This window comes from Carcharodon carcharias, chromosome 2, assembly GCF_017639515.1.
Source record: "Carcharodon carcharias isolate sCarCar2 chromosome 2, sCarCar2.pri, whole genome shotgun sequence".
Classification (NCBI taxonomy): domain Eukaryota; kingdom Metazoa; phylum Chordata; class Chondrichthyes; order Lamniformes; family Lamnidae; genus Carcharodon; species Carcharodon carcharias.
In genome coordinates this window covers 182957191-183018138 of record NC_054468.1, presented here as the reverse complement: position 1 = coordinate 183018138, position 60948 = coordinate 182957191, and the positions used below count along the sequence as shown (strand labels likewise).

The 60948-nt window shown below is 44.4% G+C and overlaps 1 protein-coding gene across 2 annotated transcripts; it reads left to right on the top strand.

Moving 5' to 3' along the window:
- The first annotated feature begins 8400 nt into the window (after positions 1-8400).
- Positions 8401-48097, top strand: marc1 (mitochondrial amidoxime reducing component 1). 2 transcript variants are annotated; one of them, XM_041178572.1, is made up of 7 exons: positions 8767-9486; positions 16644-16817; positions 17663-17828; positions 24350-24490; positions 30119-30180; positions 30499-30570; positions 46226-48097. In XM_041178572.1, the coding sequence occupies exons 1-7, from the start codon at positions 9209-9211 to the stop codon at positions 46353-46355; spliced, it is 1023 nt and encodes a 340-aa protein (XP_041034506.1). In that variant the 5' UTR covers positions 8767-9208; the 3' UTR covers positions 46356-48097. The 2 variants fall into 2 exon arrangements, with proteins under 2 accessions (XP_041034516.1, XP_041034506.1); XM_041178582.1 differs by lacking the exon at positions 24350-24490 and having other exon boundaries at positions 8401-9486.
- The last annotated feature ends 12851 nt before the right edge of the window (positions 48098-60948 follow it).

Below are 60948 nucleotides of genomic sequence, written 5' to 3'. Positions count from 1 at the left end.
ACTTTATTAAAATGCTTCAATTGCTTATCTGGAATGCCCTTGAGACAGTACAATGCGCTGGACATTTTGAACTTGTACTGGATGTGTTCCTTTACCACAACCTTATGTGCTTTTGCCCCAACAAAAGCTTTGCAAAGAATGTAATTGATTGGTACACATGCCCATTATGGTCAGCATGCTGGATTTTACTGCGTGCCACTGGTACCCATTATCATTGCATTATTTTTCAAGAAAAAACCAGCCTTTGGCACTTGAGAGAAATCTATCCCTGGTAGCAGCTCCCAAACCTTTAGTCCCCCATTCCCAATGAGGAAGAACCTTTGCAAATCCCGGAAGAGGAGGCCACAGTAATTTGGGCAGGCCATCAGAGATGGTGAACTGGGTGTATGCCAGATCTGGATTTGGGATGAGCTTCTCCTTCTTTTCCTTCTCATCCTATTGCATGGAACATTAATGTCAGAAAACCTTGTCATAAAACCCTGATGTCATTCTTCTACTTATTTACTAGTGAACACTGCTCATCAGGATACAGGAACAACAATTGTATTTATATAGCACCTTTAAAGCAGTAAAATCTCCCAAGGCACTTCACAATTGACACTGAATCAAATGAGATGCTATTAGGGCAGATGACCAAAAGCTTGATCAAAGAGTTGGGCCTTAAGAAGCGTGTTAAAGACAGAAAAAGAGGTGGAAAGGTTGAGGAAGGAAATTCCAGAGCTCTTGGCAGCTAAATGCACGGCCGCCAGTGGTGAAACAATTAAAATCGGGGATGCTTAAGAGGCCAGAATTAGATGAGCACAGATATCTCATGTAGACATAGGATTGGAAAAAATTACATTATTGGAGAGGCGAGGCCATAGAAGGATTGGGGACAAGGATGAGAATTTAACCAGAGCCAATGCAGGTCAGTGAGTAGAGGGGTGATGGATGAACAGGACTTGGTGTCAAGATTTCTCTCGTGTGCTAAAGGCTGTCTTTTTCTTTAAAAATATTGTAATGATAACGGGTACCATGGCATGCAGTAAAATCCAGGTGTTAACATGCTGACCATATTGGGCATATATACTAATCAATGACATTCTTTGCAAAGCTTTTGGTGGAGCAAATGCACGTAAGGTTGTGGTGAAAGAACACGTCCAGTACATGCTCAGGATGTCAAGGTAACTGTACTGTCACATGGGCATTCCAGATAAGCAACTGAAGCATTTAATAAAGTGTGAGTGAGAGCTCGAGATTATGGAGGCTAGAATATGGGAGACCGGTTGGAAATACATTGAAATGATCAGGTTGAGGGGTAACATGGCATAAACGAGGGTTTCAGCAGCAGATGAACTGAGGCAGAGGCAGAGTTGAACAATGTTAACAGAGGTGCTAATAGCTAGCCTTTGTGATGATGTGGCAAAATAATTGAAAGTTCATCTTGAGATCAGTTGTAGCAATAAAGTTGCGAATAGTCAGATTCAGCCTTGGACAGCTGCCAGGGCAGTAGCCCCCAGCCCAGTTCATGTGACTGTGCTAGCACTTCACATGCCTTTACTCACTATATTGCTGCCAAGCACTGGCTGGAGATGTCCAACCATGAAAGTTAGAGAATGAGAAAGAGGGGATATCAAATAGGCTTTAAGTGAATGACACATTAGGAGGAAGATGTCATCTCAAGCTCAAGCTGTATAGTCGTGGCTGAGTAACCTGATGATCTGGATCTCATTGATCTTCTTTAAAAAGAACAATATTTGTAGAACATCAAGGATTAGTGCAGGCAAAGAAGATCTTAAAAGGGTGTTGCAGACTGTAGTTTAGATGAAGGAATATTCTAGCAGAAGCCAGGAGATTGGAGTACAATCTCTTAGAATGTAGCACATGATGGCAAAACAACTCCTCCCTGTAGCCTGCATATGTGGCAAAGTTACAGAGTCAGCTGCCCAAGGAACAGCACAAGAGGCTCAGCATGTAGCAGGAACGATTGAATCTTCCTGTCCTGCCAACAGCAGGAATCGTGGTGGGCGGGGGCACTTAATTTGGCGGGAGGCAAAAAGTCTGTTTCCTGACAGTTGGATAAACTGTTTGGATTTTGTTCTCCCAAATTTCACGGTGGGTTAAAGGCGGGTCGAGCGAACAATGTCAGAAACCTAATTTGCATTCATTAGCATCTCGTATGCTAATTAAAAGGCCACCCTGCTGGAATTAAGTTTGTCCCCTAAATTAAGTTCCCTGCCAGCAGGAGTTTTGAAAGTTCAGTTTTCTGACTACATATAAATAGCGTGTACCTGGTGAGGTTCAACTCTTCCATGACTTTCAGGTCAGTAGATGTTGCTTTCACCTTCCTGAAGACCTCGCATAACTTCACATGAGTGCCATTAGCAAAAGCTGCACCAAGGTGGGACATGGGAGGCAGGTGAAGGCTGGAAGGAGGGGGAGGGTGGAAGGGTGGAAGGGTGGAGCGAAGGCTGGAAAGGGGAGGCAGGCTTACTGGGGAAGGTGGGGGTAGAGGGTCCAGAGAAGGGGGAATGGAGTGTCTTTCAGAGCAGGGTTGATGGTGTCAACGATGTGGTCCTGGGCAGTGAACTCAGAGTACTGGTGATAAGAGGAAACAGTTGCAGTCAGAGGGGGAATGGAGTGTGGTAGGGTGGCAGGTCCAGGGCGAGGGTTTGTCGGTAAAGGTCTCATGGGGGTGGTCGTGGAGGGGGACAAGACAGGTGGTTCAGCTAACAGGAGGGGGCAGGGGCAGCGTGGGCATGGAGATGGTAACAGGTGTTGGCTCTGAGGGGAGGGAAGGCATGTGGAGGTGGATTGTGATAGGGTTCAGGAGGGAGGTTTAAGGGTGACAGAGGAATGCTGATATTGGGTTGGTCTTTGGTGATGGGGGGGAAGCTGGTGGGTGACAGGGGGAGGATAGAAGGTGGTGGAGCAAGTTTGTAAGGTGATGTGCACCATTTTTCCAAACAGACCTTGACCACGCAGTTAGTCAGTCAGTGAAATCCCTCAAAGTAGGTGGAGGGTTTTTCGGTTGGGTGGAGTTCAACGTCAGCACAAGTAGCTGACTAAAGGGTCACCTTAATAATTATGAGGCAACTGGATGACAATTGTGTTCTCTCTATGGTCAAGCCAGCATGGCAACAGGTTTGTTGCTGACTCATTGGTCTCATAACATCAAGATCCCAGCAATGTGTGGAGCTGCTGTTCATTCTGTGCCATTAGCCATCGGCTGCAGTCAGAGGCAGGGGTGAATAGAGGGAGGTACATGATGACAGCCAACTCACGACTCCAAACTGCCACCTCCCAGGTGAATGGTCATGGCTGACAAGGGCTCATGTGGTTAGTCTTTCTATGCTGCCAAGGCAATGGTCTCTCTACAGAGTCTCAAGGGTAATGGAGGCAAGGAGACTTCTTGTGCATGGCTCTCATCACCCTGGTTAAAGAGCAATGTCTCCATACTCATTATTGTATGAACAGGAGGAACACCCATCTCTGTTCCTTCAGGATGTCCTTCACCTGGAAGGGGTGATATGGGGATGCCATGTCTAGTTGGAGGCCAGCCGAAGGGCTTAGCACTGGCCTTCTGGCTTTGAGATGGGGGGAAGCCTGTAAAGGACATGCTCACTTCATGGATCACTTCAGTTTGTTCACACATCCATTGAGGCGTCATGATGCAGGTTGCAGGCTTCCCTGCTTTGGTAATGGCTCTCATCCAGATGAGAAGGAGGGCCTGTCTCTGGTTGACACAGGGCTAGGAGGAGCAAGGGCCTAAGCAGCAAGAGGCAATGTGGCCTCTAGAAGGCCAAGGTGCTGCTGATCAGGGTCCGCTGCAACGATGAGCTTTGGCCCAACTTTGGGTATATTGCTGGCAGTGCTCTTATCTAGAGGTGAGCAAATGGCAATGCTGGAGGTGCCTTCATGTGTTCTAGGATGTGGTTGCTCACAACTGCCAACTTCTCCAATATGTGCTGAGGCTGCAAGGACTCTGGAAGTGTCTTAACCTGCATTGAATGAATGGCTGTCTGGGTGCCCTTTAAATATTGTGCCTGGACCTTGGACCCCATGAGGTAATGGCAGGGCTGGCGACTTCCTGCCCACCCTGCCATGGGATTTGCCGAGCTCCTTGCAGGTGCATAATTAATGAGCTGAACAGTAGAAAATTGCTTGTGTTCTGCAATCCTGCCGCCCAGTGGGAATCAAGCCGATTTTCCCACCCACCACCGGACTTAGACTCCAGTATGCAATATTCCATCCAAAGACTTAGCTCATGAGATGGAGTTCATCTCATTAATAGGATGTTCTGATTGGACCACAGTAGCCAGCTGCTTCATACACTCCTGCCACTGAGTTATCTAAAAGGAACATAAGGTAGAACAGTCAAAGCTCCTATTTTACACCTAGCTTTCAACGGAAAGCTGCACTTTTAGGAACCTTGTTTCTCTGGGGGTTCCATGGTCAGGTTTTTTCTCATAAGGCAAAGTTCCTTAGCTTGCAGCACATAAAACTGATTCTAGAGAGCTTAGTTGGGCAAGAAGTAGATTTAGGCACGCTGAAGCATGCCTTCAACATGCCAATGGCATGATTGGTTATTTCTATGGTGGATGAATGCACCTCATTATGCCAATGCTTAGCTCATGTTCTGGGAAGCTACATAGATGTCATCAGCAATGATTGCAGAGGATCAAAGAATGTTGGTATCAGGGAAAGTCTTTAAACCATTGAAGCAGCTCCAGGGAAATGTGCATTCACGTCTATAAAATGGTGAAGAGTACAAAAACCTTGCATTTATATAGTGCCTTTCATGACCACAGGTTATCCCAAAGGAGCTTTACAGCCAATGAAGAACTTTTTTGATATGTAGTCACTGTTGTAATGTAGAAAACACAGCCAGTAACAGCCTATCTGCATTCAGTGAGCTCCCACAAACAATAATGTGATAATGAGCAGTTAATCTGTCTTTTGATATTGATATATGTTGGCCAGATCACCAAAGTTAATTCCCAGCTCTTCTTCAAAATAGTGCCTTTGGATCTTTTACATCTACCTGAAAGAGCAAATGGGGCCTCAATTTAATTTCTCATCCAAAAGGTGGCACCTCCAACAATGCAGCATTGGAGTGTCAGCCATGATTTTTGTCCTCAAGTTCTGGAGCGCAACTTGCAACTTGCACTATTAAATTGCAATGTACTATGATGTTGCCTTCAATTGTCCATTACTTGTTTAATGCATCTGTGCCTAGTTGATTGTCTAATCTTAACCGTGTCCCTGGCCTGGAATAGCTTAGAAGAACGTCTATGACCTTATCAGCTGCTGACAGTGCAGTGCCTGTGGTCTAAGCAGTGGTAGGACCATGTGCAACATGAGATAAATAAGCAAATGAAAGATTCTTTGTAAATTGAAGCCTCTTCAGGCACATCTCTTCTAACAAATGCAAGCACAAGGTAACTCTGCCAGTCGATTTTGGTATGTGCGTACTGCCTTGTGAATGCTGAGTTTCTGCTCAGGCACTCCTTCTTCTAACAAATAAACAAATTCTCAATGGATAACTCATTTTGCCTTCTCTGAAATGGTATGGGGAAAATGGCACAATGTCCTGTGGCACAAAGCCAGTTACTCAGTTAGTGACAGCATAAAACCTTGAAAAATTAGTCCAAAATAAACTTTAAACTGATGCTATAAATGCTGATACTAGGCTCTTTAAATTCTCTTGTTTTTACTTCAGACACCTAACAACACTGGATATTTTATACTAGCAAGGAGAAGAAGTCCTACAATTTATGAAAATGGAGTGTATGACACTGTGGTGCAATTTTTGCAGGCAACAGTTCAAAAATGACCGCTTCCTTTAGCCAAAAAATGTCTGTTTCCTTTAGCTAAAAGAGATGGGCACAAAAGTTGTGATCCTGTGTGACTAATATTTACTCAAGTTTTAGATTTGTATTTTCTGAAATCAAGCAAACCTGATTAGGAAACCCAAGCTGCAAAGTCTCTAGTTTGGAACAATTTGTGCTCTAAAAAATCTTCTGTTCCCTTTTCTGTTGAGGACTATGTTAGTCTTAATGTTAGTCTGCTGGTCTGCCAATTATTAAATAACTTCTAACTGTGTAATACTCAATAGGAAGGCTTGGCCTAAATAGCCAAGTGGTTATGGTACTGGGCTTGTAACCCCAAGATCAAGAGTTCAAATCTCACAATGGCAAACTATGAAACAATGTAATTTCATCTGAATAGGAACAGATGGAAATGTGTTCGTACTTGAAAGAGTTACTCAACAGGAAGTCTGTGTCAACTAAGCGCCACTTTAGAGATTTGGGTTAGTGCCCAACATTGCAAAAGCCAAAGCAGACATTTTAGTCTTCAAAACAATTATATTTTTGAACTATTACACAAATAAACATCCAGATTCCTACTTTGAAAACATTCTCAACATCCCACAGAAGATAATGGAAATTCTGAAGACCACAACATTTAAGTGACTCCTAAAAACTGACCCCAGTAAAGAAGTTGGAACTCTAAACTTATAAATCAGAATTCTTCACGTCTATTCTCCATTTTTAAGGTTATCTGCATTAAAGTTAATGAACAGAGATCATAGTGTTGTTAAAACTAATTAAACTTCAGCTATTTTTATACACCAACAATGTGAATAATGCTATATTATTTAAAATTAACTTAGGAAGAATGTAAACAGATTTTGAGTTAATTTGTCATATTTTAATAATCCATTTGTTTTGTCAATGGATGCTGCAATAAGGGTCCATACTTACTGGGACACATATCCTGTCTTTTTAATTGCATGGCTGGAATTTTATGCTGCACATTGAGAGATATGCTCAGTTAAAGTTGGTGGCCTGCCTGCGGGCTTGGAGCAGGGGGACTCTCCTGTTTGGGCAAAACGTGGCCCACAGTGGCCCTTCCCAGTAGCAGGGGCCGTACCCCCAACCCGATCCCCCTCACTGGAAAGACACCCCTGCCCTGCTAGGCACATTGCCATCGGTTGCGAAGTTTTCTGCAACCCGACAATATTGCTCATTTTCTGCTTGACTTCCAATCCTAGCTGCAGCTGAAATGGACCAGTGCAGCTCTCCAGGGTAAGCATAAGAGAAGATGGAGGGAGAGAGGACATGCCCCTACCTTTTAAGAAACTAGTTGCTGTATTCAGGTAAGTTTTTAAAGGTCTCAAGTGTTTCAATCAGTTAGTGAATGAGTGAGTGGGTGAGTGGATGAGTGGGTGGGTGAGTGGGCAGGTGAGTGAGTGGGTAAGTGAGTGGGTAGTGGGTCAGTTTGGGGCGGTAGTCAGGTCAGTTGTGGTGCTCAGTTCAGTTACACTGGCTAGTCACTGAGTTATACCAGATCTTAACTAGCCTAACATTTTCAGGGTAAGTATTCAGGTAAGTCCCGTGTACATGGCCCAAGTCATTGACACTGAAATCAGTGTCAGAAACTTTTACATAACGTTCAGGGCAGTGCAAATCAGCCCATCGGGAGTTTATACTTCCCAGGCAATTGCAGCATAAGTGCGTGTGCCAGGACTTCCTAAGGGTCTTGATGCACAACGGCAATTTAAGTCCCCATTTCGCTATTCTGAACAAAGGAAGATTTGGGCCGATGTCAATGAGTGGCAGCATGCAGATAAGAAATAGGAGGGGGCACCAGAGGTAACTGTACAGGAGCAAGAACAGAATCCATTGCAGATGATTTTCTGGCCACGATTACATATATAAGAATGGAATAGGTGAATGCAGTTCCACCCAAATGATTGATGGTGGAAAGGCATTGGAGGAAGATGGTGTGATCAATAATGTCAAAGGCTGCAGATAGGTCGAGAAGAATGAGGAGAGATAGTTTACCTTTGTCAGTCAAATAGGAAGTCACTTGTGACTTTCGGTGACAGGGTTGGAAACCTGATTGGAGGAATTTAAATATGGAGTTCCAGGAAAGCTGGATATGAATTTGGGAGGCGACAGTACGTTTACGGACGTTGGGTAGAGAGGTTGGAGATCGAGCGGGAGTTTGCCAGAATGGAGGGTCAAGGTTTTTTTTTCTAACTTAGTTCCAATTTAACAATATGAATGAAGATAATACAAAATTGTATGTACTTTTTCCCGTTGATAACTTTTCCTGAAGATTGACCTGGTTGCAAATAAAAATTTTACTTTGTTGTCACACTGACCTTTTAGCTAAAATTATCAACAGGAAGATTTTGTAGAGTGGATGGGGGTGCAGGGGAGGTGAAGTGGGATAAATCGAGGTAAAGTGGAGGTTGAGGGGAGACAAGGTGGAGTGTGAGGTTGGGGATAAATGGCGGGGGGGGGGGGGGTGGTTGGTGGTTGAGGCAGTGAGGTAAGGTGTGGGTGAAGCGGAGGTGATGTTAAGGGGTGAGTTAACTTTCAGGCATGGACAAAGGATTGGGCTCTTCTCTGCACTATCACTGCTTAGATTCGTGGGCGGCCAGGCAATTTTCATGGTTCTTTGCCCTTAAATACGGCATTGCTTCTTCTCACATTTACCAGGAAAGATAGCTTGGTTCTTTTCATTAGAACCAAAGGAAATCTGTGACTTGGAGCAGCAAACGGGTTAAAGCATGGTGAGGCTACGTCCTGCAACTCGTATAACAGCTGTAATGTGTTCCTTCTTGGCTGAGATTTCCGGCCTTCCCGTTATGTTGATGGAAAATCTCTAGATTTTCCCGATGTTGATACAATAACAAATTTTGCATCAAGAACATTGGCCAGACCAATGACATGATTACGTCAAATGTCGAGAAACACTTTTCAAGTATATTTACTGAAACTTCATTGCTAAAAGTGTTCCCGATAACTTCGGCGTAGTTTGAAATTTGGACCTTATTCCAGAAGGACATTGGATTTGGAACCCATTAAGAGGATTTACTGAAAACAAAACCCGCAATCGCTCAATGTTTCATCTAAGTTGGGCAATGCTAACAGAATTCGAGCAATATACACATTGAGTCAATTTAATGCAGACAGCAGAGAAGCGCAAAACAAACGGACCGTGGCTGCCTGAAAACACACCCCTTTTTCTGACATAAAACTAGTAGCCGGGTTTAAGCGTCGAGTTTGCCAGGGCTGTCTGGAAGTTCAGCGCCAACTTCAGCCTGACGACGGATCAGTGAAGGTGGGAGAAGAGCTGCCCGCAGAGTTCGCCCCCGCTGCCTTGACCTGTTGCTCTGGTGGCCGCGGCCCGGTGTTGTGTGTATTAGCCTTCGATGGCTCACTTTGCGGAGGCGCGGGAACTGATGACCCCAAAGCGCACGGCGGTGGCGGTGGCCGCGGGGCTCGGAGTGGCGGCTGCAGTGGGGCTGGCAACGTTCGGGGTCAGACGTCTCCTGGACGCCTACCGACAAGGCCCCCCCAACACTAAACTAGTCAAAGTGGCCGAAGTCTCCAGACTCTTCATTTACCCCGTCAAATCATGCAAAGGAATCCCCTTGACCGAGGTGGAGATTACTGATTTGGGACTGAAGAAGGGCCCGCTGAAGGACAGGTATTCAAACACTTCATTCCGTACTCTTAAACAAATAGAAGTTCTTGATTTTCCATTCTCTGCCTTGAAATGTTCTGTTAAGAATCGTATTTTGATATTTCAAGTGTCTGCCTTGCTAAGTTTGGCCTTATATTTATTTTCACAAGGCGCGGTTTGTTTGTTTTCAATAAACGTGGCATAATGTTCCTTTATGGTGATAACGGCGGCATTTTAACACCGTCACGAACAGAGCAAGTCACAGTTTTTTGTTAAGTAAATACTATCGTTAGGTATTTCATAAAGGCTTATCCATCTGCTAGCGTATTAGTCACAACACGTTTAAACACATGCCGGGGAAAGATTTGAACACAAATATCAGTTTTAGTTAAGATAATTTGGAAAGCTTTTGATTTGGAACAAAAGTCTTGTTTTGGTTTTTAGAACTTGACTAAAAATGGATCCTTTGCGCCGTGGTTCACTCATTTGATCATCTCAGCGATTCTGCTACCCTTGTTCCTAAATACTTAGTGTGAGGTTTCAGTGAAGGTGCCTGCCAATGTGGCCTATTCACCATCACTATTGTGCTGAATAATATTCTTCACACCAGTGACTAACTCTAGACTGAAAATACCCCATGTTAAATATGCCAAGTCCAAAGAGGCTTTTGAATGAAGTGAGAGTGGTAGCAACTTTTTGAAAGGAGCAGGGTAGTAGTGACAGAAAAAAAGCCCAGAAAGACTTGCACCTATATTGCACTTTTCTTGACCACTGGACATCTCAAAGCATTTTCCAGCCAATTAAGTACTTTATGACATGTGACTACTGTTGTAAAGGTGGAAATTTGGCAGCGAATATGTGCACAGCAAGCTTCTGGAAAATGTGATAATGGCCAGGTAATGTGTTTTTGTGATTTTGCATAAGGAATAAATATTCTCCAGTGCACCAGGGATCACTCCTTGCTATTTTTTGAAATAGTGCCATGGGATCTTTTACATCCACCCAATTAGGGTTAACATATCAGCCAGAAGTTGGCACCTCTAACAGTGCAGCACTCTCAGTACTGCATTGGAGGATCATTCTATGTTGTGGGCTTGAGCAGTAGAATAGCAATAATCAAGGGTCAGAAGTGTAGAGGATGTGGCCTCAGACATACAGTGAGAGAATATTGCCCAGATAAGGTGAAGGGCAGAGATTGGAAAGTGACGACAGGTATTTTGAATATAATGGTTGCGCAAGAATAAGAGTGATGGGTGTGCAAACGTGATGTTAAAGACTTGTGTTATTGAATTCAAGATTAATTAGTTTGTGAAGGATGGTGGAGAGCTCCAAGTAAAGGGAACATTTTGAGATCAATGCTTGAGGCAATGAATGCATGAATTTGGGTTTTGGGTTGGGGTGCAGGGTAGCAGCAAGAAATGGGGGCACATGCAGGCAATATTCTAGAGGTGGAAAGATTGACTAGATGCCAAGGAAGTAGTACCACATTAGACAGGAGTAGACTAAGAAGGAGTATGAGGAATGCATAGACAGGTTTAGAATACATGCATGTCAATGCCCAAAGTGTGGTGATTAAACTTGATGAGTTTCAAGCACAAATATCCATTGAAAATTTGATGGAGGGAAATATTAGAAACTTAAAATGGTGAGGATTGGACACCTCATATTTAAAGATACACAATGTTCAGAAAAGATAGGGTAGGAAGAAAGGGCATTGGGTAGCTGGGGAATGCATTGTATTGTTGGAAAGGGAGGATGTCCTTTAAGGGGCAAGAACAGATATACTGTTCTATATGGTTATGGTTCAGAATCAATAAAGGTAGTGTCATGCTACTGGGGGTATTCTATATGCCTCCAGATAGTGATTGTGAGAGAGAGAGGAGCAAATGTGAAGCGAAATCATAGAGATGTGCAAGAATGATAGAATGGTGATACCGGGGATTTTAATTACTCAAATATAAATTGGGATAATGCTGGACTGTAGGGAAAGAAGGGGGAGGAATTTTTGAATTGTGTTCAGGAAAACTTTGTTGACTAGTCAGTTTTCAGTCCAACAAGGAAGGAGGCATTACTAGATCTGGTGCTGGGAATGAAGTGGGCCACGTGGGCCAAGTGTCTGTGGGGGAACACTGAGTAAGGGTGAATTTGTAATGTAAAGTTTAGCTTAGTAATGGAGAGAGCAAGGGACAACTAAAGTAGACCTTCTAAATTGGAAGAGGGGTAATTTTAATCAGATCGGCAGGGATCTAGCCAGGCTAAAATGGAACCAAAGACTGGCAGGAAAATCTGTGATGGAACAATGGGTGATCTTTAGGGAGGAGATGTTTCAAGTAAAGGCTAGGCACTGTTCAAAAAGGGTGAACGATAGGGAAATTGTTCCAGGGCCTCTTGGTTGGCAAGGAAGACAGAGAATACAATGAAACAAGAAAGAGGGGTGTATAATGCATGTTGGGTGAATTCTTTAAGCAAGAATCAGGCCAAATACAATGAATTGAAAGGGGAAGTGAAGAGGAAAATAAGATTGGTAAGGAGAAAATGTAAGAATAGAATGACAGTTAAGAACCCAAAAGTCTGCTATTGACATGTAAATAGTAAGCAGGTAGTAGGAGGCAGTGTAGGTTCTATTAGGGACAAAGATGGTGATATACACTTAGAGGCGCAGGGCAAGGCTGGAATACTTAATGAGTACTTTGTATCAGTGTTTATGAAGGGAGAGGATGCTGACAAAATATCAGTATGAGCAAAGACTGATTGTGGTAATGGGCAGGTTGAAAATTGTTACGCAGGATGTACTGGAAAGGCTGGCTTTGCTTAGAGTGGAAAATCACCTGGTCCAGATGCCTTGCCTCCTGGGTTGCTAAAGGAAATGGGGTTGGAGGTAGTAGAAGAGCTTCCCATAATATTCCAATCTTCCCTCGATATGGGGGAGTTGCCAGAGGAATGGAGAGTGGCAAACAAGATAGCCTTGTTCAAAAATGGGTTTAAGGACATTACTAATGACTATAAGCTGGTCTGTTTAACATGAATGGTGGGTAAAGTCTTAGGAATAATAATCAGAGAAAAAAATCAATAGGCACTTGGAGAGGTTTTAGTTAATTAAGGAGAGCAAGCATGGATTTGTAAAAGGCAGATTATGCTTGACGAATCTAATTGAATTTTTTGGTGAAGTAACAGAAAGGATGATGAAGGGAATGCGATGGATGTTGTCTATAAAGATCTTAAGAAAGCATTTGACAAAGTACTACATAAAAGTTTGGTTAGTGAAATTGAGATTCATGGAGCAGGAGGTTTAGCGTTACCTTGGATAAAACATCGGCTTTAAAAAACTGAACAATGAGGTTTTTGGCTTTCCAATTGACATGGAAGGCAGTACGTCACAAGGATGGATCTGTTGGCTGACTAATGGCTGGAGCATGGGGGTTCATGTGATGAAATCTCCAGGAATATATTTGATCATCGTTGACAACCTTCTGAAGCACAAGGATGTCCACCGGAAATACGCTGGGCATCGTAGTCCAAGTAGTGTTGGATGATGCTCCAGTAAGCAAGGCGTAATGAACCAAATTTTGCAGGGAATTTAGGGAGTAGTGTGCTATTTAGATGGCATGTTTATTTCAGTTCCAAACATTCAGATCCATGATGACAGGCTGCAAAACGTGCTCCAATGCTTGGAAAAGCATGGAGTTTGGACAAAGGTATATAAGTGCGAAATGTATCAAAACTCTGTAGAGTATTTGGGTCACAGGTTAGATAAAGATGGGTTACATGCTGCCAAGAGCAAGGTTCAAGCAATAAGAAAGGTGTCACGTACTCAGAATACCTCTCAGCCCAGATCTTTTTGGGCTAAGCAAATTATTGTGGTAAATTCATACCAAATTTGGTAACCTTTTGCATCCATTGATTGAACTCTTGGGGAAGAGTATTCTGTGGAATTGGACACATTAGTGTGACAAAGCATTCCAGTTGTCTAAAGTTAATTGGTGGATGGTACAATGCTTGTACCTTACAGTGTATCCAAAAAGATTAAGCTAGCACATGATGCCTCTCCATGTGGAATAGGTGTTGTGATCTCTCAAGTGTTGGATAATGGTGAGGAGAGACAGATTGCATTGTCCACACGCACTATCGGTGCCAGTGAGTAAAATTATGCTCAAATAGAACAGGAAGTATTGTCTTTGATTTTTGGAGTAAGAAGCTTTCATAAAACCTGCATGGTCACAGTTTCACGATCAAAACTGATCATAAGCTTCTGATCATTATTTTGAATCCAAAGTCTCCAGTACCATTTTAGCTGCAGCTTGAATGCAGAGATGGGCTTTGATTTTGTCTGCTTATCAGTACGACATTAAGTACAGATGATCAGAAAATTATTGTAATGCTGGTGTGATGTTTAGATTACCATCCCCTCAGAGGTAAAGCCCAATAGGGAAGATTTATTTTTCTTTTCACACACAGATGAGTTGTGAGTCACAGCAAATGACATTGGTCGAACCATTCATAACGATCCTATATTGGTAAGGCTGTACAACTATATAGCTAATGGTTGGCCAACACAGATGCTGGGTTTAGAAATCAGGCCATTTTTTATGTGTAAGAATGAGTTGTCTGTTAATAAAGGTTGTGTTATATGGGGAGCCAGAGTTGCAATTCCTGAAGGGACCAGATTGCAGTTGCTATGTGATCTTCATGATCAACACTTAGGGATGAACTTGACAAAGAATCTAGTGAGAAGCTATCTTTGGTGGCCAGGGTTAGATGAGGACATAGAGAACACAGTGGAGCAGCGCAGAGCATGTCAAGTTGTAGAAAAGAAGCTGCCATCGGTACCTTACCATGGAACTGACCAGCTAGATTTTGCAGTATTTGGAGGGCAATGCCTAGTCATTGTGATAGATAGCACCATCAGTGGAGGAGAAGCAATGCTGACAGAACGAGAGTCACTAGGAGGGCATTAGGACTATGGACTGTCATTGGATTGGTCCATGATTATGGCAAAGTACTGCAGTGGTTTGCCGTTGCCTTCTGCAGTATGGCTGATCAAGAAACTCTCCTGCTCTTGCCACCTGCAATTATGCATATTGGAAGGATTTACAGGCTGATAATCAACCTGATTGGCCACATTATGAATGCACCTTCCATGACCTTCAAGTCCTGAAGTGTGACTGGGACCCAGAGCTTCTGGCCCAGAGGCAGGGAAGCTACCACTCCACCACAAGTCTCATATAACAATATCGTTGACTTACCTGTTGCATTGCCCATTGGTTTAAGAAGTTTCTTGTTACAGTTTAACCAGATTCTTAGTGCTAAATATTCTAATATGGTTTGCATAACATTCCATTCGATGATTCCAAGAGAGGAATGGGACTAACTGAGTTGCTATTGTGATCCAGCAGGGACACGACTGGCCAAATGGCTTCTTTTTGTGCTATAATCATTCTATAATTCTTTGAATATAACTTTCCCTATATTACAACAGTGACTACACTTGAAAACGTATTTTCATGTCTGTAAAGTATTTTGGGGTGTTTTGAGGTAATGAAATGAGCTATATAAATGGAAGTCTTTTCACTTTGCTTTATAAATGGCTGAGGTTCACATGATACCTGCTTTTTTATCTCACTTCAGTGGAAAATAGAATAAACAATATAAGTGGAATATCAAAACTACTTTTGCTGAATCTCTGATAGTTTAAAAGTAAACATTAATAAGAACTGCCTCAAGGTAACCATCCTGAAGCACTGTGCATCATTGAACAATTCAAAAAAAAATCACAAAGTGACAATCACTTAAAAATCCTCAGTACTAATGTCTTTTTTGATGGTCTGCAACTATTTAACTTTCCATAACAGTGTGGATGCTCTAGAGAAATGGGCATGTCCTAAAAATTATAACATTAATGGAATGGTTTCACTGCCTTGTCTACAGACTACATCACAAAAATTAACAGGAAAATAGTGGATTTTTTTCTGGTAGGATCAACAGGGTGTGAGACCATAAGTGAAGTTATTTGAAAATAAGATAGAAGGTAACCTAAAGAAAAAGGATCGAGAGCTTCCAGTGAGCACATAGTGCCTTGTTATTCAATTAAGGGACTATTGGAGTAGCTTAGGGAAGAATTGCAAGTAGCACCTTGGGAAGTAATGGAAGATGAGTAAGCTTAACCTTTTGAAATAGGAACCTCTGAATTCTGAAAGATAGACCAGTATTAGCGATCCAGTGTATCTGGAGTGATCAAGTGTAAGCTTAAAAATGTCTGGATTTGCTCCATTATGAAGTAATAAGGAGTTCTTGGTATATTGTGCGCACAATATAATTCTGTGTGGATAGAAAGGGTGTCTACCATGTCAGAGATCTGTGCTTATGAACCTATTTTTTAATCTGAGTAATGGGCTGTGAATCAAATTATTGTAAAAACTCGTTTTAAAATGGGGGTGGTGAATAGGCAACGAGTGAATATTTATTTGCATGAATAGTGGATTTGACAATTTAGGACCCAAAACCCATCTCGCCGATTTGTACTAATTTCTTTTAGCATGATTGAGAAACATGGGAAAAGGACCCATAGATGAGTTAAGTTAAAGAGAGTGGAAATTATGTTTGTTTAGAAATGTTATTATATGCTTGTGAGAGGCTACATTTAAAACTGGTAAAAATACTTTACAATATGCACTTCATTTACACTTCATGCCTGAGGGACTGTGTGTGATTTCTGCTATGGAGATACTAATTATGTCAGAGAATATACACCTTTTCAGCAATGTAATATGATAAATAGCTTCAAACCTGAGTTGGTTGAATACCCCATGAGTGACAAAACATAAAACTACCACACAAATTGTTTAATCATTTATGGACCCAGTGATTTGATACAGTCAGATCCACTAAAGCAGCATTTTCTCTGGCTAATGATTTCTTAAGCAAAAATTGCAGTAGGGCAAAAGAATGTGCTAGATCTAGAAATTTGCACAATGTGGCATCATACCAAATTGCTTGCTTTAATCATAGCCTATTTAAACTGCATTTACATTTTCTCCCAAGGCAAGCAGGAGGTGGGTTTAAACAGGCTGTGCTGTAAAGAAAACTGACATGCTGTTTTGTGGCCTTTCAAGCTCAGAATCTGTGCTATAGTACTTCTTTTAGATGAACCCAAGAACTCCTTGAAAGTTTTTTTTATCTTCTAGACAGTGGCTTATAGTCGATGAGAAATGGAACATGATTACTGGCAGGGTGGAACCTTCTTTGGTGCTCGTCACTGTATCCGATAAGAATGGCTTTCTGTGTCTTAATGCACCAGAAATGGAAGAGCTGAGGGTCCCTTTGAAACCATCAAAGTCAAATCCTGTGAAGATGTGCAGGTAACCTGTTCCGAGTTTACCATATTCCTGCAAATGTTTGTTGCTGCCCATTGCTACTGGTGGCCAACTCAGACTAAATGGTGTGCAATTTGAGTGCTTTGCTTCGAAGGAATCATTAAGCAGGCTTATCGGTTGTGAACTTTTAAAGGAGGAGAAAAGACACGATATGGAGGTGGACTTTGTAAGGCAGTGAATTAGATCATTTTGCTGAAAGCAATTTTTGTTCTTCACCTCTGCCACCTGAGCTTAAAACTAACCAAGGCAAAGGTTTGCATAGGCTGGTGCATGGTATTCTTTCTAAGATTTTCTAATTGTGATTAATTATGCTTGACTTTATGGCTCAATGGGACAAGATTCAATTCTGGATTTTTATTCTATATTCTAAAACCATAAAATATTAAGACCTAAGATGACTGAAATGGCACCTGTTAAAAGGAAGAGCCTCATAGCAATAAAAATTGTTTTATGATAAGTTAAAGGGGTGGATTGTAACCTGATTGTGCAACAGAAAATAAAATTCCGGTTCATGATCACAGTTGCCAGCAGCCTCCCCCAATGGGAGTACCTGCGATCTTAGAACAGTGTAGAAAGCTTTTGCTGGTTTACACTTTCAATTGGTTTTGATGGAAAAACACAAATAGATGAGCTGTGAAACAGAATTTGATTACATCTATTTTTGAAGTAACTAGGGTGAGAATTCCTCTGGTCAGTTTTACAGTATTGAATTCCAAATAGAGGAAATATTCACAATCAGGCTTACACATATGGACCAAAGGAATTCTTAACCCAAGATGGCATCAGATAAAATGTATTTGTATTACTTTTAAAACTTTTTTTTTGTAAAGAGTATGGGGATGCAATATAGAAGGTAGAGATTGCGGCGACGAAGCTGCCCATTGGATCAGTATCTACTTAAGAAATAGCAGGGCTTTCCGATTGGTGTGCTATGAGCCTTCAATGAAACCAAGATATCTAAAAGAAAAGGATCCACCTTTCCTGGACAGTGATAAGGTAATTTGTGACAGTATATGGCACAGATTTGAAATGTATGATGAAATTGCAACACTCTTAAGCTTTGAACTCATCTTATAAGAAACAATTTTGAATTCGGCCTGGTCTTTGTGGACAGATAGGGGACTTGTACCTAGGCTTTTGCCTATGCTGATCTGTGACCAGCTGCTAAAATGTGCATGAGAATAAACTTTCCTCTGAACTTTCTGCTTGCTTTGGTCTTGAGCTTTCTCGCCACCCAGTTTCAGTGCTAGAGCCGAGGGTGGTAGTTCACCTTGTGGGGAATTGCCAGTGTTACCTGACACTGCTATGTCTGCTCATTTTTGATTGTATAGTACTCAAAAATGTCTTCATTGTTGTGAAGGATATATTGCTTTTTTGAAATGTCAGACCACACCATTTTAATTTATATTCTTGTATAACATTTGGAGGGTAAATGTTTAATTGTATGTTAGGTTTCATTGCTTCACTACCTATGTGAAAATGGTACTTCAATAATTCTGTACATGTACATTTTGTATATGGCCCTTTCAGAACTTCTGTCATTATCCCTCCACAAAAGAAACTCTGGACCTATCTGTCCCCTGCAACTATCGGTGCATGTCTAATTCCTCCTCCCTGTCTATGCCCTTATAAGCGGCATTGTCTGCCATCTCTATGCTCACATCATACACAAGTTATGCTTCAATCTCCTCACTCTTATTTCTACCTTGCTTGGAGCATTGAGAGCACAATAGTTAAAGACAGCTGCAGAGTATTATCTTTCCTTTAACTTGGCACAAGACAGTGAATATAAGAAAGCAACATAAATAAGTGATTAATATAATTAAGTAATCATTTAAAGCACGTCAAGGATGGCAGGATAGATGATGTGTCAAGGCTGCAGCATGTGGGAGCTCCTGGGTAATATTGTGATCCAGGGCAAACATGCCTGCAGTAAATCTTTGTGGTTTGAGGAACTTTGTGGTCAGAGTCATTGAGCAAGAGGCTGAGCTGCAGACTCTGTGACACATCAGGGAGGGGCGAAGTTAACTGGATGCTTTATACCACATCTTGTAACACAACAAGAACATTTGCAGCTAAAGCATCTCCTCTATTCCTGACACACTAACCTCTGAAGTTTCAATGGACCCTTTCCCCAGCTAAATGCTGTTGCAGGCATGGGGAGAGCTTCCATATTTATGCTAATGACACCTTGTACTACATCTCTGCTATTTTCCTTCATGAAAATCTCTTGTCAAACGGCCTTTCTGACATTAAGCCATAGATAAGCCAGAATTTCTTCCAGCTAAGCTCGAGGAAAACCAAAACCATCAGTTTAGATCACCCAAAATCTTCAGTCATTTGTCATCAATCCTACCTACCTCCCTGGTTTCTTCCTCAGGCTAAACCAGGCAGTATGCAAAAACCTTGGTGTTCTGTTTACCCCAACTGAATTTCAAGGCTTGTTCCCCTACTTTACATCCACTGCCACCACAGTACTTAATTTATTCTTTTTCTATTTCTAGAATTAACTTTGGCAAAACCTGTTTTGCAGCCAAACTGACCTGTATGTAACATAAAATCCAAATCCAAAGCTCTACCACCCACATGTTGTGTTGTATTAAGCCCTGCCACTAATTCACCTTCATCTTGACTGTCCTACACTTCCTCCCCTCCCCACCGCACACTGCCCCCCCAGGTTTACTTTAATATTCTCATTTATGCATGGTACCTCAGCTTGTCTCACATTAACTCTTCCTCCATGCCTTCTGGTCCTTCAAGGTTAACTTTCTATGAATTCCTTCCCCTCCTGCTCCAGCTTTGGTGATAGAACCTTCAGCTATTTCTTCTCCACTCTGAAACAATTAGCCTAAACTGCTGCATCTCTCTACTGTCATTTGTTCTTAGGTTCTGTACACACCATTAACACTGGCAGCTACCTTTTAAGCAATGTTCCATGTAAGCTGCGCAGGTATGTGTTGGTTGTAAAGAGACTGCGCAGTTTTGAAAAATTCGAGGGAATATTGCTTCTAAGAGCATGACAAATAGGAACAGGAGTAGGATATATGACCCTTCGAGCCTGCACCATTATTCAATAAGATCATAGTGGACCTTTTATATCAATGCCATGTCAACTCCCATATCCCTCAATTTCCTTAGGCCCAGATCTTTACATAGTTGGAATAACTCCAGAGCCATTAAAAGTGGTAGGTGGGACTCAATTCTGGGATTGCAACCCCCCCCCCCCCCCCCAGGCATTCCCAGCACCCCTGATTTTCACTGGCATTGGATAAGCTTGTGAGTAGTGACCCCACATGCTCCTGTCCTGACCTGACTGGCTCTGTTGCAATGATAAGCATCTCCTAGCTCCCCTTGCAATTCCGTGGATCAGGCCAGCTTCTCGGAAGACTTCTGTCAGAGGAGTCATAAACCATAGTCTGGATTTGGGAACATTTTAAACGTAAGTTCAAAAGATCTTACCCATGCTCATTCCCTGTCAATTCAATGCCAATTCTTGCCCCAGCCACTCTCCATGGCCCCTCATACTGCCCATGCCAACCTAATGCCAACTCCTGCCCCCCAGCCATCCCCATGGCCTCTCATACTGTCCATTCCAGCTCAGTGCCAATTTATGCCCCCCCAGCCACTACCTTATTGCCTATCATATTGTCCATGCCAACTCAATGCCAACACATGACCCCCCAACCAACCCACATGGTCCCTCATTCTGCCCCTGCTAATGCATGCTGCCCAAACATCCCCATGACCTTTCTTATTGTCCGTGCCAAGTCAATACTAACACCTGTCTATTCATCCATTGTTTGTTGCTATGTACATAACCAATGAGCCATATGATAACAATAGCAAGTGTGGAACTGCTGAGAGAAAGAAAAACACCCATTCATAAATCTTGTTTTGAAAAATAAAATGCTGTTCCTACAACCCGATAAAAGTGTCAATCAGACAGACCATTAAATTATCAGTAACAGAGGCTTTAAATGCTTCACACCTCTTAATGTTGTCCAAATAAATATTGAGCAGAATTTTACGGCCCCGTTGTGGAGGGGGCAGGGCCAGAAATTGCGGCAAAGTATTCAAAAGTTCATTGACTTCGTTGGGATTGGAAAATCCCGCTGGTGGGAGGGGCTGTACAATTCCGCCCACTAAGCATTAACAAAAGAGATCACAGAAAGAACAACTTATGTGCTTGAAGATGTCAAGCAAGCGAAGTCAACAATTCACTTCACTTCACTTGTGAAAACAGAACCCCCTGCTGAACTAATGCTTTTATTGGTGTGGGCTCATGCTTGGCTGTGTTCTGTCAAATGCCTTTTGAAAGTTCATATGTACAACAGCTACTGCACTACCTTCATTATCCTTCCCTGTTACTTCATCAAAGAACTCTCAAGGTTATTTGGAGATGTTTTGCCTTTAACAGCTTGTGTTGGCTATCCCTTTTTGACCGATGCTTCCCCAAGAGAAAATTATTTTTTTCCTTGGTAATGTTCACTAGTAGCTTTCCCACCACTTACAGTGCACTGAACTGCAGTTACTTGGATTGTCCTCCTTTTTTTGTATAGGGGTGTAAAATTTGAAATCATCTAATCTGCAGGCGCCATTCCCATACCCCAGAAGGATCAAAAGACTGTGGTTTACGACATAATAAAGGCATAAGACATAAGAGAGTACGAGAAATTATTAAGCGAACCTATCCATTAACATTTTATGTTTTAATGACTTTAACAATGTTTTCTATATGTCTCCCTGAAAAGCCATGGACTTGAGATACCAGAGATAACCTCTCACCCTCAGCTGGAGAAATTTAATAAGTTAGTAGATTACAGCGGACATCTATGCCTCTAACTCTCAAATATTTTTCATTGAATGCAAGATTGTCCATTCTGAAGAATTTGTGATTTGCTATTTGCAAGTTCTATCCCTATTCTCCCATGCTGTCATGTGGTGTAGAAGGATCCAAGGTAAATTGTCTCATGAAAGCCATTATTATTGCTGAAAAGAGAGACATGTTGCCAAAGCTTTGTCTTGCACTCATCAGGGACAAGTGCAAGAATGACAAATTTCAAACAACCACAACAATATATATACTATAGGAGAAAAGGGTGTTGGTTAGCTGGCAAGCCAACTCTGATTGACCAAGGTGGGGAAAGCAATGGGGAACCATAGGCTCCCTAGTAATTCAAAAAGGCGCAAGGCTTGAACATATTCATTTTGTTAGTAGGGAACAGGTCCCTGCATATGGATGCATGTCACTTCTAAGGAGCATAAACAAGCCGCTTTGATTTCAACTGGATATCTTAAATTGGGTGTTAGTGTAGCCATTAGCATACTCAGGATTGTTTAGTAAGTGCTAAATAGTGGAACCATATCTAACGGTAGATATTTTGGTTTGGGTTTTGCAAGTGCAGGCTGGTCAAGCACAGTCTGTACTCTGCCTATTGGGAACAACCAAGGAGCATGCTGTTTGATTTACTCAGCCAATCGCTGAGGCCTACAGCCTATATACCTGGCATTGCACCAACTGTGAAATTCATTGCTGAACTGTGTGGTAGGCAGAATGTTCTTTTGGTCTGATGGCAGCATCCTGTTAGAGGACAATACTACCCACGTAGCCACTGCATAGTAGCAGCATGAAATGGCTTGCTTAACCTGTTGTTCAAAGCCATTGTTGGAAGCAATTACAATAATCTGAATTTTTTTTGTATGAAGACATCAAAACTATATAAAGCAAATTTACGGAATAGAAAATTCTCACAAGACGGAATAACTTTTCATGTTTGGAGGAAAGTTCTAAATTCAAGTTCTAAGCCGAAAGTTACTTGAGCAGTAAATTTCAACAATAAAGTACTTAACCGGAAATATTTGGTAAAGAATGACGGAGCTGAAAATCCTTGACCCTTTCAGCACAACCATGCTGCAATTCCATTGCGAATGCTTTGGTGGGGCGATCATAAAACAAGGGAAAAGACGGCTTGGCTGGGAGTCAGCCATTCACAGAGGCTTCCGCAGGGCCTTGTAAGGGGTTGAGCCTCAGCCCGCCCCTATTGATGCAGTGCCAGGGCACAGGACACCCAATATCAGAAGTTCTTGTATTTTTCAGCAACTGGGGGGTGGTGGTGGTGGTGGTGGTGGTGGTGGTGGTGGTTTGTCTCAGTGCCCTTGTTCCCCTAGAAGCGACAAGCTATGCTAGATTTACAGATCTGCGTGAGAGGCAGACCCCAGTATTGCTCCCCTGTGGTGTTGGTGCATGTTGAAACTTAAACTCCAGCTGTGGCAGTGTTAGAGGCCACCAGCGGACACAATTCTGCAGCAATTGCTAGGATTGTTGTTGCATGTATTCTGGAATTAAATCTTGAAGTTTAAACTTTTTGTCACTTATAAAAGCCATACTTATAAAAGCAGATGGGACAGAATGCAGATTTGATATCCTAGGTATGGTGTTGCTAACCATGCCCATAAGATATACAGAGACAATTATTTATGCAACTTTTTTGTTTGAATTATGTGAAAGGAATACATTTATTTATCTCCCTGCATACAATGGGAAAGGAAAATGCTATTTTGCAAAAAGCAGTCAAAAACACATTTTTTCAAACAGATATCTTACAGGCTTCTTCCCAAATCTTTTAAGTGAAGATGTGCATTTCTTCCCCTTCCATGTCCAAACACCCCTTTGCAACAGTCTAATCCCTGACTCGCCATGAGTAATGCCATGAGATACCTGCTAGGATATATGAAACTCTTGCATCCAGTATATGCCCAGTATATTTAAATTGAATAACCTTCTAAAAATTAAAAAAAATCTGGAAAACTAGTCACTTCCTACAGTTTTTTTCTTTCTGTCTTTAATAGCATGGCCTCTTCCAAAGGGATGGAGAGTTCCCTTAATGCTGCCCACCTACAAACATATAATCTGCAGTCAACCTTTAGTTCACTGCAGAACATGCCTATTATATTGTATTTCCTTAATCATCGCTGGATTAAAGTTCTGGAACTCACTCCATAACAACACAGGGGTCCACCTACATCACGTGGACTCCAGCGGTTCAAGAAGGCGACTCACCACCACTTTCACAAGGGCAATTAGGCATTGGCAATGAGTGCTGGCTTTGCCGGAGAGACGCATGTCCCATAAACAAACATATTTTTTAAAAAATTGCTCAAGAAGCTCCTAACCAATGGACTTAAAGGGACAGGCCAGATTAAACGCAGCTAAATGTGATTGTGCTCTTAATTCCAAACTATAAGAAACTCTAAGGGAGGTTAGGTAGTTTGAAATGCAAATTAATATCTTATTAGATATTAAGATTTAATAAATGTATTCTCTTAAGAGGCTGTAGAAGTCTCTCATTCCCCATGCAAGTTTTCACTGTTCATTCAAGGGTATTAATAATGCATTACCAACTTGAGTGAAAGGTTAAAATAATATCCTGCTCCTGTAAATCCCTTATTTCCCCAATTTATCTCCTGTAGAAATCATTCACTGAAATGAGGTCTATCTTTTCTACTCCCTGTTGTAGACTGTCTACAATGATACCAGTTCCTGCATGATGATGTCGGAGGCGACTGTGGAAGATTTAAATACCAGGTTGGAGAAAAAGGTTAAAATGGAGAATTTCAGGCCTGTGGTAGTAGTGAAGGATTGCAAACCATATGCAGAGGTGAAGAGTTTACTTCCATTTGCATGGAAATGAACAGAAATTAATGTGTACTCTGTACTTCATGTTTTAAAATCAATCAATGGTGACCAGAGAATATTGCAGAGAATATAGTGTTGTGCAAAAGTGTTTTATTTCGAGGTTGCACCCAAAGCAGCATCAGCTTTTCTGCACTCTTAACTCGGAATCTGAAGGTGGTGGGTTCATATCCTACTTTGGAAACTTGGGGCAGAATTTTCTGGCTGACATGCAGGTGGCGGAGCCCGTACATCAGCGCTTAAAATGTCGTGCGAGCGTCCCGGCGTCAGCGCGCAGCATCGCGATATTTCGGTCGGCGGGCGTGCACAGCAGCGGGACACGTGCCCACCATTAATTAAAGGCCTCGTTAAGGCCCTTAACTTGCCAATTGTCGATGATTTTGAGGGGCCTGTGCGAACTTCGGCTTGGCAAACGGGCCCAATGGGCAGGTGGGTAGGAGAATTTTTGTTAAAACTCATTCACTGATGGGATATGTGGACTCAGAGGGGTTGTTCATGTTTTTCATGAAGTATTTAATGCAGAAAGTGTTTTAAACTTGTCTGTGTGATTGTTAGCAGTTCACATCGATTTCCAAGGCTTTCTGTGTACTTTGAAACCAGTCTGCAGACAGTTATCTTTCTCGGGCCTGCAGCTTTCCGGTGGCCTCCGTTTAGCCTGGGTTTGGATTCTGACATCTCCACTGGAGGCAGCTCCTCTGAGGAGGAAGGGAGGGATAGAATAAGGAGGAGGTCAGGAATGGACAGTCAGCCTCCTGGGGAGCCACCTTTCGGAGGCCAGGTGCAGGCACAAGGGGCGCAGGGCTAAGAGGTTGTCCAAGGTGGAAGGGGTCACAGAAGACTCCACTATCCTGCTGCCAGGGTTTACAGGCGGTGAAGCAGCTACCTCAATATGACCGAGATGCAGGAGGCCCAGTCTCTCAAGGGAGACAGTCAACTATATTTGTCAGATGATTGGCCCTGAGATCTCTCCTAACTGTGTGGGTGGACACCCCATGCCAGTGGCTCTGAAGTTCACAGTTGCCCTCAACTTCTATGCCTCTGGCTCCTTCCAGGGCTCGGTGGGTGATCTTTGTGGTGTCTCCCAATCAGCTGTCCACACTTGTGTTAAGCAGGTTACAGATGCTCTGTTCAGATGGGCATTGACCTTCATCCACTTCCGCTGTGACCAGGCAAGTCAGGCAGAGCGAACCAGAGGCTTCGCAGCCCTGGATGGCTTCCCCCGTGTCCAGGGTGCTATAGACTGTACACATGTGACCATCAAGGCACCAGCAGGTGAGCCCGGTGCCTTCGTCAACAGGAAGGGCTTCCACTCCATGAACGTGATAGTTGTAATTACAGGATGCAGATTCTGCAAGTTTGTGCAAGGTATCCAGGCAGCTCCCACGACGCCTACATCCTCAGACACTCCCAGGTGCCGGTGCTCTTCAGTGGTCCGACTCGGCTGGATGGATGGCTTATGGGTGACAAGGGCTATCCCCTCAGAAGGCGGCTCATGATGCCTCTCCGCCACCCAAGAACAGTAGCTGAGCAGCGGTACAATAGGAGCCAGGGCACCACAAAGGCTGTGGTGGAAAGAACCATCGGTGTTCTCACGATGCACTTCCGCTGCCTGAACCACTCAGGGGGCGCACTCCAGTACCCCCCAGATCGCGTCTCTGTGATAGTGGTAGCATGCTGCGCTCTGCACAATCTTGTGCTGGAAAGGGGGGATGCAGTTGACGATGAAGACCTTGGATGAGGCTGCATGTGATGAATCCAGCAGTGGCTCAGAGGATGAGGAAGCACAGGGCGATGATGAGGGGCAGCACACCGACCTGCTATTACACCTAGGAGGCAGGGACACTTGGGACAATTTAATCCAATGAACCTTCAGCTAGCTGCACACTCATGGATCAGCAGGACCAGCATTGCCTGGTGCTTCCACCTGTGGCACTTAGGTGCTACATCTTCCACCTCATCAGCTGCAACTAAGGGCTTAGTGCAGAAACATCAATGTCCACTCAAACACTCATGAAATGTCTGTGAAACATACAAATGCAGCACAAAGGACACACGCTCAGCCATGGTCAGAAAAGTGGACTTTATTCTGTCTAACATAAAACAGAAATGTCTCTATGACAAACACAAGTATTTGTTCCCTAATCTAAGGCCAACACAAAAGCACCAGTGACATACCCGTGGAGTGCCTAATGTGCCTAATGCTTTCGTTTGTGGGTGCTACGTCTAGGTGCCACCCCATCGCTCGGAGTGGCTTGTGAGGCAGCCTGCTAACTCTGCTGTCCTTTTGGCCTGGAAGACCTTGGCGGGCGTCCTCTGGCCCTTGGAGCCTGTGACGGCTCCGCCTGGGAGGGAGTGGCCAGTTCCAGAACTGGCATCTCCTCGGTTGTCACAGCCTCAACGGAAGCAATGTTGACTGGCAGAGGGGCGGAGGAGCTGCTGCCCTCATCTGAAGCGCCCTGAGAGGAGCTCACAGCGACAACAGGCAGCTGCTGCGCCGACGTGAGGTCACATTGGACCTCCCTGCTCACCGCAGATGCATGGGCACCAAGCGCCGACACCTGGTGCCCAGGACATCTCCCACATTGTGAATGACCACCCATGGCCATTACCGCCGTGAGAGCTTGCAGGTCAGAGCATAACCCAATCAGAAGAGTCTCCATCCGATCGAACCCCCTCTCCATGAGAGTCGCCAGTCTCTCAGTGGAGGAAGCGTGAAGCTCTGTCCTGAAGCTAATGCCTTCACTTGCACTCTGCTTAGACTCCTCCATTGCAGAGACCAACTGAAGCACACCCTCATGCAACCCTGCCAAATGCAAACGTGATTCCTGCTGCTTGTCCTGCAGCTGCTCCATTGGTGACAACTCCAGAGGCACGTCATCAGTGCCGGACTCAGCATGTGCCTGGTCCCCCCCTCCGGCTGCTGCGCCATCGGCACTCTCTGTCCCTACCATCTCTTCCAGTGATTGTGAAGTGCCCTCTCCACTGTGACCTGGGACACTAACCGACTGTAAATTCCCCACTGAGGTGTTTGTGTCTACGCTAGTGCCTGGTTGGCTGAAATGATGTGCCGCAAGTTGCACATTTTGGGCCTCAGGTATGGAGGGGGGGCTCCGGTGTTGTTGGGGTGGCCATGCGGTGGTGATGCTGAAATTAACAACAAAGACAGTGCATCAGTTAGCGTACAGTCAATTAAACCTTTCATCCCTTTCCCCCCCATCTTCATAAGTCGCTCACCCTTCAAGACCCTAAGGAGACGAATATTGGTGGGGTGGAAAAGAGTCAAGAGGAGGCGCAAACATTAGACACGCATGCACACAGGCTGGTCAGTTGGCCTCAGGAATGCCACATGGAATGTTATGTACTATTGGAGTGGGGAGAGGTACCTGACCTGGATGCATTCTGGCCTGGAGAGTTGCGGGGCTGAGGAAACATTGCAAACACTTGTGACATTTGCCGTGGATCACAGGAGATTGACAGGTCACATTATTGCCCTTCATTTCGTAAGGAGGGGCATAGACCGGGTGGGCAGAAGGCAACATTTCCCTTTGGCGCAGGGATGAGTAACGTGGTGGCATTTATTTAAGTTGAGTGCCGTGAGGTTCACAGGTGAGGTGCTGAGGACTTTTTGGATGGAGTAATGTGGAGTGCACTGGCTGAAAGGGTGGTGGAGGTACCAAGCCCTCCCCCCTAAGATGCTAAATGTCTTTGGCTGTGCAGCAGCAATGCCATGGCATGTTAGGCCATGGGGATAGTGGTCACAAATGAGATAAGGCAACTTTGGAAGGTGCTGGAGACGCGCATCCTCAAGGAGACGAAGAACCTTTGTGTATGACCCACATGTCAGAGTGTCTCAGCCTGTGAACAAGCAGTGTTGCAGCATTAATGATTGCAGCAACCATCAGTAGTTTGGATGGTGGGCAGACAGAGTGGATGGTACTGTGGACCTCAAATATCTGGCCGCTGGACCCCAGCCTCACTGACACCTGCCGCCCTGGCCGCCTGCCTTCTCCCCAGCTCCATGTCCTGCTCTCCGAAGGTGGTGAGTTGCTGGAGCAGGGCGTGCCCACCACCAGTTCTCTGGCTGTCCCTGAGATTGTGCTCAGTTTTTGCCTGCAAAACAGAGAAGAGGATTTATTGGGGCTGATCGCTCATGTACTCTGCGCGCGCACGCCGCACCCCAACCACAGTGGCCCATCTGAGGCCTCCAGCGGCTTCTGTCCACACTACTGGTGATCAGTCCCCAGAAGATAGCACGGCAGGTCCCAACCCCCTCCCCCAATGGACACCTTGGACACATTCGGCGTCCATCACTTTGAATAACACATGGGTCTTAGCGCCCATGGCAAGGAGGCGCAACTAGGTGCGGTGCCGAGGCCAGCAGATGGCTTTTGGCCAGGACACCTTGAGGCTCCCCTTCCACCATTTCATCACTATCAATATGACATGTGTTGGAGTTCTGAGTATGAGTCTAGCAGCCTCCCCTGCAGGTTGCCCCCAGACTATTCAAGTGCGATAAACGCCAACATATGCTGCGGGGAGAACCCGTCTTCTCCTCAACCACTAAGGCTGATGTAAACATGGTCACTACCTGTTTGCCCACCCAGCGTGCACCAAATGCCCAATGCAGTAACAACAGTAAGACGTGGGGGTGGGGGGGAGGGGCTCAAAGGCTAAGGCTACCTGCTGGGTTAAATGGCCAAGGCCAACATGGCACTTACCCTTCCAGAGCGCAGAAAATCATTGAATCGTTTGCGGCACTGCGTTCCTGTGCGCCGCACATTTGTCATGAGTGCTTACTACATCACCCACCTCCTCCCACGCCTGCCTGGTGACATGGGAAGCCCTCTTCCTCCCATCCTCCGGATACAAAATATCTTGACGGCTGGACACCTCTAGGAGGAGGACAGCAAGGCAGGCACCAGAGAAGCGAGGGGCACACTGGACCCCTGCTGGCCTCTCCTGCAGCCTGTCCCCCTCCTCTTGCTCCTGTCCTCTGAGAGCAGCCCCTCTCTTTGAGTGGCCATGGTGCACTGCCTCAAGCAGGCTACCTGGCCACTCTTTATACAGACTGCCAGTTCCCCCATTGGAACCGGCGGTCTGAGCACGCCCACCTCCGCGACTATTTTCCTGTTCTGCACAGGAGTCGCTAAACTGCTGGGTGGGCCTTAATTGGCCCATCCGCACAAAATAGTGGCGCGGCCTGTTTCGGTCTTGCCCGCCCATCAAGGGCAAAATTCTGCCCTTGAGCACTGAATTTGGGCCAACAATTTGTTGCATTACTGCGGGAGTGCTGCACTGTTTGAAGGGCTGTCCTTTGGATGAGGAGGCAAGATGGAGGTATTCAAAATCATGAAGTATCTTGATACAGTAAATAAAGAAATAGCACAAGGGTGACTGAACAAAGTACACAAATCTAAGGCAATTGGCAATAGAACCAGCGATGACATGAAGAAAAATTTTTATGCAGCGAGTTGTTATAATCTGGAATGCGCTGCCTGAAAGTGTGGTAGAATGGGATTCATTGATAAATAATTATGCACAGAAGTGCTCTAAAATATTCACTATAATTATTTTCTCTGTTTTTAATTTTTAGGATACATGGAAAGGTATACAGATTGGGACTGCAAAGTTGCACCAAAGAATGTACTGCACAAGGTTTGTCCTTAGCTATTTCTCTTGATTTTCTTGCCTTATCAGCACTTGCTACACAATTTCTGCAGCCTATGGGAAGGAAGAGTATTACGTTTGGCTGAATGTGAGGAAGTATGCATAAACAGCAATGAACACTTAATGTCCAGCATCTCTCTTCCCTCCTCTTGATAACTGGTATTCTTCATTTGAATCTGTGTCTCACCGATCTTTCATGCTAGACATTCACCCTCCAATGTATCGTGTCATTGCATCACTGCTAGTCACTACTATTACCTTTTCCATGTTTTATATACTAATGTCTTTACTTTTACTTCCTTTTAGATGCATTTTCACAACAGTAGATCCTGATACAGGAATCATAAACAGGAAGGAGCCACTGGAGACACTCAAGAGGTACATTTAGGGCAGAATCTTCGGCTCGGAGAGCAGGGGTGGGCCCTGCTTGCTGACATGTAAAATGACGCGCGGTGATGTCGGGCTTGCGTCAGTCGGGCACCTTGTGACATTCAGATCTTCAGTTCGGCCAACTCTGCTGCACACCCGCCGAACTGTCAAAGGCCTATTAAGGCCATTTGAAAACTAATTTAAGTAATTAAACCTTAAGATTGGCGGGCAGACGAAGAGCCCAGGCGGCCATCGCATTTATCATGAAACCTCATCCGTGGGCGGGATGAGGTTTCATGAAGGCTTTTAGAGTTTAATAAAAATTTATGATAAAATTCATTGACATGTCCCAGCTCATGTGACACTGCCAGGGACAGGTCTTAAAATTTTTTTTTCTTTATTAACATTTTCCAAAATCAAACTAATGTGTTTACTTTTACTTTACTCACTGTGCGCACTTGCAAAAGAGCGCAGGTCCCAACTCAGCCTACCCCCACCCCCCGCACAGGGAGCGCACAGTGCTTCCGGGTGCGTGTCACGCTGGGTGGGCCTTAAATATATTCAATGACCTTGCCTCCATTGATCTCTGGTGAAGACAATTACACAGACCAACAACCCTCAGGAAAAAAATCTCCTTATCTCCAACTTAAATGGGAGACCCCTTATTTTTAAACTGTGTCCCCTAGTTCTAGTCTCTCCCACAAGAAGGAACATTCTCTCAACATCCACCCTGTCACAGAATCTCAAAATTGTTACAACTCATGCAAGGGTCCATGGGTGTAGAAAGCGCCAGAATATGGCACAAACTCTCCTGCCATCTTAATCCCCTGTCCGCATCATTCCCTCTGAGTGGAGGATAGGGAAGTTAAATACAACTTTTTGTAGTTAAACTTATTCCTAGACTCATGCTGTCAGTTCCCATTTGCAATCTTGAAAACATCTCAGTCTCTTTTCTAAAGAACACAAGTTTAGTATCCTTACCCTTTTTTCAAACTATAAATTTCTGATATTTGGAATCATCTTTGTTCCTTGCTTCTGTACCCGTCTCAAGGCAAATAATGCTCTTCCTACCTTTATGTAATTGGAACTGTATAATGTACTCCAGATGGAGATTGAACAATATGCAGCAGCAATATGACTTCTTTATATCTATAATCTATATGAATGTGTAGACTCTATCTAATGCTAAAGCACCTCAAAACCTTATATGCAATTTTATTGCCGTTAATTACTATACTGGTGGTGTCATAGAATCTAAAACCTCTAGATCTTCTTTTACAATTTGAATCCTGCCCCACTCTTTCATGTTCTCTGTTTTGACTTCTTTCCAATTTAAAAAAGGCACAGGCTGCCACGGAAGAACGTCTCTTCTGCGTTTTCAATATTCAGGTTATGGAGTCAAGTGCGGCCGGACACAGCAGGCAGGAAGGCAAGTCAGATGGGCGCTCGGCCCCCCGCCAGATGAGTGCCTTGCAGTCCTCCTGGAGGAGGTGGCTGCCAGGAGGGACACCCTTGTCCCCAGGGATGGGAGAAGGAGGCCACTGCACCTCACCAAGAGGGCATGGGAGGAGGTTGCAGCACAGGTTAACAGCCATGACATGGTGCGGCGCACGTGGGTGCAGTGCCGGAAGAGGTTCAATGACCTGCTGCTCTCAGGAAGAGTGTGTATCGTGTTGGCATGTCTCAGTGTGCAGAAGTGTTAAGGTGTTGTTGGCCCCCCCCTCCATGGACCTCAGGAGCGCTAGAGCCTGAGTTTCAACTGTCAATGATGCCGGATCTGCCCAAGGGGATGAGCCCTGGCTGCTTGGACTGAGTGCCTTGCGGCTCATGGGCCACAACTCGGATGTGCCCTGCATGGTGTTCCTCAGCTGGGGTTGGCCAGGCTGCAATGGCCCTGAAGGTAGAGGGTGGACTAATTAATGCTCCTCTGTCCTTTCAGGAGAAGATGAGCCATAACCAATCAGAGAGGTCACATACAGGTGGAGGCCCGCCGAACCTGCTGCTGCTCACCTGGTTTGAGCAGGGCGCCCTAGAGGTCCATGTGCAACTGGCGTGGAGAAGTGGGGGTGCCAGACAAAGGTAAGAGTGCAGTGCACAGAGGTGGGAGTTTTGGATTGTGCAACCATTCTAATGTAGTCTCTTCATTGATGAGAGCCTCAAACCTGGAGTCCCCATTGATCATTGAAAGATGAGGGCACCATGATGTAGATCTCCATTGTCTCATTGGGGCACCTGGCATGCACAGTGACAATGTGATGACTTTAACTAGTGACGTGTCCTTGTTCTCCCTTATACTCGCCAGCAGGCACTTGCTCTCTGGACCCCGAAGGGCCACCCCGACGCCGGGGGACCACTGGGCTTCACTTGCACCTATGTCACACCCGCTCTCTGAACCAGGCACCAGTGCAGATACCAGCAGCTCGGTGACATTAGATCAGCAGCTGGAATGTCGGTGCACATTGGTGAGGGCACTTCACACTCGCTTGAGGTGTAGGTGGAGGCACAGTGTGCCCAGGGCACCCGCAGTCGGAGGACTGCTGGGACCAGGGCGATGCTGGGTCAAAGGCAGATGATAAGCCTCTGGAGTCATCCATTAGGCGGCAGATACTGGCTGTCCAATGGAATGTGCGGGAGGATCTGGTGGAGATCCATGAGAGCCTGCTTGCCATGGTATCTGTTGTGGAGGAGTCCATGCGGAGCATGAGCAATGCAATGACCCTCATGGCCTAGCGCACTGCCTCCTCCGTTGGGAGAGTGGCGACTGTCATGGAGAGGCAGCTCCAGTGACAGAATCAAGGGTTCCTGGGGTTGCGCTCAGACCTGCAAGCCCTCACACTGGCAATGACTTCAGGTGGTTAGTGCCAGTGTGGAGATGGATGAGGCACCCAGTATCCCAGCTAGGTGCCCGTCCATCAATGGTGAGCAGGGAGGCCCAGAGCCACCTCACATTGGCACACGAGCTGCTTGTTGTCTCTGTGGGCTCCTCTCAGGGCGCTCTGGATGATGACAGCAGCCCCTCCGCCATTGACCGTGGCATCTGATGAGGTTTCGATGACTAGCGAGATACCAGCCATGGCACTGGCCGCTTCCTCCCAGGTGGGGCCAGCACAGGCTCCACTGGCCAGAGGACAACTGCCAAGGTCATCAAAGCCAACAAGACTGCAGAGTCAGCAGGCTGTCACCAATGCTGGTGCCAGCGAGCGGGGACATCAAGACGTAGCACTCAGAAACGTAAGTTAAAGGCACCATGAACACAAGAGTGACAGTGCACGAGTGATTTTCTGTTAATTTATGCTTAGTTTATATGTCTGCTGGTGTAGACATCAACACCAGCAATGGTAATGTCATTATGCATTCAATGTGACAATAGCATTAAAATAGCTTTGGTTCTGATGGCCTGAGTACGCTTCACCTTTTTTCTTTTTGGTGCAGGGTATGCCAGTATGTAATGCTGGACATGAGTGGCTGGATACTTTATTGCACAAGCATTGAATGAACTTTGGGTGCAATGAGAAGATCATTTCTGACATTCAGATTGGAGGCGCCAGCCCTGGCATGAGGTGGAATCAGATCTTTGGCAGCCTAGCTGAAGGAGCGTTGGATCAAGGTGTCCTTGCCTCCCTTGTGGTTACTGAGGTCTGCCTCCATGCCCTCAGTGTTCTCCTCACTATGCTCCTCTTCTGACTCACTATTGGATTCATCCATCTGTGGCCTGTGCAGCTGTGTCAAGATCCTTTTCCTCCAGTGGGTCCCCCCTTGCCAGTGCCAGATTGTGGAGAGTGCAGCATGCAACCACCACCAGTGACACTCAGTCTAGGGGGTATTGTGTTGCACCCCCTGAATGGTCCAGGCATCGGAGGTGCATCTTGAGAAGACCTATGGTCCTCTCTACCACCGCCCTTGTGGAGGCATGACTCCTATTGTAACGCTTCTCTGCCTCTGTTCTTGGGTGGTAGAGAAGCGTCATAAACCACCTTTTTCAATGGGTAGCCCTTGTCACCCAGCACCCACCTTGTCAATACATGCTGTTTTACGCTCCAGTTGGGTTGGAGCACTGAAGAGCCTCGGCACCTGGGAGTGTCTCAGGATGGAAGCGTCATGAGAGCTGCCAGGGTACCTTGCACAGACTTGCGGAATCAGCATCCTGTGGTTACACATTATTTGTACGTTCATGTACTGGAATCCCTTCGTGTTGACGAAGGCACCTGAATGACCCGCTGGCGCCTTGATGGTCACATGTGTGCAGTCGATGGCATCCTGGATGCGGGAGTACCCAACAATTGCTGCAAAGCCTCTGGCTCACTCAGCCTGGCTGGCCTCGCCTGTATGGTAAAAATAAATGTCAGTACCCACCTGAACAGAGCTTCTGTCACCAGCTTAATGCAACTGTGGACAGCTGATTGGGAGACTCCACACAGATACCTCACTGACCCCTGGAAAGAACCGGAAGTATAGATGTTGAGGGCCACTGTGACCTTCAGAGCCACTGGCATGGGGTGTCCACCCACACAGTCAGAGGTGATCTCAGGCCCAATCATCTGAAAAATGGAGGTCATGGTCTCCGTAGAGAGGTGGAGCCTCCTTCGGCACTACACCTCAGACATTGAGTTAACTGCATTGCCGCATGTAAATCCTGGCAGCAGGATAGTGACATCTTCTGCGGCCCCTTCCACCTTAGATTCCCTGCTGGCCTGCACCCCATGTGCCTGTGCCTCTCCTCCCACAGGTCGCTCCCCTGGAAGCTGCATTGGGGCACCTGGCTTCCTCTCCCTTCTGCCCCTCTCTTCCATCTCAGTAGAGGTGCCACCAGCGGAGACCACAACCCCCTTTACCAGGGTAACAGAAGGCTGTCTGATATTTGGAAGGGTCCACATGGTCTGAATCCTCCGGGGACCTTGGAGACACTAATAAATGCTGAAATGAAACCTGGAAATGCAAAGAATGAAGCCCTGAACAGTGAAGAAGCTGCCAAGCACCAATAAGCAACTAGCAGCAAACTATCTCCAAAACTTTTCACTACTCACACTGGCAATGCTGCTGACCCTTTTTATCCCGCTCTTGGATGAGGTTTAGCAAATTATTGGCTGCCTGCCTGCCTGTTTTGCCCATGCAACAAGCGCGAAATCGCCCAGGCTTAATTGCCATTTTAATGGCCTAAGCTGGCCTCGTAAGTGATGGTGGGCATGGCTCCGACTCTATGCACCCGCCAGCTGAACTATCGCATAAGTGTTTGATGACATCGGGACACTCACCTGATGTCATCACCTGCTGTTTTATGCTCGAGCGCATGCCCACCTGCTCAGCGAAAAATTCTGCCCTAAGAGTACTTAGCAGATAACTTGCAAGACAATTATAAAGCTGCACCCCTGCTGGTACTTTTGCATCAATGCTAAACAGTTCTGGGTGTGCATCAATATGAAAAAACCAGCATCAGGATTCGAGTGTTGTGAGACCTCCTCCAGAAACTTCTTTCCATACTGCCTGGGTTTAGCATTGGGATTTTAACTAGAACACATGATTGTTGTCTGTCCAGAAATCATTGAAGGGAACATTGGGTGGGACCACAGCAAAAGTCCCATTTTGGAAAGGGATTCTGATTAAGTGTGATGGATTAAATAGATGTCCAAATTTTTGCGTACAAAAATCTCACAGCATGGGCATGTTAATAATCAGAAGTCATGTTCTAGACCCCTGGCTACGTGGGATGAAGAGCACAGCAACTCTACCAACAACCACAATCTAATTACAATGTAATCAAAGTAGCTTTCTTACTATTTTGGTAGGACTATTGTTTAATATATTGGTGGCTGAACATTGCTGCCATGTTCTGCCTGAACAGGTTTCTTGATTAGCATGTGAAGCATTGAGAAATTCAATAAGCTAATGACTGATGTGAAGAGAGATAGGTTCCACTGAAATAGAAGTGTACATTCAGAAAACCAAACTATTTCCTTCATTGCAGGAAGGGATAAGGGTGCGTAATCATCTTGTTTAAAAATTAGTAATGAATGCTATAACAGTAAGTATCTTCCCAGTTTATCTTTTGAGTATTGGATTATCAAACTGGAATTTCTAAATTTCCCAAACTTGAACAAATAAAGGTTGAAAAAAATACAAAGAAAGAAACAAATAAGATAAAGATCTGAAGGAAGAAAACAATGTTGTGATCCCAGCTGAGGTTACCACTGGACAAGCCTGATCGCAGGGTGGAACCCAGCTTGATAGATCTGAACTTTTATTTGTTTGTTTAGACACGTGGAGAGAGGCTACTGAACATAGGGTCAGCGAAAGAACTTTCAATAAAAGCATAAAATATTTATTAAACAAGAAAAGATGAAGCATATTACAATACTCCTTCACCCACATCTATACCTTTACAGATATATACAGATTTGTAAGTATAACACAAGTTACAAAAGCTATCTTATACTCTAATGTTCACAGCAATACAGTCCATGTAAACCACTTGGCACCCTGTGGTAGGACACACCACACTCTGAAACCAAGTGACAGATGCCACCTCAACCAGATTCTATGGATCTCTCCTCAACTGCCTTGGACGCTTGTCACACCATGAGCCAACCAGCCTCACTGCACTTTGTCTTTCACATGAGGGTTTCCAATCTCCACTCTCCAAGAACTCTTCTCCCAAACCGACACTTTCTGTCTGCAAGGGTTCACCTCCAGGGTTTCGAATTCTCTTTCCGATGTTCCTCTTCCCTGGGTCACCACATGCATTCAAGTTCTCTTTCATTGACTCAGTTGTCAACAGTATATCACTGCTTCACATGCCCATAGCAAAGAGTTACAGACCTTCATTTGCCTCTTTGGACTTTCTGACTTCTCACAAGCTTTTATCTCTTTAAGCTTGAAGCTTGGAGCCTTTCTCTGCTCCTCACTCTTAACCTCACTTATCAGGGCCTTTTCCAGGTTCATGTCCTTTCTTTGACTAGAAGGCCTTGGGACTTTCCCCTGTTACACTCCCTTAGATTTGGGGACTTTCTTCTTTAGGTTGGGACTGGCTATTTGTCCCTTTTTGCTCCAGTCTATCTCTGGCAGCTACTTTCAACCAACTTTAGCTATCTACTCCTTCTAGGCTGCTTCTGCCTGGCAGCTGCCTTCAAAACTGAACTCAGAACTGCTGTTTCTAGTTTCTTCTGTGTGTCTGTGAGCTTCTCTGGGTCCCCTGTTGTTAGGCAACAGCCCAGTTTTCTATTCTTGTGTTTGCTTAACTTTTCTTACAGTCGTAAACCCTCATTAGAAATGCAGGCACCATTTAATTTGATCTTTTCTTAACACACAGATATGGAAATACAAATCAAACTTAAACATTAAAGCTAAAACTAGTTCCTAACAATTTCAAATACAAATATAACTTACTTAAACTATCTCAATGTCCTAACAACAAAAAATAAATGAAAGGAAAATTATAGAGAACACCATAACTAGATATAAATATAGGGTTACATATAGATACTTCTCTTCCCCAGATTTGTTTCACCCATGAGGAAGCACTCACCACCATGCCCATTTCTCTCTAATAATGTGTATGAAGATCATTACTCAGGACTCCACCCATGCAGAAGAGTATGAACAGACTGCCATGCATTTCTTTTGCTGTTAGCTTGGTGATGTTACTTTCTTAAACAAAATGATAAGCAAAAGTATGAGACTTTCCAAATTGAAGATTGGATGGATGACTGAAAATCCAATGGTCAAGCCTGTCAGTTTTCTATGCCAGCGAAGGAGTCCACACAACCCTCTGGTTCTTTTCAGTTATGTATATCATCATGATTTTACTCTTGAGTTCATGACTTTTTTAAGGGAATAAATTCCGTAGAACTCAGATATTTTTGCACCCTTTTTGTTCAGTTTGGTCTTTGGCGCTGCAGAATCATTATCAAATTACTTTTGATCACTGTCCTTAATTAAAAATCGACAATTGCCTTCAATGTGCTGGATTTGGCATCCTGATGAAGTGTGATGGTTTATACAAATGTCCAGATTTTTGATGTGAAAGGAAAGTGGATCAGATCTGGCAGATGGCTGTAACAAGACTTGGTTTCCCATTTCCTTCAGCTCTTTGGGTACCAGTGGGTGGAAAAAAATTACTGACTGCCATTCACCTTTGGAAAAAATTACCAACTGAAGCTTTAAAATCTGCGTGCCCTCAGTTTCCTGGCTCCTTTTTCTTATTATTCATTTAAGGGATCTGGGTGTCACTGGCTAGGCCAGCATTTATTGCCCATGTATAATTGTCTTTGAGAAGGTGATGATGAGCTGCTTTCTTCAACCGCTGCAATCCCACAGGGCTGTTGGGGAGAGAGCTCCAGGATTTTGATCCTGCGACAGTGAAGGAACAGTGATATATTTCCAAGTTAGGATGGTAAGTGGCTTGGAGTGGAACTTCCAGGTGATGGTGTTCCTGTGTGTCTACTGGTAGTGGGCGTGGGTTTGGAAGGTGCTGTTTTAGGAGCCTTGGAGAGTTCCTGCAGTGCACCTTGTTTTTTCAAATATTTATTCACGGGATGTAGGCTTCACTGGCTGGGTCAGCATTTATGGCCCATCCCTAATTGCCCTTGAGAAGGATGGTGGTGAGCAGCCGCCTTGAACTGCTGCAGTCCATGTGGTGAAGGAACATCACAAGTAGGGAATTCCAGGGTTTTGACGCAGCGACAGTAAAGGAACAGCGATATATTTCCAAGTCATGATGTTGAGTGACTTGGAGTGGAACTTCCAGGAGGTGGTGTTCCCATCTGTCTGCTGCCCTTGTCCTTCTAGATGGTAATGGTCGTGGGTTTGGAAGGTGCTGTCTTAGGAGCCTTATTGATTTCCTGCAGTGCATCTTGTAGATGGTACACACTGCTGCTACTGTGCATCGGTGGTGGAGGGAGTGAATGTTTGTGGATGTGGTGCCAATCAAGTGGGCTGCTTTGTCCTGGATTGTGTCGAGCTTCTTGAATGTTGTGGGAGCTGTACTCATCCAGGCAAGTGGAGAGTATTCCATCACACTTCTGACTTGTGCCTTGTAGATGGTGGACAGGCTTTAGGGAGTCATGAGATGAGTTACCTATCGCAGAATTCCTAGCCTCTGACCTGCTCTTGCAGCCACAGTATTTATATGGCTAGTCCAGTTCGGTTTCTAGTCAATGATCATCTCCAGGATGTTGATAGTGGGGGTTTCAGTGAAGGTAATGCCACTGAATGGCAAGGGGTGATGGTTAGATTCTATCTTGTTGGAGATGGTCATTGCCTGGCACTTGTTTGGCGCAAATGTTATTTGCCACTTGACAGCCCAAGCCTGGATATTGTCCAGGTCTTACTGCATTTTCAGATGGACTGTTTTAGTATCTGAGGAGCTGTGAATGGTACTGAACATTGTGCAATCTTCAGCAAACATCCCCACTGACCTTATGATGGAAGGAGGGTCATTGATGAAGCAAGTAAAGATGGTTGAGCCTAGGACACAACCCTGAGGACCTCCTGCAGTGATGTCCTGGAACTGAGATAATTGATCTCCAACAACCATCTTCCTTTATGCAAGGTATGGCTCCAACCAGTGGAGAGTTTTCTCCCTGATTCCCATTGACCCTGGTTTTGCTAGGGCTCTTTAATGCTACACTCGATCAAATGCTGTCTTGATGTCAAGGGCATTCACTCTCACTTCACCTCTGGGGTTCAGCTCTTTTGTCCATGTTTGAACCAAGGCTGTAATGAGGTCAGGAACTGAATGACCATGGTAGAACCCAAACTGAGTGTCAGTGAGCAGGTTATTGCTAAGCAAATGCCGCTTGATAGTACTGTTGATGTCCCCTCTCATCACTTTACTGATCATTGAGAGTAGACTGATGTGGCGGTAATTGGTCAGGTTGCATTTGTCCTGCTTTTTATCTTGGGCAATTTTCCACATTGCCGGGTAGATGCCAGTGTTGTACCTGTATTAGAACAGCTTGGCTAGGGGGCGCGGCAAGTTCTGGAGCACAAGTCTTCAGTATTATTGCTGGAATATTGTCAGAGCCCATAGCCTTTGCAGTATCCAGTGCCTTCAGCCATTTCTTGATATCATGTGGAGTGAATCGAATTGGCTGAAGACTGGCATCTATGATGCTAGTGACCTCCAGAGGAGGCCAAAATGGATCATTCACTCGGCGCTTCTGGCTGAAGATTGTTGCGAATGCTTCAGCCTTATCTTTTGCACTGATATGCTGGGCTCCCCCATCATTGAGGATGGGGGTATTTGTGGAGCCTTCTCTCCCAGTGAGTTTTTTAATTGTCCACCACTATTCATGACTGGATGTGTCAGAACTGCAGAGCTCAGACATGATCCGTTCGTTGTGGAATTGCTTAGCTCTGTCTATCATGTGCCGCTTATGCTGTTTGGCACGCAAATAGTCATGTGTTGTAGCTTCAGGTTGACACCGCATTTTTAGCCATGCCTGGTGCTGCTCCTGGCATGCCCTCCTGCACTCTTCATTGAACCAGGGCTGATCCCCTGGTTTGATGGTAATGGTAGAGTGGGGGATATGCCGTGCCATGAGGTTACAGATTATGTTTGAGTACAATTCTGCTGCTGCTGATGACCCACAGCGCCTTGTGGATGTTCAGTCTCGAGTTGCTCGATCTGTTCGAAATCTATCCCATTTAGCAAAGTAGTTGTGCCACACAACACAATGGAGGGTATCCTCAATGTGAAGGCGGGACTTGGTCTCCACAAGGTCAGTGCAGTGGTCAGTTCTACTGATACTGCCATGGACAGATGTATTTGTGGCAGGCAGGTTGGTGAAGATAAGGTCAAGTATGTTTTTCCCTCTTGTTGGTTGCTGTCTGATGATTCTTCCTGATTTGAGATCCCTTTTAAATTCTCTCCCTATTGACCATGTGGAAAGACATCGTAGCATTTCATTTTCAGTTAATTTGCTTCACAATGATTCACACTGCTGCTGATGCACTGAAATGGAGACCGTGGGAATCAGAACATTGAAAGGCAGCCAATTAATACAGAAAATGAAGGGAAATGTCATAAAGAAACAGGAAGCTTAACAAAATGAGCTGGATTTCATTGCACCCCCAGCTGGGCATATTTTGGCTGGCGGATGGCATGTAGAATATTACGGGTGACTAGCCTATTGCCTTCCCATCCACCCCTGATCTGGTCCCCATAAAACGGTAGGTGGGTGAGTTCCCAAGTTGGCAGCCTGCCCTCCATTTTTAAGAAACTAATTAACAGGCAATTGCGCTTATTAACGAGCCAATTGACCCGAATAACACACTGCCCATGCCATAATATAGTTGACATGGGCAGGCGGGTGGGAGTGGGCAGGCTGTTTTGTAACCCAAGTGGTTAAAAGGTGGGAAGGAAGGGGGGCGGTGTTATCTGCTTCAGGGCTTCCCTGTCTGCATCGGGGCACTCCTCCAAGGTGATGCCCCCCACATTCGTGCCTCCCCATTTGACCTCCAAATCCATTCCCTCTCCCCTCAGGTGCCCGATCCCTTCCTGCCCTAAAAACCTGGGACTTACCTTAGTCAATGATCCGTTGCTGTTCTTCCCTGGGCCTCCTTGCAGTCCCAGATGTGACCACTACTGAGTTCTGATGCTGCTGGGACTGCTAGAGACTGAGAGGATTGAGGAGATTGATTGATTCCTCCACTGAGGGATGGAAGTCCCACACTCTGCTCATTAAGGCTGTCTTCAGCAATTTATTGCTGAGGTGCGGTCTTTTCTTAAATTGGGTGGTTTGAAACCAACTTTTTTAACGGGTGTGGGGGTTTGGGTAAGGAATTCCCCCTCCCCCAGTCCACAAGTTTCAGCCAGACAGGTCCCACAGAGGTGGAAAACTTGAGGAAATTCGGAGTGGAAATGTTTGCCATATAATTTAGTACATTTTCACTTAATGAACAATGGAATGGCTTCAATTTTTAAGAAACAGTATTATAGCAACCATAAGAAAATCTAGAGGAAGAAATGGCCAAGTTACCCATATAGCCCATTCTATCCATAGCTCATTTATTGTATCAGGGACTTTTCCTTTCACCCATCTGTTGATTCCTTATTTTAGGAAACTCATATTCTTTCCTTTAATTTTCCTAAACAAAATCAAAATATGCTTTTAATGTTGCTATTCCATCTTATTCTCTTCAGTGGCTTCCTTTTGAAAAAAAAGTTTTTTTATGTTAGCTAGACTGTTGGAATAATTTGTATCTATAATGTGCAAACTTCCTATATAGCCAGTTAGCATGCTAACAATAATATTGTTAACGTTGCAATTCTACCAGCAGCAATCAGGAATCAATTCTTACCTTTGCTTGTCTGTTGGCAACCAGGTGGATGGGAAGTTAAAAATGGGCAGGTTACTTACTCTGTTGGAAATCTGCCCTTCCTTCTACCCCAAGTTGAACCTGCAGGGTTCTACAGGTGGATAAGACACTTATCTAAAGCAGGCAGGAGCCTCATGAATTTATGCAAGCTGGGGCCCTATTATATCCTCAGTGGCATCTTGAGTGATGTTTGTGCAAGGAAGCTCCTGCGGATTTTCCATCAGACTGAAGCAGATTGGCACCTAGTTGGAAGGACAGAAAGCCTTCCACGTAAGTCAAAATATGTCCTTTGTGGCACCAAAAGAAGCAGAAGAGCTTTGAACCACACAAAAAAAGTCTCATAACCTTCTTGTCCTGGTTTCCTTAGGGGTGCGAATAGATGACTTATTTTAGCAATAAAGTAGACATGACATTTAAGCAGGGAACACCACTTCATCTCCATACAGGTTTTTTTTTGCTAAATTTAGCAAGAAAGATGTGATAACTCTGTGCGTAAGAACATTTTATGTAAACTCCTGATATCACAGTTACTAAAGGCAAGCATTGTCAGGAAACAATTTAAAGTATGGTCTGTGCTTGAATTAGCTAGGACCAGTGGTAAAAATTCAATGATTGCCTCAGTGATCCTGTGCTCCGGGAGGATTAATCTGTTGAAGTTCCTGCACCTTATTAATAGTCCTTGTTGCATGTGTAGATGTTAGATGAGGATCGGATCAGTTTGGTTAAAATGTCCTACATAACCAGACTTCTTGTCAACATCCGTAGTCTTGTCTCACACGTGAAGATTAGCCACTCGGATGAGATACCAGAGGTTGACACTTTCAGGAGAAGAAAACGCTTAAAAGTAGCAAAATAAAATGCTAATGAATAAGGCCTTTGTTGGTAACAGGTCACCCAATTGTAAAAAATATCACAGAATAATTTATTCATCTCATTTGAGAATTGGCACTGATGACCCAAAGTATATTTTGAGGATTGTTGAGTTTGATGATGTCATAGAATTAGTGATGGATACACTCACACAGAGCATTGGGGGGACTGCATGAAACTCACCAGAAAGGACCATTACTATGCCACAATAGTAAGCCAATCTTGTCTGGCTCCATACCAAGTGCTAGCTGGAAAACTGGGTCAGGTAGCAGCTAACGCCTCTGCCACTAGGTGTCATTATTGGAGCTATTTAGAAGTGCAGGCTAAAAAGGTAACACGAGAAAAGCCATTTAGCTCATTGAATTCACCCTTAATACCCTAATTCTCCCAACCTGACATCCATTTTGATTGTCCCTAATTTTTTAGTTCTGTGTTTCCACCTTGCAGATAATTCCATTCTTTAGCAATCCTAGAACAAAATAAAAGCTTGTTCTTCACTATCATTGTTATGATTTCTAGTTCTAATAGCTTAACTTGCTGTGAAGAAATATTCTGGATTTAAATTTTATTTATAAATACTTTGAGTAGTTCCTCCTCTTAAAAGCTTATTTTCATTTGATTTGCACCCAAGAATAGGCATACCCTATATGGGGAAAGAGGAATAAGCTACAGATAACTGACTCTTTGCCCATTTTATGTTGCTTGGGCCTTTCCTGTGAATTCCTGGAGTGGCATAGATCACCCATTTCTACAAGAAGCATAATAATGGAAATTATGCGGAGCAGAAAGATACGATGGCACCTCCTGACTTATTCTCCTGCCTCAATCTTAGCTGATCGAGCCAACTAAAACTGTGTAGCCTAACATCACAACACATTGGCCAATTTCTCATTGCTTGTCCTGTGAGGACCACCTGGTCTGTAAAGGCATCGGTTTGCTGGGTTGTTTGAGCCAAGTGAGAAGGAAATTCTTAGAGTTATGTCTCCCATCCTCCACCCACTCCCTTGCTGGACAATACTCCAACTAATTAATTGTAAGGGGGCTGAGTATTAGCTAAATGGACAGCAGCAACTAGGAACTCTACATAAGTGCGATGGTGAGTGTCATAACCTATAAGATGTTTAACTGTGCCTCCTGATCACAGCACTTACAGCCCATACACCACACTACATGGTTCTACCCATTGCAATTGCTAAGCTTCAGTAATAACTGCTTACTTCTCTGTAACTTATTAATGGTAGATACCAAGGATACATTCCTTTCTGCAACTGCTACAACTCCATCTTATAACTTGGGCAGAATTTTACGGCAGCGGGATCTTACGTTCCCGCTAAAGTCAATGAGAGAATGTCTCGCCGCATTTTACGGCCCCATCTCCGCCGAAACGGGGCCATAAAATGCTGCCTTTGGTCTTGAACATGGATCAAAGGATGCCCTTCCATTGCATGCCTAAGAATACTGAAATAGTTGAAGAAGTTGACTGGTTAGTTGATTTGTTGAAAACTGAGCCGTGTTTATCAACCAGTCAAATCATAGGACATTAGACTGATTGCATCATTAAAGTGGCTCGGTTAAAGTTAAGACATATTCTGCAGAACATCTGGTTCTCAGATAGCTCAGGAGTTAATGAGGTTATCCAGCAGTGCAGGCACACCCAGAATGAGTTTTCTGATTGGTGACACCTTAGGGGTTATGGGGTAAAATTTAAGCTGTAATTTATTCCCCTTTCCCATGTGACATTTAGTACATTTGGAGGGGTTTAGGAACAGGCTGCTCTCTATTACTTTAGCATGTGAAGTGCTGTCTTGGATTTTTTTTTAACTTGTCACATGGAGAAGCATAAGAAAAGTGGTGGTATGCTAAGATTAACTATGTTTAAAAAGATACCTATTTGTGGACTCTTAGTTCTGATATATTGCATTAAAAGTGCGGCCCTTCATTCTGAATGAAATAGTCCTTTTGATTTCCCATGTAGCACAGCACTATTCCTTTCTGTTACATTTTGTGATTTCTGTGGTGCCAATGTGATTGTGTGTTGGAAAGGCATTTAATTTTCATCTATATTTATTTGGTGGGGCTAGCTTCAGTCTCATGCTGCCAAATAAAGTAGATATTTTAGTGCTGCAGAACTCAGGACTGTATCAGCCTGCCATCAACAAAACAGCTGAAGCATTGCAGCAAGTATGGAAAGTTCATGAATGCATTGCTGTGGTGGGGTTAAAGAAAAAAACATCTGGTATATAAATTAATTATTGCAGTTCTAGGATTCAAAACTGTAACCAAAAAATGGGATTGTCTTATAAATTAGTTCTTATAACAGATGTTCATTTGAGTTGCCTTCACTATTTACATTAATTTTGCCTGGATGAATTTTGATTCTATCTAAATATGGATTGTATATTTTATGTTACTCATTTTTTGGTATGAAAGGGTTTGCGAGAACTGCCTATGTCAGTAGCTGTCTGTTTTGTTCTTTCAGGTACCGTCAGTGCGACCCATCTGAGAAACACATTTACAAATCTGTTCCTGTGTTTGGCTCACATTATGGAATTGAAAAACCTGGAGTGATTAGAGTAGGTGACCCTGTGTACATGATTGTTCAGCAGTAGGAGTGAACAATGACAGGAGTGCTGTTTTTCCTGCGAAAAAATTTACAAGTTTAATGTCTTTACTAATGGAAGCACTTTTGACTGTTCTACCATTAATTGCTTGTAAAAGTAATAAATTGATTTAACATGAAACTAGAGGTTTTTTTTCCAGCTGAACATTGCTTTAATCAAATAGCTGAAACTACTTACTTACAAGAATGAAATAACAATTATCATAGAACCATAGAAAAGTTACAGCACAGAAGGAGGCCATTCAGCCCATCTTGTCCATGCCAGCCTGAGGACACCCAGGTGCCCTTTCTAATCCCACCTTCCTGCACTTCATGGCCTATTTTTACAAACATTTATTGACTTAAAGCATTTAATTCATCCTTGAAAAGGATTGAACATCGTTGTTAGGACTTCTCTTAAAAAAAGTTACAAGAGTAACTCTAACACAATTAATTTTTATTCGCCCATACTTCTAAGCTTTTTCCTAAACACACAGTAACTTTTAACAAGCTGATAGGGGAATTGTCTTTGAGGATTCACCAAGTCTATCTGACTGAAGGTGCTGAAGTAACCAATCCAGCTAGTGACAAGTTCACTGAAGTACTTGAGGTCAATGACTTATCTCTGCCAAAATTAATTCTGCTCCATATCATTGTATTCAATTCCAGCTATTGTGTTCTCCAATTCTTTGCAGCACACAAGAGTGTTACGTGCTTGTGTGTCTGTATCCTAAACAGTTGAAAATCGGTGGGGGAGGGATGATATTTCTATAATATTGAAAGAAGTGAAAATAGCTGATACCATGGTATCCAGTAGTGAAAGGGGACAATAAGTCATAAAAGTAGGAAGTTCAACATGCACTCAGGTATTTCATTTGTTAATGTTGCCAGACTTACGCTGGGAAAAAAAATTCTGTGAACAACTTCAGCAGTTGGTTAAAATGCTGAGCAACTACTTGCCTCCAACTGCCTCACAGTTAGAAATAAACTACACACAGGTTTTAAGCCTCTTGATTCTCCCACTCTTCCTCTTTTAGTCAGTGACATGCATCCACAGTGTGTGTTTCTTTGTCCTTTAAAAACTTGTATTTTTTACTCTTTGGATTTTGCTGAATTTTCTACTTTATAAAGCTCCACTAACTCACAAGAAACCAGATCTTATAATGATTTTTGCAAAGGGTGCATGTCAGCTGCTGCAGGTGGTGTACTTAGATTCTTTATTCAGAGGCACTTCTCCCTGATGAATGTTGTATTTTTGTACAGCCGATCAATGGTTCCAGCAGTCAATTAATTTTGGTAGTTTACTTCTCCCTGGAGTCAGTGCTGGATGTACTCTCTGACTGTATGAAGGACTGGATAAACAACTCGTGAGCAGTGGTTTATGGGAAATAAACCACATTGTGATGATGCGATTGCATAACCTACTCAGTCTTTAGTCTTGTGCATTGACTCATGACTTATACTTTTAATTCTTTCTAGGCCAATGTAATATTAATTTTTATCTTAAAACAACTGAATAATTTGTATAATTTTTTGTGTACTTCCATTTGGATCTATATAGATCACCTCATGTGACTCGGTGTGATAATTTGTTTTATAGTGTTCCTGTGAAGCACCTTCAGATGTTTTATGTTAAAAGCACTATGTAAATTCAAGTTGCTGCATGTTTTATGATAGCTATTATATCTTATTTTACATATATATATATATATGAAGTGATAACAGAAATAAATTCAGGAAATGTACTAAAAAGACGTTTATCTTTGAAGGAATTATCTTATCAAGTTATTTACTTTGGGGAATGCAGTTTTTTTGCCCTCAATGTTTACCATCAGGCAGTTCCTAGTGTTATGATCCCCGTAGAGACTGATAATTTTTAAAAAGATGTTTGAATATCCGGTAACTGACTGGAAGGATCACATGATAAGATTTGAAGTTTTAAGACTTATACTATAATAAACTAAAAGCAATATTGCCTAGATACTATCCAGTAGTAGTATTCAACTTATACTCTAAACTACAGAAAATACCTCCCCACCCCATTTAACTTTTAAAATGATCAAAATGGCCCAACTTGGTTATACTTTACTCTGTCCCTAAAAATGAACACTTATTGCTCTAGGAACCAGTCCAAAGCTATACTCAGCTTTTGATGGCTTTCTTCCTTTTTCCTTTTCCAGCTGGATAACTTCTAACCCCCAAGCTTACTTTCATGGTGAGCGTTACCCTAGAGACTCCTTCCTCTAGAAAAAGCTAGATGAATTTACTAGCCTTGCCTAAATCTTAATGAACTTGGTCTCTTCAATCCAAGTGTGAGCTCCCACTGCATTATGTGTGGTGAACAATAGAGACTGGCTAGCTCTCTTGCTCAGATTCTTGCAGACTGACCTGACTGTGAGGTTCAGGGATACCATGAGCAAAACCCTGTAACCTGATATTACAATGGCTTGCTATGTATTTTTCCCATCTCAAAGCCCATCTCCTTGGCAACGTGAATCACATGAACCATGTATCCAGGTAGAAATGCTAATTAGCTATTTTTTAGACCCTGAACTCCATTCTATCTTGAAATTGTATACACAGTTTAAAGTATACCTGTTTACAAAAGCTGACAGTCTGAATACCTCTCTGTGACTTAGAGTCTAAGGCCCAGATTTTTTCCATGACAGGGAGACATTTCCTATTTTCATGGGGCGGGACTGGAGTCAGGTTGGAGTTCATGCATGTATACTTTACTGAGGCAACTGGCCATTTAAATCATCAGTTGCCTGTACTGATAAGGGATTTTGGTAGCCCAGAAGTATGAAATCTGGCCTGTGCAAATTAGACCAGGTAAGAGCAGGTCTGAACTTGATGGATTCATTTGGATAGCCAGAGTATATTTTTGAAGAGGTAAGGCACCCCTTTGAATATTGTCCTGGAACACCCTTTGGCGAGGTACGGCACTCGGGATTGTCAACAGTAAAAGTGCATAAGCTCATTGGAGCTGTCAGAGAACTATCGATCTGTAAAAGAATTGTCACAGCTGTCAAACAACTGTCAAAACTCATTGGAACTGTCAAAGCTGTCAATGGATTTAACTCTGCTGAGCTTTAAATTAAAAAAAGTCTGGAGTTCAAAAAAATCAGTGCCTGATATTTCATTCTGTCTTTTGACACAAATCTGAGGTCTATCGTTATAGGATTTGTGCTGCAATGACTGATTTTACAAACTGATTTTATCACAGTGGGTGCCTGTTAAGTGAGCAGTTTGATTGACAGAATAGAAATGTTAGTTTTCTAAGAGATTAGTTGAAGGGATTTCTATGTATTGAATGTTTTTTATCAGAGTTTTTTTGTTTAAAATAGTGACATCAATAGACATATTTTATGTCAGCATGGTTCATGAGGTTTGCACATGGTGAATACCAGGTGAGTTGGCATGGAGGATGGAAGGGAAAATGGTGGTGGGGGGCATGCATTGATATGAGTTGGCACTAAGTTGACAAGAGCTATAAAGGGCCATGGGGATATGGGGGCATAGGGCATGCGTTGATATGAGTTGGCACTAAGTTGGCAGGGGCTATAAAGGGCCATGAGGATATGGGGGGCATAGGGCTTATGAGGGCCATGATTTGGGTAGAGGGGCATGGGTTGGCATAAAGCTATGAGGGACCATGGGTTTGAGTAGAGGGCTATAAATTGTCATGGGTTTTGGGGGGCCATGTGGGATGGATGGGGACATAAGGTGCCATGGGTTGGCATGGATGGGGCATGGGAAGTGTTTGGGGGGAGGGCTAAGGGGTGTTTTATGTTTTAATAAATTTTTTAATTAATTTTAACAAAGTGCCTTCTGCTCAGCCTGCCTTTGCACCCAGCAGCTTCTGCACATGTTCCGGGACAGTGGCCCGACTTCTAATCCAGTCTGTCCCCCCGGAACTAAACTCAGAACTCTGGGCCACCGTTTTTAAAGGTCGAGTTTGTAGAGACCGGTATTCTCCTATCTCTGCACACCCGAACTGGGCGCAAAATTCTGGGCCTAACAGTCCATCCTGATTCATCACACATGCCCTTACCATTGTCAACAGGTGTGAAGGTCTTGCACCTTCTTCCCAGTAAATCAATCTGGGCCTCAATGTTCCCATAGCAACCAAGCCACCCAGGCTTGTTGTCAGGCAGGATTTGGAGCAGCTTGCATGGACCCCTTCACTGCTCCATTTTACCTTAAATTAAACAGACAGTCCCAAAACATAAGCTCATGAGGAAGAGAAGGATGAATAACAGCAGGAGGAAGGGAGGAAACATCAGTGCCATTATCGCTCTAGTCGGCCTATCCATGAGCATCTTATCAAACTCCAATTTCCCTGAAGAAAATCCCCAGATCACCAATGCTGCACACTTTCTATTATGGGCTATCACAGTATTCCCTTGGCCAAAATCCTGAAATAAAAGACACCACAAAAAACAATTCTAGACCAACTGTATCCAATAACACTTCCAAAAATACATACAATATTCAACCATTCAGCCTTGCGGTTTCTCTAGTGCCTGTCTTTCCAGTGCCTTTGCCTGGCTTAGTGTGCCTACACAGTAGTACCTTAGTGACTGCAACATGGTGGAATTTCAATGGAGGGGACAACAGATGGCCTTGCAGGGCACCCTTGAGCAGCTCTGGATCTTGAGGGGCTGGCTTTGGATTGTACCAGCCTTGGGCAGCAATCTTGGCTGATTGGCTGATAGGCAATATCACTGACATGTTGGCAGTGGTGTGAGCATGAATGCTGTCACCCTGAGAGAGTACATAGGTTGGTGCACCCCAGAAGCAAAGCCAACCACCCCCCTCACCCCCTGCCCCCCCACCCCCACACCCACCCCACCAGAGGCCACCCATCAACAATTCTGATAATCTGTTGGAGCACAGATTGCTTGACTTGTGTGACACCCAGCAAGGCCCTTTGAGCACTGGTATCTGAAGCTATGATGGCAGCAGCCTGAGCCTGCAAGGTGTCAAGCAGAGATTTCATGACCTTAGTCTGAGCTTCCACTGCAGCACTCAGACATTGGATGCCTTTTGCCTGTGCTGCAATGGAAGCCAGGTTGTTGATGCTACTCTTTATGTTTCAATGCGTTTGGGTGATGTGCCTGTCATAGCTGAATGGTTGGAAGTATGTAGAAGCTGTGAGATGTGGGTGAGGCTTGCAGCATTGCTAAGTGTGTGAGGATGAGGTGGGGCATATGAATGTTAAGTATGATTCCTGATTGCTTATGGATGAAAGATGAGAGTGTGGTACATCGAGCACTGTGGGAGGTTGGTGATGTGGTTGCTAGGAGATGGCATTTTAAAATGCATTCATTGATCTTGACCACTCATGAGGTCACTGAACTTTCCCTGAGACTGTATCAAGGTCCTCAGGGCCATGCTCCTGGCATTGACCTCTATGGATATCTGCTCCAATGATCTTCACAGTGTATTTCTGCCAGGGCCTCCTTTCCACCTCTAGCACTGCATCAGAAAACCTAGGAGTCTTGCTGTTTCATTGTTCTGGTTTCTTCCTGCTGAGGATGCCTTTCTCCACCATTTCCAGTATCTGCTGCAGCTGGAATGCACATGCCCTTTAGGAAGTGCAGGCTAGCTTTAATTAGTGCTGACCTTGCATAAACCTGGACCCCTATTGACCATGCAGCAACTCAGCAATGCATTTAGCGCTGGGCTGCATGCCACAATCGTGGAGATGAACAGGCAGCAAAAGGTCTTCCTGCAGCTTACATCACTTACATCGGACACGGGGTAATTGCATTTTGCGATCGTCATGATCAGGCCAATTAAGGCCCACCCAGCGTGAATCGTGGTTCCTGAGGACAGTGGATCGAGCAGGCAGTGGGGGACTGCTATGACCACCAGGTCCAATGGCGACCCGGCGGCCTGTTTAAAGAGCCCTCCTGCAGCCTTGCACAGGCTGTGAACCATGGCCAGCAGAAGGGCTTCCTAGAGTGCTGCTGGTGAGCAGGCTGGGCAGGTCAGCAGGGCACTGTGTCCCTTGCTTTTCTGAAGAGTGCCTTGCTGCCCTTCTCGAGGAGGTGGCAGCACAGCGGGAGATCCTCGTTCCCAGGGACATGACCAAAGGTGCCTCGGAGGAAGTGGCAGTGATAGTGAGTTCCCACGACATGGTGCAACGTACCTGAGTTCAGTGCCACAAACGTTTCAATGACCTCTTGTGCTTGGGAAGGGTGAGCTCCATGTTGGTATAGGTCACTTAACACAGCAGGTAGGCTTTTCCCCCACCCCCCCGAACCCTGAGTGTAGTTATTGCATTGAATCATTCATGGCATGTGTCCCTCACTGGGTGAGCCAGCAGATATTGCCCATGCCTGCTTCACCCTGAGGGTTGTGCTGAGCTGGGTTCTGCACCCGCAGCATGTGATAGACTGACACCCACAGTACTGTTTTGGGGGCTACCTCAAGGATCTGCACTTAGGCTCAGTGCGGGAACTCCAAAACATGTCAAAGTCAGGCTGCTGACACACTGGGAGGGGAAATTCCAGGTGGCGGGGCACCCATCCATCTGCTGCCCTTGGCATTCTACATGCTTGTGTGTCCTTGCTTTGTAAAGTGAAACCGTGTTGGCAAATGTGGACAAGGAAGGTCAGCCCTGGCTTCTTGGTGTGAGTGTACGGTAGCTGCAGGGTCACGATTCACTGGAGCCCTGCAATGTTTCACTCAGGTGGGGGTGGCAGGAATGCTATGGGAATCCAGGTTCAGGGTGGACTAATGAATGTTCCTCTCTCCTTTTCAGGAGAAGACCACACACAGCACCGCAAAGCGGATGCGGACTGGCAGAGGCCAGGCCCCGTTGGCCATAATAACCAGATATGAGCAGGAGGCTCTGGAGCTGGAGAGGCGCCATGTGCCCAGGTCCACAGGTAGTGGTGAGGCTGGGGTGCCTGGGGGAAGTAAGAGTGCCATGCACTGAGGTCACCATGTCTGTCCCAGCAGCTATTCCACTGTTGAATATTTATTGATTTAAGCTTCCAGCATGGATTTCCCATTGATTATTGAAGGATGAGCGCATTCTAATCCAAGGGCCAGGCATGCACGTTGACATTGTCTCGACTTGAACTAATCAAATGTCCTTGTTCTTCCTTTCAGCATCACCAGAGCAGGGCCGGGAGGAGGAGGCAGAGGGGCCGCTTCTAACACCTGAGGGCCCAGAACAATTAGAAGCACCAGCATCACACCATCGCTAACAGGCAGACACCAGTGCAGATACTAGCACCTCGGTGGGAATTAGATCATCGGTAGTGTCGCGGAGGACAGTGGTGAGGGCATTTCACACTCGCTTGACGTACAGGCAGAGACAGAGTGTGCCTATGGCGCCGGCAGTCAGGGGACCACATGGGGACCAGGCACATGCTCAGTCGGTAGCTGATGATGTGCCTCTGGAGTCATTCCTGAGACAGCAGGTGCTGGAAGTCCAGCAGGGTCTGTGGGAAGATCTGGCGGAGATACAGGAGGCTATGCGTGACATGGTCTCGGTGCTGGAGGAGTCCATGCGGGGCATCAGCAATACAATGACCCTCATGGCTGAGCACCATGCTTCCTCCATGGAGAGACTCTCGTGGAGAGGCTCCTCCAGGAGGACAATCAGGGCCTCCTGGGAATGCGCTCGGACCTGCAAGCCCTCACATCGGCATTGACCTCAGCTGGTCAGTGCCAGTGTGGGAGATGGATTGGGCACCAAGTGTCCTAGCTTTATGGCCATCCATCAGTGGTGAACAGGGAGGTCCGATGTGACCTCACGGTGCAAGAGCTGCCTGCTCTCTGCGGACTCCTCTCAGGGCACTCAGTAGCTCCTCCGGCCCTCTGCCAGTGACCGTGAGATCCGATGAGGCTGCGGAAACTGGGGAGATGCCAACTATGAAACTGGCCACTCCCTCTCAGACGGGGCCATCAAAAGCTCCACAGGCCAAAGGACGCCCGCCAAGGTCATCAAGGCCTACAGGACAGCACAGTGAGCAGGCTGTCTTGGAAGTCAGTGCCTCCGAGGCAAGGGGGTGTGGGGGGTACCTAGACATAGCACCCGAAAACGTATGCTTAAGGCACCTTAGGCACACGATGGCTTCTCACTGGTGGTTTTATGTTGCCCCACTTTTATTGATTATAATTTGGTGTGATACTGAACACCTTTGCATTCAGTTTCTTTGCTTTATTTTGTGAATTCATTAAACGCTTCATGGCTCAGGGTGATTCCTTACTTCTGCAGTTGGATGGGAACCCATGATGTTATGAGTGACTTGTTTGTCATTGAGCTCTATTGACAAGGCACATAGTTAACGTTCCTAACCAGGCAGATGTTGCTCTCAGGCATCGAGTATGGAGTCTGCAGCCCTGGCAGGTGTTGGAGGTCTATCTGTGGTGTGCTAGCTGAAGATTCATTGGATTAAAGCCTCCCAGGTGTCCCTGCCTCTCTGGGGGATGATCGGGTCAGCGCCTAACCCCTCAGCATTCTCCTGTGTGTGCTCATCCTCGGACTCACTACTGGACTCATCGTGTGCAGCTTGAGCATCTTCTTCCACCACTGCATCCCCCCTTTCCAGTGCCAGATCGTGGAGAGTGCAGCATGCAATCACTATCAGTGAACACAACCTGGGGGGTATTGGAGTGCACCCCCTAAGTTGGCCAGGCATTGGAAACACATCTTGAGAAGACTGGTGGTTCTCTCCACCTCAGCCCTTGAGCAGACGTGGCTCCTATTGTACCACTGCTCAACCTCTTCTTGGGTGGCGGAGAGGCGTCATGAGTCACCTTCTGAGGGGATAGCCCTTGACATATTGTCAGCCATTCACCCAGCCGGGCTGGAGCACTGAAGAGCCTCAGCACCTGGGAGTGTCTCAGGATGTAAGCGTCATGGGAGCTGCCAGGGTATCTTGCACAGACATGCAGAATCTGTATCCTATGGTAAAGGAGTGGAATCCCTTCCTGTTGACGAAGGCACTGGGCTCACCCGCTGGCGCCTTGACAGCCACATGTGTGCAGTCAATTGCACCTTGGACATGGGGGAACCCAGCAATTGCTGCAGAGACTTTGGCTTGCTCTGTCTGGCTGGCCTCGTCCCAGTGGTAGTGAATGAAAGTCAATGCATACCTGAACAGAGCGTCTGTCACCTGCTTGACACAAGTGTGTACAGCTGACTGGGAGACTCTGCAAAGATCACCCACCGACCCCTGGAAAGAGCCGGAGGCATAGAAGTTGAGGGCAGCCGTGTCCTTCAGCGCCACTGGCATGTGGTGCCCACCCACACAGTTGGAGCTGATCTCGGAGCCGATCATCTGACAGATGGAGGTCACTGTCTCCCTTGAGAGACAGAGCATCCTTCAGCACTGCACCTCAGACATATTGAGGTAGCTGCTTCGCCGCCTGTAAACACTGGCAGCAGGATAGTGGCATTTTCTACGGCCCCTTCCGCCTTGCACTTCCTATTGGCCCTACGCCCCTTGTGCTTGCGCCTATCCTCCCAAAGGTGGCTTCCGTGGAGGTTGAATATGGATTCCTGGCCTCTTCCCCCTTCTGGCCCTCCCTTCTTCCTCAGAGGAGGTGCCTCCAGTGGAGAGCACAACTCCCATTCCCAGGGTAAAGGAAGGCTTCATGAAACCAGCAAGGCCCAACAAATGATGTTTACTCCAGGGTCCTGACCTGAAGCCTGTTATTCCTGTCCAAGCAGCTGTGAAGAGTTTTGAAGCATTCCTGCTCACAGAGGCAAGTAGCAGTAAGTTTACACATTAAATGTCTGCCAAAGATCACCCGCAACCCCACTCACCCCTCTTATCTGCCCTTGGATGAGGTTTATAAAAATGTTACCTACCCACCTGCCCGTTGTGCCTATGTGATGACCTGAAGATCGCATGGGCCCCGAAAAATCAGCTTCAATGGACTGTTAATTAATGGCGGGCATACATCAGAGATCAATGCGCACCCGCCCATGGAAATATCGTGGTGATGCTTGCCCGATGTCATCACGCATCATTTTACAAGTTGGTGTGTGGGGCCCGCCCCTGGACACTGAGGAGAAAATTCTGCCTTATATGTAACCACATTTTATTTGCTGCAGAGAAGACAGTGAGGTGAAAAGGTGCAGGATTTGCTGGCATCTGTTTTCTCTGCGCCCTCTTCTAGGCCAGCTGTGCTTCTGTTCACCTCTTCCAACACCCTTCCAAACAGTTGGCTTCAAGAGGACATGGCCATCAGCGACTGTCTCTAAGTTGCCAGTGTCAATGTTTGCCATCTTCAGATCTCAGTGTGATGATGTTTTTGTTACATACACATTGATGTTAAAGAAAAACTTTTTAAATTTATATGTAAGTTACTATGATAATATTGGTCAAATATGTTTCAGTTGTTATGAAGGTATAGAGGTTGTGATTCAGTGGCAAATTCAACATACAGAAGCTCTTTGGTTGTACAACCATTATTTGCCCACTGAACATGGCCAAGCCAATGCAAATGCTGTTGGCTTAGCAATGGGATGGAATTAGCATGCTCCAGGACCTCTGAGTTGGTGACCTTGTCCTGCCAAGAGATGCAGAGGATATGTCTGAGACAGGAAAGGTGGAAAAGTTCAGCCTTTTCTCCTGCCTATGTTATCCAGGTCTCTCAACTGTAGAGGAATTTTCTGAGGATGTAGGCTTGGTAGATTTGCATTTTGGCGTTCATAGGCGCTGTTGCCCCATACATTCACTCAGCTTGGACATAACAGCTGCAGCTTTTGTGATGTATGTGTTGATTTCAGCATCAAGTGACAGATTTCTGATGATTATGGAGTGTAGATATGCGAAACTGTCAACAACTTCTAGAGTCACATTGTCAATGCTAATAGATGGTGGAATGGTAACATCCTGAACCATGACATTTGTCTTCCTGATGCTGATGGTCAAACCAAGTTCTTTATGGATGTGAGAGAGTCTGTCCATTTGCCATTGCACATGTTCTTCAGTTGGAATGTTAGTGTGGCATTGTCAATGTAGAGTAACTCGCTGATGAGGACTTGATGCACCTTTGTCTTGGATCTCAGGCAACCAAGGCAGAACAGCTTTCCATCATTTCAGGTATGTAAGTAGGCAACCTCTTTGAATGACCTGAAGACAGATGACAACAGCAAAGAGAATATGCCAAAGAATGTCGGTGCCAGAACACAACCATCTTCAAGCACTTGTGTATGACACTGAGAAAAGATTCATCATGTAGACTCACTGCAAGTAGCCATTATTGAAATAACTTTATTTCCACCTCCCCAGCATAAACAGAGATGACGTAAGAGAGGATAGCTCTACAATACACTACATTCCCCTCCCACCTAGAAAAAACATCTAATACATTAACATCTAAATTGGCAAATGTATTTAATTTCCCAGAATACAATATGACTAAACATACAATACCTGAAGTTCAATTGGGTGTGTTGCTTATTAGATTTTACAGTAATCACAACTAAAACATGTATGACCAATATTACTGGGGCAATTTACATGTAAATAAAACCAATTGTTTTTCTTCAACACCAGTATGTAGTTAACAAAAATGACAATAATGAGAAGAACGTCTTTTTCATTCTTTCTTCCTACATACTTTCAAGTAACCTTGTTGGATTCTTTCTCTTTCTGCCTGGGGATCTTCTTCCAGTTCCATTTCCATTAGCATGATCTGTTGACTTATGATATTTAATATCATACTGATGGGCCATCAAAATCAATGCCTATCTCTGAAGCTGTCCTACGCTAGGGATGGTACTCTCTTTTCAACCAAATATGATTGCAAGGGCTTTGTGGTCAGTTAACAGTCATCCTTCCTACTGTACAGATATTTGTGGAAATTTGTAATACCGCTATAGTGTTGCAATGCCTTTTTTTCAACTTGAGAGTAATTTTGCTCTGACTTCATTAAAGCTTGTGAAGCATACGCTACAGGCTTCTCCACACCATTGTGTGAGATAACCACACCTAAGGCTTGTGGTGAGGAATCGCACTTTAAAAAACAATTGTCTCTTGAGACCATAACAGGCCAAAACAATATCACAAGTCAGTACTTTCTTCACTTCAAATGCTTTCTGACACCACACAGACCACTCCCAAACTATTACACATTTGAGGATTGATACAATGGAACTAATATATTAACTAAATTAGAAATTAACTTAGAAAATTCATGGGAATTGTGTATTATTCTAAGTTTTTCTTTGTTCTCTGATTTCTTTGCTTTCAAAATCGCCTCAACCTCTTGCAAAGGTTGGATATCTTCACCACCTATTTAGTGATTCAGATATGTTACACTTCACACAATGAAGCAAGACTTGTGCTTTTTAGCTTTGGTGCCAAACCCTTGAAGTCAACCTGGGATTTTGTTCAACTTTACAATGTGCTCTTTATCGTACTGCTAATTAGAATGTAATCTAGGAAGCAACACACTCCTTTTATCTCACTCAGTACCTAATCTATGATACTCTGGAACACTGCGGGAGCAGTAGACACTCCAAATGGTAACCTTTCATAGTGTTACAATCTCTGTCTGTATGAATGGTAGGCAGTTCTTTGCTATTGTCAGTTAATTCTACCCAAATATATGCATTTGACAAATCTACCTTCCTGAACACCTTTCCATTTGCTAAATTAGAAAACAAATCTCCACTGGTAGGCAGTGGGTAATTATTATTCTCGATCACCTTATTTACAGATTACTTATAATCTCCACAAATCGGAATGGACATGTGTGCTTTTAAATTACCACAATAGGTGTGGCCCATTTACTGCTCTTCACCTTCTTAATTGCCTCTGTTCTTTCTAATATATCCAGCTCTTTACTTACTGCTTCTAACTGTGCATAAGGTACAAGCCTAGCCTTGCAATATGTCGGCTGTACATTGTCCTTTATCTTGACTTTGGTCTTGTGATGCCTAATTTTATCATTTGGTCTTCCTTGCTCAAAGGCCACTTTATGCTCTCAGCATTTTGCCAATGTCAAACATACCCTTACTGACTCCCTACTGTAAATAATCCTACTAATTGCAAATAATCAGATGCATCATCATATTTCACCCTAATACTAACTTGACCCAGCGCTGGAAAACTTACGGGGATAACTAGTAAGTTTTACACCATTTTTGCACACAGGAGTGTGGATTAAGGATTCCTTGTATCTCCTTGCTGCAGCTGTATCAACAATGAAAGTGAGTTGTGAAACTCCAACTTTCATTTCTACTGTGGGGGCTGGAATTGTATCTTCAGTCCTATTACTCTCATCTGTGCGCTGTTTATCTTGCTCCCTGACTGAATACAACTCTTGATCTTTCTGCTCAATGACATCAACTTCTATTTCTATATCTACCATATGCACATTTGAGGATTTTCAGATCCCTGAACTAGCTTTAGATCTACCATACCTCAACCTGGTGCATTACTGTGACCTAGAGCTTTATTCCTGCATGTCAACTGAATATGACTGACTTTCCTACTGGCATAGCACTTTGACTGGAAATGAACATGTGAACACCAGAAATGGGAGCAGGAGTAGACTAAATGGCCCATCGAGCGTGTTCTGCCATTCAATACAATCATGGCTGATCTTGGGCTTCCATCCTACTTTCCTGCCTGCTCCCTATATCCTTTAATTCCCCACGAGACCAAAAATCTGTCTATACCAGCCTCTCAACGATGGAGCATCTACAACCCTCTGGGGTAGAGAATTCCAAAGATTTACGACCCTTTGAGTGAAGTAATTTTTCCTCATCTCAGTCCTAAATGATTGGTCCCTTGTCCTGAGACTGTGCCTCCCCCCCTGTGTTTTAGAATCCTTAACCGGCTTTGGGGCATTTAGATGTTTGGCAGTTACCATGGTCATGGTAGCATCTAAATTTCTGACTTTGAAATTGTGAACTTAACTGCTGTGGCCTAGATCCCGCTGAAATCCAGTGGACCTCCCAAACTGGCTCAGGAAAAGCATTCCCTTGCAATTTGCAGCTATCTCTTTTTGCCATTCCCATGGCTGTTGTTTTGTTGTGCAATTGGGGTCTAGATGGGGGTTTTGGGGATTATTTATTATCCCAAAGTATGCTGCCGAGTCTGTAGTTTCTTAAAACCATTACTCTTTATTTACAGCAAGTATTTACACATTTGGACCTCTGCACAAGGTTGGAGCTTCTCCTCCTTCCAGATCTCTCTTACTCCTCAGTCATGTGATCTGATATCATTCTTGCATCAGCACCATGTATTCTTCTGGTGTTAATACTTTACATCTCCCCCCATGTCTTTATACCTATCATATTTACATCCTCCTACATCTCTCCTCAAAGACTTATTTGACGACCAATTTCCCTGATCACATTCTGATCTCCATTGAGGTTGAGGATATTCCGTACTCTTCTTTCGGTCGATACGAATGTTCTTCTCCTGGGTGGCTGTAGAACCTGTAGTAAGCCTTTTTTCTTTATCAGGAGTAAGCCAAAGTTTCTATTGGCTTTCTCTCCAAGGACATTAAGGTGCTGTGGTTTCTCCTTATGATTCCCTGGTCTGTTTCAATCTGCACGATCTTGGTTGTGGAGTTTTTTCAATGATTGTGCCTGCTTTCTGTTGGTCTCAGAC

Excerpts from the sequence above, each read along its gene's own strand:
- marc1 (XM_041178572.1), top strand. The coding sequence starts at position 9,209 with ATGGCTCACTTTGCGGAGGCGCGGGAACTGATGACCCCAAAGCGCACG. Across the intron at positions 9,487-16,643 it reads AAGGGCCCGCTGAAGGACAG|ACAGTGGCTTATAGTCGATG; the intron begins GTATTCAAACAC and ends TTTATCTTCTAG. Across the intron at positions 30,181-30,498 it reads CAAAGAATGTACTGCACAAG|ATGCATTTTCACAACAGTAG; the intron begins GTTTGTCCTTAG and ends ACTTCCTTTTAG.